At 39.9% G+C, this 65,437-nt stretch overlaps 2 protein-coding genes across 2 annotated transcripts; both read left to right on the top strand.

Moving 5' to 3' along the window:
- The first annotated feature begins 25,918 nt into the window (after nucleotides 1-25,918).
- On the top strand, nucleotides 25,919-32,413 carry LOC124252796. The gene is made up of 4 exons (XM_046686459.1): nucleotides 25,919-25,995; nucleotides 27,985-28,199; nucleotides 28,667-28,915; nucleotides 30,774-32,413. Exons 3-4 carry the CDS (start codon nucleotides 28,675-28,677, stop codon nucleotides 31,001-31,003), a joined length of 471 nt encoding a protein of 156 aa, XP_046542415.1. The 5' UTR covers nucleotides 25,919-25,995; nucleotides 27,985-28,199; nucleotides 28,667-28,674; the 3' UTR covers nucleotides 31,004-32,413.
- Nucleotides 32,414-35,181: 2,768 nt separating this feature from the next.
- LOC124252798 lies at nucleotides 35,182-39,377 on the top strand. The gene is made up of 4 exons (XM_046686460.1): nucleotides 35,182-35,270; nucleotides 36,263-36,477; nucleotides 37,258-37,506; nucleotides 39,086-39,377. Exons 1-3 carry the CDS (start codon nucleotides 35,198-35,200, stop codon nucleotides 37,444-37,446), a joined length of 477 nt encoding a protein of 158 aa, XP_046542416.1. The 5' UTR covers nucleotides 35,182-35,197; the 3' UTR covers nucleotides 37,447-37,506; nucleotides 39,086-39,377.
- The last annotated feature ends 26,060 nt before the right edge of the window (nucleotides 39,378-65,437 follow it).

Genomic DNA, 65,437 nt, shown 5'->3' with positions numbered 1-65,437 from the left:
TCCAGATTTTTTTTTTTAAGTTGATAGAGGTCGGAATTGAACATGACAAAGTCAAACAAAGAGTGGAATTCGAATGTCTTTGGTAATTAGTGAGTGAGTGAGTGAGTTATTATTTAACGTCACATCGGCAATATTGGTAATTAGAAGAATGAGATGTGTTTTCTTTCTTTTAACATGACTTGTGGGATGGGACCATGATAAAGTTATTACAGTTGCCGCAGTTTCGATTACAGTTTACCACAGCATTAAAATTTATCGCAGCGCGATCACAATTAGCCGCAGTTTATCACATTTTACCGCATTATTACAATTGTATGTCGTAAAGGGCTTCTAAATGTAGCCTCGTCCTGTGGGGTACGTAAATCCCAAAACTTTCAAAGTAAATTTATACTTACCACATTTTTAAACGTAGTATTTGTGTTATTTTGAATTGTGTCTAAAGTTCCCTACAATCGGCAGCGTCTGAAGGGATGGTGTAAATCCAACTAGGGACCATGCAGGTAGCAAAGGTACTGTAAGTCCCCATGGTCCCTAGAATGGTGATTAACCTTCAGTTGCTGGCAACCTATAGCCCATATTGTAATGTCCTACATGGTATATAATATTAAGTTACATGCTAGTTTTAAATCTCTAACTGTGATATGCTAGTTGTTTTGCTGTCCCTTGGTGACAGATTTTATAATCTGTATAAGTATTTACTGTTTTAGTCACGATCTGGCTGAAATATTGCCAAAGTGACTTTTAATTTTAACTCACTCACACACTCACTCTAAATGTAGCTTTTCTATCGAATGGGTCTGCTCCTTAGTCCACATATCCCAGCTGGTATCACAATCGTCAAAGATAGGTAAAATAGAAGATTTATACACAGTTTCAAGTGATACTCTGTTCAGCCTGTATTTCAAACTTCTCAGACAATCTATTAGTGGACTTGCTTTGCCTCGTATACAATCAATATGTTTCTGCCATTTTCCATCATCCTGTAAAATCGGATCAAGGTGTTTATGTTCACAAACTTCAGAAATCGCAGTATCATTAAGTGTCAGCTGAAATTTCGGATTTGCATTAGTCTTAGAAAATAACATTTCAGATTTGCATTAGTCTTAGAAAATAACATTTCGGATTTGCATTAGTCTTGGAAAATAACATTTTCGGTTTGCATTAGTCTTAGAAAATAACATTTCGGACTTGCATTAGTCTTGGAAAAGTCTTAGAAAACATTTCGGACTTGCATGAGTCTTGGAAAATAACATTTCGGATTTTGCATTAGTCTTGGAAATAACATTTCGGATTTGCATTTGTCTTGGAAAATAACATTTCGAATTTGCATTAATCTTGGAAAATAACATTTCGGATTTGCATTAGTCTTAGAAATAACATTTCGGACTTGCATTAGTCTTAGAAAATAACATTTCGGACTTGCATAGTCTTGGAAAATACCATTTCGGATTTGCATTAGTCTTAGAAAATAACATTTCGGACTTGCATTAGTCTTAGAAAATAACATTTCGGACTTGCATAATAACATTTAGGACTTGCATTAGTCTTTGCAAAGAACATTTCGCATTAGTTTGCATTAGTCTTAGAAAAAAATAACATTTCTAACTTTAGCATTAGTCTTTAGAAAAATAACATTTCGGACTTGCATTAGTCTTGGAAAATTACATAGCTTCTGTCTTTTCAGGACTGAATTTAACCTGCCAATAGTCTGAAATACGTGCTAAGTCATCATAATAAGAAATTATATTCATGCTTGAAAATATACACCTTTCAAATACTTTAGCCAAACAATAAGATAGAACAACTGGAATTCTTACAATCATGCACAATTCCTTTCTTGTGAGGAGGGACAACTGCCGTATATTTCCAGATATCGGGAAAATGAAAACGTTTCATATAAATTAAATAGCTTCGTAACGGGTCCACGGAGACCGAGCTAAACCTTTGTTAGTTTATTGGACCTTGGCCTTTTGGTGTTTAAAGACAGCAAGATATCATATACTTCATTTTCCGTAAGAGAAAATGTATCTAATTTGTTTTCACTGCAAATGGGAGGAGGTGATTCGATATTAGGTTCGTCGACTTGGGCTTGGTCTGTGAAATATTCATTAAACGCATTAGCAATGTAATCTCCATCTTCCAGAACAGTACCGTTGTGGGTGATAGGTGGAACTGTTTACCTGAATTTCTATATTTCTCAATATGTTTTTTTACTAAACGCCACCATAATTTCATTCGTCTCTCAATGTTAACGATATCATCAAGCTTCAAAGCATATGCTCGTTTAGCTCTTCTAACTTCCGAAATGACTTTGTTTCTAGCGACTTTAAAACATTCCCAATAATATGTTTCGTTCTTCCTTTGGCAATATTGACGATGCGACGTAAAATTTTAACTCACTGACACCTTGTAGCAACTTAATGTAAGCGGTTTCTTTTCCTCATTAATTTTCGCAGATATCCGTTCATCCATATACAACCTCGAGGTCATACAACGACTTCTATATTTGGAATATAGTTATTGATTAATCTTCTAAGAGTACAAGTAAAAGCTTTAACAGTGCTATTGGTATCATCATTAAACAGAGTGTCCCAATCGGTTGATGATATGCTATCACTTAGCATATCATAGTATGCACGGTTATAGTCATAAATGGTTATCTAAAATGCGTCCTTGGAGTATTTCCCAAATCTCACAATGATCGCTGCAGATTGGAGTAAGAACGCCAGAATCATTTACAGTGTCTAAGGTTGAAGTAAGTATAATATCTAACAAGGTGCGAGTGTTTTACGTCACTTTTGTAGGGTCAGTGATGAGCTGAACTAGGCCATACATGATTTGAAAATTATTTATCTTACTATTACTTGTGTTGAACATATTGGCTTTGAAATCTCCTAGTATGAACAAGCTAACATTTGCATTTACCGCCTTTGCAAACGAATCATCAATCAAATCCCTACAACGATTGCTAAAGTCAGCTTAAGACGTGTCAATTAGAATGTTATTATTGTTTATAATAACTTCAACCCAAATAGCTTCTAAGTCGGGAACATCAAGATCAGTTGCATGTTTATCATGCAAGTTATCCTTCACATAAATCGCGCCCCCTCGTCCATTTGTCGGTCTTTCTTTATGAAGTGGCGGGTGATACCCGTATATATGTATAGAATCATTTATAACGTCGGGACTTAACCAAGTCTCAGATAAACACACGACATCATAATGGCTGTATTCGCCAGCAAGTAGGTCAACTTAACCAAGTCTCAGATAAACACACGACATCATAATGGCTGTATTCGCCAGCAAGTAGATCAACTTTATCTCTCAAGCCGCGTATGTTTAATTTGGACCCGGATGTGCATGTACATCTCCACAGCATATTAGTAATAAAGAAATAAATAGAAAGTACGAGCACATTAACATACACAGAGGACAATACAAAACATGTAAATCTGTCAACGTAGCGATTAATTCTTCTAGAGGTAATACCAGCAAGTAACCCAACTACCATCCTATACTGAGTTTAGTCAACCCCCGTCGATCTGGCTTACAAACAATATAAAGTTGATGGAAGTTAGAAGTGTTGCTTGAGAAATTTGCTTCTTGTAAAATAGAACACCATATGAATGATTTGAAGTACGAGAGGAATAAACAGAAAATGAGGTTTTGGTACCAAAATGCAAAGATAAAGTCTGTTTAGACATTTAGACATGCGTGAAAAAGAGACGTATTGCACGTTGGTTTGTAACCAAACGATGAAAAACGAAATACAAACAAAACTCCAAACAATGGAGAACGTGAAAGAGTAGTCCTATCGATGACTTGACCTGACCTTACTACTTACCCAGGAGACTATATAACGTGTTGTACATTATCCCTGCTTATGTGAAGAAATACGTAAATATAAGTTAAGGCATTGGAACCTTTTCTCCAATTCAGTAAATACCTGAAACCATTGGGGTAATCACACAAAGCACGTACAGACAATTACGCGAGAAATTAAATACAAAATAAACCAAAACCCAAAAACAATAACCATGTAAACAATGGTGTGTCAAATGTATTTCGGGATACGTTAGTAAAGTAGATACAAAAAGATGAGAGCTTACAGTATTCATGTTGCATGTTGTAAACAGTTGCTATGCAACCTGAATGAAAATCCCGTGAGGATCGTGTGGCATGTTGTGTTAGCATGGCTGAACATTTTCTTGGAAAAAATCTTAGAATATCTTAACCCCTGCCAAGGCAGGTTTTAGAAAAGAACATTCCACAAACGACAATATATTTGTTTTGAATATGCTTTCTCAGATTTTTAAGACCCGTAAAAGAAATTTATATTATGCGTTCATTGATTTTTCTAAAGATTTCGATAATGTATGGAGGATTGGACTTTGGCAAAAAATTACATGTAATGGAATTACAGGTAAATTTTTCACGCTTATACAAAATATGTATGTAAATACAAATCTTGCGTATCTTCACATGATAAGTTTTCAGATTATTTTCCATGTTATTCGGGCGTTCGCCAAGGTGAAAATCTTTCACTCCTATTATTTTGTTTATTCATGAATGTTTTAGAACAATTTCTCATTGATGACAGTTGTAAAAGTGTTATGCTTGAGAATGTAAATATACAGTTATGTTAATCCTTTATTGTACAGAAAAAGGTTGTGGTATAGAAACTTAGGTGTAACATGTTGTGCTAGCTGGGCTAACACTTCGTGTGGATATATGGTGTACATGGATAATGCTGTTAATTGGAAATTAAAGGAATGCAATGTTATTAATGTGTCATTTAAAGGTTATTTCAGATGTCTCGTTAAGAGTTAGAATGTTCAGAGTAGACGATATGCATCATTAAAATAATCTGCGAAATAGCCTGACGAGTTGGCGATGTTGTTATCTTATGATCAATTTGTTTTGATACGAATAGTTACACATGTGTGTGTGTGGGGGCGGGGAGAGTGTGTGTTTTTCAGGTAATATGCCTTGACTAGAAGGGGAAGGTGGCGAGGGGTGGGGGTTTCCGTCGTCAGTTGAAATGTCTTGAATCCATGGATTGGCACAAATTATATCTCTTGTTTATAGAACACAATTCATATTCATGTGAGTGAGTGAGTTAAAAATTATGTGAGTGCGTGAGTTAAAATTTATAGTCACATTGGCAATATTTCAGCCATATCGTGACTTAAACGTTATAAATTCATAAAAGACACAATTAAATTGTAAATACCTGCCAAACGAAGGGCAGTAAAATAACTAGATTATCATAGATAGAGAATTAAAACTAACATGTAACTGTAAAATTCGACAAATTTTATGGACAATACAATATAAAAAAACGGGCTGGAGATCACCAGCAACTGAAGGTACGTCACCATACTAGGGACCATTTTCAAGTGACATAAGACATTATCAGCTCATATTCGCCAAGAAACAGACCACATTAAGGTTGCTTTGTGTAAGTATTGAAGACTACTTTCATTGGATAAAGTCTGCCCCTGAAACTTTCCATGTTATACAATGTTTTCAGTCATTAACCATTGTGAACATAGGTAACAGAGATATTTATTGAACGGACTGTTATTTTAGTCAGCTACGTCCGGTTAACAAAGCATTGTTCTCAGAGCAAGTTGATTGTCGGAACTGTTATTTTAGTCTGTAATCCGTAATTGAGAGAGTCCGGATTATAAAGCACACTTTAATGATAAATTAAGAACAAATTTGCCGGGACTCGGACAGTAGTCCGGATTATGGAGAAAACCGGATTAAACAAAGTCCGGGTTTTACAGATTCCACTGTGTGTACTGAAGTATACAACCTATCTGAATTTATTACATTATGATAATCGAAGGGTGTTACTTAATTTCAGAACTTCAAACCTTTATTATCTTCCAGTTGAAACAGGACGATGGATTAAAACACCCCCAAATGAAAGATTATGTACTCTGTAATGCAAACGACATTGGAGATGAATTTCATTTTTTGTTTATTTGCCCTACCTTGGCCCTAGAAAGGGAAACAATATATCAACAACTAGTTCTGTAGAAACCCGAATATGTACAAAATGAACCAGCGTTTTCACTCTAACAAACGAGGAACAATTAGTAAATTAGCAAAACTTGGCAAAATAACCATGTCTCATTTTAAGCAACGTCCCCACAAAAGATAATCACGCCTGAGTGTCACATTGTTCACTTAACTGGTTAAATGTATGTACAGACAGTTTATTCTTGCAACCAAACGATATATATGACCACTTCATGTTTCATGCCTGTATTTATATTGTAAATAAATAAAGTTCAGTTCAGTTCACAGCTTCTCCCAAAATTTGCAGAACGCTATGAATGCACGTTAGATGATTTGGAGATTTATCGTGCATAGGTGAGGCATGTAATTTCACGAATACACACCTTCGGGTTTTTCTTGCAGTACCAATCATGGACGCCCGACCTGCCTCAATGTACAGAAATTGTATAGATATAGTGGCGTGAGCAGATGAGTTGTGTAACATTTCGTTCATTCATGGAAAACGTTCAAAACGGTGAAAGATACCTAATTATGAAGTCGGCAAATGAATGAACCAAGATAAATGCTTTATCTTTGACATTTCCCTTGTAGCGCGCACGCACGGACACACACACACACACACACACACACACACACACACACACACACACACACACACACACACACACTCTCTCTCACACATACACATGCATATTTATAAACGCTTGCAAACTATATCAACAAAATATACCTCCAGTTATTCTTCATATCATACAATTTCATGTGGTATAAAAAGACCTCAGGGTATGTTTAAAAGGTGAATATATTTGATTCGAAGATATAATGATGGTATCACTCGTCCATCAGCTGTCTGCCTCGAGGTTGCACCGGTGAGTTTTATGTATCCCAAAAGGTTCACAACAATAGGTGATTAGGAGACTGCTGTCACCGTCACTAGCAGTGATATTCACGAGATAATTCCCATAGCAATCGTGTCTGCATAATGCTTTGTCAGTCATGTCCCACGGGGACTGTGAGGTTCCCACAGACATTCTGATTAAGAGTCAACTTAGCTCTACCAAACTGTTTAAATGAGAAAAATGTGTTCTTTTAAATAATTGCTAAATATCAGTATAACAGTCAGCACCTGATGGGATGGTGTAAATCCAACAAGGGTCCATGCAGGTAGCAAAAGTACTGTAAGTCCCCATGGTCCCTAGTATGGTGATTACCTTCAGTTGCTGGTGATCTACAGCCCGTTTTTACATTGTAAATTCCTAAGTAGTATATGATCTATAAGTTTCATGCTAGTTTTAAATCTAATTGTGATATCCTAGTTGTTTTACTGTCCTTTGGCGACAGATTTTATAATATGATATTATAAAGTATTTTAGTATAAACTGTTTTGTTCATGATATGACTGACATATTCCCAAAGTAACTTTAAATTTGAACTCGCTCGCTCACACACTCACTCACTCTGAGTAAAATAATCAGTTTGAAAAAAAACCCCTGTAATTCTATTATTTACTGACCGCCATGTCATTGCTGACACGAATAAAAGAATTATAAAACAATATGAAGTACAACAGGCGATGCGTGGTGTTTGCAAAGCACAGGTTTCCTTTTGTATGTCCCCCTCGTTGAAACAACGATCACCATGTCTTTCCGTCCGTCCGTTCGCACGTCCGGTTGCCGTTTCAAGATTAGAAATGTTAAAACGTGGAATATGTTATTTGGAATATATGAAATTTGCTAGTTTAGGCAAGATGTGTAATGCAGTTTGTAGCTTACTGTAATAGGGTCATTTGCTAAAATTTAAGAAAGCTAAATGCAGAATGTTTTCAAATGCCATCTTTAAAAGACGATCTTCGTGCATTGCTCGACATTTAGTCACTTGATTATTTGGTTCAAACTCTCTAACAGCTGAATTTAGCATCAATCAAGCCAAACCACACTTCTCGTTTATTTTATTCAGGTACACTGAACTGGCAGTCCACTGTCCCTTGACGCATTCTCACCTGACTCCGTCACTTCTCCGCATTCCGCCTTCAACCCCAACAGCTAAAGCAAAGACAATTCCCGTACAACACCCAGCTAAAGATTACCGCAACGTCACCGTATGTTACCCCACAGGACACTCCGACTATTCCAATATTGACGAGTTTGTGCAGTCCATGACAATTAATAGAATGTTTGGAGCTGGTAAAGCCTTCTGGTACAATCACTCGATCTCTGCCAGCATGAGACCCACACTGGACCATTTCGTGCGGTGTGGACAGTTGGAGTTCATCCAAGCCCGAGTGCCAGACGTTGTGAATAAGTATATCCACTCTTTTGGTCAGATAGTGACTCTGCATGACTGTTTCTATCGCAACCGCTACACGTCCAAATACATTGTGTTCCAAGACACGGACGAGGTCATGGTACCTCACAAGGATTCAAACTGGCTGACTCTCCTTGAAAGACTGAAACACACAGATACCAAAATAGGGTCGTTTGTATTCAGAAATTCATTCTTTACAAAATCCAAGTACCATGTTAAGTCAACTATGAAACATGGGTATATCAAAATGCTTTCTCATTTCTTTCATGGCAAAATCTTTCCATATTATGAAAGGTCCAAATATATTGTCATTCCCGACACAATTGACATACTAGAAGTTCATGGTCCACGTCACAGACCAGGATTTGTCTATAAATTACTAGATGTGTCTGACGGCTTGTTACACCACTATCGATATCAAGGTGGAGAAACATATTCAAAGGCAGATAAGTCCATTATGAGGTTTTCGTCAGAGCTTAAAAATCAGGTGAACACAACATTGCAATGTATAGAAAATAGGATATGAGCGAGTTAATATTTAGCGTCACATTGCAATATTTCAGCCATATCATGACGAGAACAATATTAAAGATGAATGCATTTTGAAGATTAAAACCTGTCGTGGAAGGGCAGTAAAACTACAGAGTATCACAGATAGTAAGGTAACACTACCATGTTATAAGATATCACTATAGAGAATAATGCAATATATAAACGGGCAAATGATCGCCAGCAACTGAAGGTAGATCACCATACTAGGGACCATGGAGACTTACAGTACTTTTGCTACCTGCATAGACCCCAGCTGGATTTACACCATCCTTTCAGTAGGAAATTAGTGAGTGTCATTGCGTAACTGTGTTTGAACAGTATCTTTAGCCGTGGAGGTACTCCTGGAAAATTAGCTTTCCCGGGATAGCCGATATGTTCCTGGAAAATTAGCTCTCCGGGACAACCGATATATAAACTTTAGCCTTCCCGGCACGAAACCGTATCAGTTATAACATGGGTATTTAGATTAATGTGGGTTTGGGGTGCTTTTCTCTGTTTGTTCTTTTTTTTTTTGTTGTTGTTGTTGTTGTTTTGTTTTTGGGGGGATGCCGTAAGCTAGTGGTTAAAACGCCGAATACCAGGGTTAGATTCGCCACATGGGTGCGAGATGTGAAGCCAATTTCTGATGTCCCCGCCATGACAGTGCTGGAATATTGGTAAAAGCAACATAAAACCCAACCCACTCACCCAAGGTGATGGCACTGGTCATGACAGTGACACACCCCAAATCAAAAGAGGGCTGAAGCTGGGGTTGTATGTCCTATGAGAATCCAATCCCAATGTCTGTTGGTAGCAACTATAGTAGCGAGTGTTGAAGTTGAAGTGCGATTCTGATTTAAAAGTACCCGTGAAGATTCAGGTTAGAATTCGTCTTCAGCAACCCACGCTTGCCGAAAGAGGCGACTAACGGGTGGTCAGGCTCGCTGACTTGGTTGGCACATGTCATTGTATCCAAAATGCGTAGATCGATGCTCATGCTGTTGGTCACTGGATTGACTGGTCAGACTCGATTATTTAGAGACCGCCACCATATTGGAGTGCGGCGTAAAACTAAACTCACTCACTCATGTTAACAGTTATTATACTGACTGACTGAGTTTGGTTTTTACCGCTTTTAGCTAATATTCCAGCAATATCACGGCGGGGTTTAACAGTTATAACCAGGGGAACATGAAATTAATGATTCACCAGCTGTGCAATGGGCAAAGGCAGCTAACATACCATCATCCTCAGTCTGTACGTATCTTCAAAGTAGACACCAATGCTCCTTGACCTGCTTGCCATGGATCCTCGTCTGTTACGTTCTTCTTTTGGCCATATATAAACATATTCTCCTTTGTCATTACCGCCCGATTAAAAAAAATCACCAGACCCTAAGATTTTTATAATTTTACACACTTTGATTTTCAAAATGTGCATGAATATTTCACACTCCTAAATTTTGATTTTCTATCGGAGAAAAGGTGTAAATTTTCACAGAAATCAAAGGGGTTTGGACATAAATACAATATCTTACCATATCTTTTGAAAGGTGATGAGAAAAGAATATTTCTTTATGTGGCCTTAGGTCAAGGCAGCCAAGCAGTATGCATGCTGCCTTTTTTTCCGGAAGAATGTGCCAGCGCTTCAAGCAGAAGAGCGAATAATTTGGTACCTCTCAGCTGGACTTCGCCCCTTCTGATGAAGGTTTTGGATGATAAGTGAAGCCTAGTAATAGACCTGATTTCCTTGGTACAGCAAATTTAATGCACGTCGCCACGAATTTACCTTACCATCTCTGTTTACCCGTTTGAGCTCGCATCTCGTTCGTCACCACTCGCCCCTTTCCGTAACCTCCAATAAGAATCGCCCTCCTCTCGATGGATGCTATGTGTGCAAACATACGACAAACCAATCAGAATGCGCGTTAGGACTGGGGTACTTTGATAAAAATAATCCCAAGTACTTAAATCGGTTATAGCATTTTGTTATTGTTTTATAATCGTGACATTTTCTTATTTTCCAATCGTCCTAAAAGAAAGGTCTTACACTCTTGAAATCAGTTAATTACTGGCAAACAAGGATAAGTTGGACCGGCGCAGAGAACACGCTAACGAGAAGTAGGCGGTGCACGGCAATAAGCAAACCCATTTGGTTTGTGAAAGGTAGAGCAGATGGAGGCTAGTGCATGTGCATTGCATGACGATGAAATTGATTCCGCGCAGAAGCTCATAAGACTCTCATGTCGGTGTAGCAAGTCGCACTACATTCTTGATCGCGGACAACCTGGGGCCTTCGCTAACAATGGCAAGCCAGTGGGCGGCACTCAAACATGCTAATACGGGTCAATTGTCAGGTCGGTGCTCAACTTATCCTTGTTTGCCAGTATATATTTGTAGTCTGCTCCACACAGCAGTGGAAATACATCTGAGAACCCGATATGAACCCAGTATATAAATTGATTGATTGATCGTATATATTGATTTGGATATTATAAAGAACATAACTAGCAGAAATGTGTTGCTTAGTTTGAAGTTTTTTATAATAGGGCCACGAACGGTGAGAGATTCAAACACGCATATGTGTTTGTTTACCATAACGACTCTCGTGTTTCCAATCGAGTGTCATCTCGAACCATATTGCGGGGGATGTTTTCTAGATTTTACGTGCGCTTTCCGACACTTTTTGGTAATGTTATTATAAATAGCTACGAGTTTCAAAACAATATATTTATATAGAACTAATCAACTGTAATTTTAAATACTGTACTTACTTTCCACTTCAATGGGGATAATTAAGTCTGAAGTTTCTTGGGGTCCTTTATACATATATCAGCGTATTCATGTTCAAATTCACTATGTTTATGGCAGCAAGTTTACACGCGCAATTTCTGACAACTGGTGGACATCACGTACACTAAATCCTATTTGGACTCTTCACGAATTCTTCAGTTTGACTTATTCTGTGTATCTATTTTTGAATTTATAACAGCTGAAATAAAATATTAATTTAATTGCCCTGTGAACAAAATCGTATTTGCGATTGTTCAATCAATTTAGAAATATACATTAGAAAATGTAAGGTGAACAGCTGGTACTAATGACGTTAGATTGTTTTCAACAAATCATCATTGTAATTGTTTAAAACAGGTTAAATACTTACTTATTGTTTGAAGTAGTTCTGATGTTCATACACCAGTATGAAATCCTTCCAGAAGGGCACAAGTAGGTATTGGGATCGATCCGGAATAGCACGAGTTGGTCACGAATGGCGCAGATATATGGTGCAAAATCGTGTCATGAATGTTAAATTTTTCCATAAGAAGCCTGTTATTTTTTAATTACTTCGGACAAATAGTTAGTTGTTTGTTGTTTGACGCCGCACTGAGAAATATTCCCACTACATGGCGGCATGTAAATAAACCATAAAGTGGTTGTCCATAAAATTGTACCTCTTTATGCTTGAGTTCTCTAACTCATCATCAAACAACATGTTGTATAGTAACATTCAAATTCTGCTTCATGATGCAGTTTATTGCTTCTGCTATTGCCATGCCAATCTCTAACTTCGGTGTTTGATAAAAAATCACATTATGGCACTATATTATGAATGAGTGAGTTTAGTTTACGCCGCACTCCGCAGTATTCCAGCTATATGGCGGCGGACTGTAAACAGGCGCGTCTGGACCAGACAATCCAGTGATCAACAGCATGAGCATCGATCTGCGCAATTGGGAACCAATGACATGTGTCAACCAAGTCAGCGAGCCTGAACACCCCGATCCCGTTAGTCGCCTCTTACGACAAGCATGGGTTTCTGAAGGTTCATTCTAACCCGGATCTTCACGGGTCCTATATTATGAATATACTTGACCTTCTTTGCCAATTCCTTCAAAAGGAAAGACTTCTTAAAACTTCCTCTTCTTAAGATATCAATTCCATCACAAATTCTCACACAGTCGCCGGTACGCATCAATAAACAAATTCATTAACTGCAAACTTTCTGATCACTGGGTGACAGTCACAACTTAACTCTAAAGATTGAGTTTGTCTGTATGTTACCTTCCATATATTTCTGTAACCTATACTAATTGTCAATAATACATGTCTTATGCAAAACTCTTCAGCGTTTTATTTTCTTTTCCAATGTTCCTGTATATATTGTATGGGTCATGCTATTTCATATTTTTTATCTCTTATTAGCAATCAGTTGAAACTTTAAACAACACCTGGCTGCTTTGATTTCACTGGTTTCGTGTATGTGGTTATTAGGCAAAGAATATTTGATGCACTGCATCGATGTGTGCCTGTAAATATGCAGGCTGAGTGAGTGAGCGAGAGTTTAGTTTTACGCCGCTCTCAGCAATATTCCAGCTTTATGGCGGCGGTCTGTAAATAATCGAGTCTGGACCATACAATCGAGTGATCAACAACATGAGCATAGATCTACAGATCTACGCAATTGGGATATGATGACGTGTGTCAACCAATTCAGCGAGCCTGACCACCCGATCCCGTTAGTTCCGTCTTACGACAACCATGGGTTACTGAAGATCAATTCTGACCCGGATCTTCACGGGTCAACTATGCAGGGGCTACTGTTACAAAGCACAAACCGAAACATGAGTCTCATGAACCAATTCAGACAATGACCTACTTTTCAGCCGATCCGAATTTTCTCGTGTGAAAGCAAAAAGAGACACTACAAACAACCATGGTTACACTAAATTCCAATTCTTTGTTTCATAAGAAAAGGATTTTAACTTCATAGTTAAAAAATGGTATTTCTATGTTTTATGTCGAGGTTTAGGCAGTATGTAGTTAACTGAGGCGTCACAGACTGTCCTCTTTGAAGAGGTCGTCATAATTCACCTGGCTCACTGGTTACACCTGTTATGTGTTTTTGCGCTTATTAAGTGTATTTTGATAACTTACAAATGTGATTGATGTAACGACAAGTCCGTACCAGACCACCAAACTTTTCTAGCGGCCGAGCCTCGTTTTGAAATTTCCACGATTTGCAGATTTCCGTTTGTCAGAGCAAGCTGTGGGACAGAGTACGCTGCACGGCGGAGCACACGCTACGACAGAGCACGCTGTACGACAGAGCACGCCGCACGATTTGTATGCAAGGATTAGAAGGAACGTAGTGTTGAAATGTATCAAATAATACTGATTAATATTTATATATCCAGTTGAATGAGTTTGGCTAAACATTCTGGACTGGCTATTATACTTATTTGCGCAATAGGACGGAACTCAGTCAGCAGGAAACGTATCATACGTATAAAACTTGTGTTTGTTATTATTTGATTCGAAAATTACTCCTTTCTTAAAATTTTATGGGGGTGAAAATCTTTACCAATATAATTTAAATATGATTATAGATGAGTTAACGGTTCTGTTAGTTTTCCCAAAAATACGACTATATTAGTGGTAAATATGCACAACTGCCTGTGTGTACATCCCATTTAACAAAAAAGGGGCGGTAGGATAGATTAGTGGTTAAATGCATGGCAACTACTGGTCACCTTGAAGTCCCGGGTTCGATTCCCAGAATGGGTGCAGTATGTGAAGACCATTTCTAGTGTCCGACACCTTGATTATGTTGGAATATTGTCAAAAGTGACGTCACAGCATACCCACTTGACAAAACTCTGTAACAGTCAAGTCATTAAAGAATATTTTTTTTATCCATGTTCAATGACCATGCTAATTAGAACATTAATTCTAAAACATGGTATGCAACCGCTCCAAAAAATATGACTATACGATGGTACTGCAATTGTACTCATCCTAAATCAGTCTTTTATATTGTCGAGTAATATATTGTTGCACTAGATTGAACGTAACTGTTCTAAAGATAAATTGGTGTGCGTTTGAATAATGATCAGACTATCAGAAAAAAAGCAGATTGTGTAACTCATTAACCTTTATCTCGACTGCTTATCCTGTACAGTGATTTCAAGCCAACTATCAAGCTCAGGGATCCTATGCTGTGTATCCAGGTAGGAATCAGTACACTTCAATGAATTTGTCAGTCAAGACATGATGTTGTCATTTTGTGACGATGTAGTATTGGCCACAGTTGTTAACGCGCGAAATCTGCTTTACACAGACGAGGGCGATCCTCCTATATGTATCCCTTTGTGATGAAAAAAAGAATATTTCTTTATGTGGCCTAAAAGGTCAAGGCAGCCAAGCAGTATGCATGCTGCCTTTTTTTCCGGAAGAATGTGCCAGCGCTTCAAGCAGAAGAGCGAATAATTTGGTACCTCTCAGCTGGACTTCGCCCCTTCTGATGAAGGTTTTGGATGATAAGTGAAGCCTAGTAATAGACCTGATTTCCTTGGTACAGCAAATTTAATGCACGTCGCCACGAATTTACCTTACCATCTCTGTTTACCCGTTTGAGCTCGCATCTCGTTCGTCACCACTCGCCCCTTTCCGTAACCTCCAATAAGAATCGCCCTCCTCTCGATGGATGCTATGTGTGCAAACATACGACAAACCAATCAGAATGCGCGTTAGGACTGGGGTACTTTGATAAAAATAATCCCAAGTACTTAAATCGGTTATAGCATTTTGTTATTGTTTTATAATCGTGACATTTTCTTATTTTCCAATCGTCCTAAAAGAAAGGTCTTACACTCTTGAAATCAGTTAATTACTGGCAAACAAGGATAAGTTGGACCGGCGCAGAGAACACGCTAACGAGAAGTAGGCGGTGCACGGCAATAAGCAAACCCATTTGGTTTGTGAAAGGTAGAGCAGATGGAGGCTAGTGCATGTGCATTGCATGACGATGAAATTGATTCCGCGCGTAGCTCATAAGACTCTCATGTCGGTGTAGCAAGTCGCACTACACTTGATCGCGGACAACCTGGGGCCCCTTCGCTAACAATGGCAAGCGCCAGTGGGCGGCACTCAAACATGCTAATACGGGTCAATTGTCAGGTCGGTGCTCAACTTATCCTTGTTTGCCAGTATATATTTGTAGTCTGCTCCACACAGCAGTGGAAATACATCTGAGAACCCGATATGAACCCAGTATATAAATTGATTGATTGATCGTATATATTGATTTGGATATTATAAAGAACATAACTAGCAGAAATGTGTTGCTTAGTTTGAAGTTTTTTATAATAGGGCCACGAACGGTGAGAGATTCAAACACGCATATGTGTTTGTTTACCATAACGACTCTCGTGTTTCCAATCGAGTGTCATCTCGAACCATATTGCGGGGGATGTTTTCTAGATTTTACGTGCGCTTTCCGACACTTTTTGGTAATGTTATTATAAATAGCTACGAGTTTCAAAACAATATATTTATATAGAACTAATCAACTGTAATTTTAAATACTGTACTTACTTTCCACTTCAATGGGGATAATTAAGTCTGAAGTTTCTTGGGGTCCTTTATACATATATCAGCGTATTCATGTTCAAATTCACTATGTTTATGGCAGCAAGTTTACACGCAATTTCTGACAACTGGTGGACATCACGCATACACTAAATCCTATTTGGACTCTTCACGAATTCTTCAGTTTGACTTATTCTGTGTATCTATTTTTGAATTTATAACAGCTGAAATAAAATATTAATTTAATTGCCCTGTGAACAAAATCGTATTTGCGATTGTTCAATCGAATTTAGAAATATACATTAGGAAATGTAAGGTGAACAGCTGGTACTAATGACGTTAGATTGTTTTCAACAAATCATCATTGTAATTGTTTAAAAACAGGTTAAATACTTACTTATTGTTTGAAGTAGTTCTGATGTTCATACACCAGTATGAAATCCTTCCAGAAGGGCACAAGTAGGTATTGGGATCGATCCGGAATAGCACGAGTTGGTCACGAATGGCGCAGATATATGGTGCAAAATCGTGTCATGAATGTTAAATTTTTCCATAAGAAGCCTGTTATTTTTAATTACTTCGGACAAATAGTTAGTTGTTTGTTGTTTGACGCCGCACTGAGAAATATTCCCACTACATGGCGGCATGTAAATAAACCATAAAGTGGTTGTCCATAAAATTGTACCTCTTTATGCTTGAGTTCTCTAACTCATCATCAAACAACATGTTGTATAGTAACATTCAAATTCTGCTTCATGATGCAGTTTATTGCTTCTGTTATTGCCATGCCAATCTCTAACTTCGGTGTTTGATAAAAAAATCACATTATGGCACTATATTATGAATGAGTGAGTTTAGTTTTACGCCGCACTCCGCAGTATTCCAGCTATATGGCGGCGGACTGTAAACAGGCGCGTCTGGACCAGACAATCCAGTGATCAACAGCATGAGCATCGATCTGCGCAATTGGGAACCAATGACATGTGTCAACCAAGTCAGCGAGCCTGAACACCTGATCCCGTTAGTCGCCTCTTACGACAAGCATGGGTTTCTGAAGGTTCATTCTAACCCGGATCTTCACGGGTCCTATATTATGAATATATTTTTGACCTTCTTTGCCAATTCCTTCAAAAGGAAAGACTTCTTAAAATTTCCTCTTCTTAAGATATCAATTCCATCACAAATTCTCACACAGTCGCCGGAGTACACGCATCAATAAACAAATTCACTAACTGCAAACTTTCTGATCACTGGGTGACAGTCACAACTTAACTCTAAAGATTGAGTTTGTCTGTATGTTACCTTCCATATATTTCTGTAACCTATACTAATTGTCAATAATACATGTCTTATGCAAAACTCTTCAGCGTTTTATTTTTTCTTTCCAATGTTCCCTGTATATATTGTATGGGTCATGCTATTTCATATTTTTTTTATCTCTTATTAGCAATCAGTTGAAACTTTAAACAACACCTGGCTGCTTTGATTTCACTGGTTTCGTGTATGTGGTTATTAGGCAAAGAATATTTGATGCACTGCATCGATGTGTGCCTGTAAATATGCAGGCTGAGTGAGTGAGCGAAGTTTAGTTTTACGCCGCCTCAGCAATATTCCAGCTTTATGGCGGCGGTCTGTAAATAATCGAGTCTGGACCATACAATCCAGTGATCAAATAACATGAGCATAGATCTACAGATCTACGCAATTGGGATATGATGACATGTGTCAACCAATTCAGCGAGCCTGACCACCCGATCCGTTAGTTCCGTCTTTTTACGACAACCATGGGTTACTGAAGATCAATTCTGACCCGGATCTTCACGGGTCAACTATGCAGGGGCTACTGTTACAAGCACAAACCGAAACATGAGTCTCATGAACCAATTCAGACAATGACCTACTTTTCAGCCGATCCGAATTTTCTCGTGTGAAAGCAAAAAGAGACACTACAAACAACCATGGTTACACTAAATTCCAATTCCTTGTTTCATAAGAAAAAGGGATTTTAACTTCATAGTTAAAAAAAATGGTATTTCTATGTTTTATGTCGAGGTTTAGGCAGTATGTAGTTAACTGAGGCGTCACAGACTGTCCCTCTTTGAAGAGGTCGTCATAATTCACCTGGCTCACTGGTTACACCTGTTATGTGTTTTTTGCGCTTATTAAGTGTATTTTGATAACTTACAATGTGATTGATGTAACGACAAGTCCGTACCAGACCACCAAACTTTTCTAGCGGCCGAGCCTCGTTTTGAAATTTCCACGATTTGCAGATTTCCGTTTGTCAGAGCAAGCTGTAGGACAGAGTACGCTGCACGGCGGAGCACACGTTATGACAGAGCACGCTGTACGACAGAGCACGCCGCACGATTTGTATGCAAGGATTAGAAGGAATGTAGTGTTGAAATGTATCAAATAATACTGATTAATATTTATATATCCAGTTGAATGAGTTTGGCTAAACATTCTGACTGGCTATTATAATTATTTTGCGCAATAGGACGGAACTCAGTCAGCAGGAAACGTATCATACGTATAAAACTTGTGTTTGTTATTATTTGATTCGAAAATTACTCCTTTCTTAAAATTTTTATGGGGGTGAAAATCTTTACCAATATAATTTAAATATGATTATAGATGAGTTAACGGTTCTGTTAGTTTTCCCAAAATACGACTATATTAGTGGTAAATATGCACAACTGCCTGTGTGTACATCCCATTTAACAAAAAGGGGCGGTAGGATAGATTAGTGGTTAAATGCATGGCAACTACTGGTCACCTTGAAGTCCCGGGTTCGATTCCCAGAATGGGTGCAGTATGTGAAGACCATTTCTAGTGTCCGACACCTTGATTATGTTGGAATATTGTCAAAAGTGACGTCACAGCATACCCACTTGACAAAACTCTGTAACAGTCAAGTCATTAAAGAATATTTTTTATCCATGTTCAATGACCATGCTAATTAGAACATTAATTCTAAAACATGGTATGCAACCTGCTCCAAAAATATGACTATACGATGGTACTGCAATTGTACTCATCCTAAATCAGTCTTTTATATTGTCGAGTAATATATTGTTGCACTAGATTGAACGTAACTGTTCTAAAGATAAATTGGTGTGCGTTTGAATAATGATCAGACTATCAGAAAAAAAGCAGATTGTGTAACTCATTAACCTTTATCTCGACTGCTTATCCTGTACAGTGATTTCAAGCCAACTATCAAGCTCGGGATCCTATGCTGTGTATCCAGGTAGGAATCAGTACACTTCAATGAATTTGTCAGTCAAGACATGATGTTGTCATTTTGTGACGATGTAGTATTGGCCACAGTTGTTAACGCGCGAAATCTGCTTTTACACAGACGAGGGCGATCCTCCTATATGTATCCCTTTGTGATGAAAAAGAATATTTCTTTATGTGGCCTAAGGTCAAGGCAGCCAAGCAGTATGCATGCTGCCTTTTTTCCGAAGAATGTGCCAGCGCTTCAAGCAGAAGAGCGAATAATTTGGTACCTCTCAGTTGGACTTCGCCCCTTCTGATGAAGGTTTTGGATGATAAGTGAAGCTTCTAGTAATAGACCTGATTTCCTTGGTACAGCAAATTTAATGCACGTCGCCACGAATTTACCTTACCATCTCTGTTTACCCGTTTGAGCTCGCATCTCGTTCGTCACCACTCGCCCCTTTCCGTAACCTCCAATAAGAATCGCCCTCCTCCTCGATGGATGCTATGTGTGCAAACATACGACAAACCAATCAGAATGCGCGTTAGGACTGGGGTACTTTGATAAAAATAATCCCAAGTACTTAAATCGGTTATAGCATTTTGTTATTGTTTTATAATCGTGACATTTTCTTATTTTCCAATCGTCCTAAAAAGAAAGGTCTTACACTCTTTGAAATCAGCTTAATTACTGGCAAACAAGGATAAGTTGGACCGGGCGCGAGAGAACACGCTTAACGAGAAGTAGGCGGTGCACGGCAATAAGCAAACCCATTTGGTTTGTGAAAGGTAGAGCAGATGGAGGCTAGTGCATGTGCACATTGCATGACGATGAAATTGATTCCGCTAGCGCTCATTCATAAGACTCTCATGTCGGTGTAGCAAGTCGCGACTACACTTGATCGCGGACAACCTGGGCCCCTTCGCTAACAATGGCAAGCGCCAGTGGGCGGCACTCAAACATGCTAATACGGGTCAATTGTCAGGTCGGTGCTCAACTTATCCTTGTTTGCCAGTATATATTTGTAGTCTGCTGAACACAGCAGTGGAAATACATCTGAGAACCCGATATGAACCCAGTATATAAATTGATTGATTGATCGTATATATTGATTTGGATATTATAAAGAACATAACTAGCAGAAATGTGTTGCTTAGTTTGAAGTTTTTTATAATAGGGCCACGAACGGTGAGAGATTCAAACACGCATATGTGTTTGTTTACTCATAACGACTCTCGTGTTTCCAATCGAGTGTCATCTCGAACCATATTGTGGGGATGTTTTCTAGATTTTACGTGCGCTTTCCGACACTTTTGGTAATGTTATTATAAATAGCTACGAGTTTCAAAACAATATATTTATATAGAACTAATCAACTGTAATTTTAAATACTGTACTTACTTTCCACTTCAATGGGGATAATTAAGTCTGAAGTTTCTTGGGGTCCTTTTATACATATATCAGCGTATTCATGTTCAAATTCACTATGTTTATGGCAGCAAGTTTACACGCGCAATTTCTGACAACTGGTGGACATCACGTACACTAAATCCTATTTGGACTCTTCACGAATTCTTCAGTTTGACTTATTCTGTGTATCTATTTTGAATTTATAACAGCTGAAATAAAATATTAATTTAATTGCCCTGTGAACAAAATCGTATTTTGCGATTGTTCAATCGAATTTAGAAATATACATTAGGAAATGTAAGGTGAACAGCTGGTACTAATGACGTTAGATTGTTTTCAACAAATCATCATTGTAATTGTTTAAAACAGGTTAAATACTTCCTTATTGTTTGAAGTAGTTCTGATGTTCATACACCAGTATGAAATCCTTCCAGAAGGGCACAAGTAGGTATTGGGATCGATCCGAATAGCACGAGTTGGTCACGAATGGCGCAGATATATGGTGCAAAATCGTGTCATGAATGTTAAATTTTTCCATAAGAAGCCTGTTATTTTTAATTACTTCGGACAAATAGTTAGTTGTTTGTTGTTTGACGCCGCACTGAGAAATATTCCCACTACATGGCTGTGCATTTAAATAAACCATAAAGTGGTTGTCCATAAAATTGTACCTCTTTATGCTTGAGTTCTCTAACTCATCATCAAACAACATGTTGTATAGTAACATTCAAATTCTGCTTCATGATGCAGTTTATTGCTTCTGTTATTGCCATGCCAATCTCTAACTTCGGTGTTTGATAAAAAATCACATTATGGCACTATATTATGAATGAGTGAGTTTAGTTTTACGCCGCACTCCGCAGTATTCCAGCTATATGGCGGCGGTCTGTAAACAGGCGCGTCTGGACCAGACAATCCAGTGATCAACAGCATGAGCATCGATCTGCGCAATTGGGAACCAATGACATGTGTCAACCAAGTCAGCGAGCCTGAACACCCGATCCCGTTAGTCGCCTCTACGACAAGCATGGGTTTCTGAAGGTCTCATTCTAACCCGGATCTTCACGGGTCCTATATTATGAATATACTTGACCTTCTTTGCCAATTCCTTCAAAAGGAAAGACTTCTTTAAAATTTCCTCTTCTTAAGATATCAATTCCATCACAAATTCTCACACAGTCGCCGGAGTACGCATCAATAAACAAATTCACTAACTGCAAACTTTCTGACAATTTGGGTGACAGTCACAACTTAACGCTAAAGATTGAGTTTGTCTGTATGTTACCTTCCATATATTTCTGTAACCTATACTAATTGTCAATAATACATGTCTTATGCAAAACTCTTCAGCGTTTTATTTTCTTTTCCAATGTTCCCCTGTATATATTGTATGGGTCATGCTATTTCATATTTTTTTTATCTCTCTTATTAGCAATCAGTTGAAACTTTAAACAACACCTGGCTGCTTTGATTTCACTGGTTTCGTGTATGTGGTTATTAGGCAAAGAATATTTGATGCACTGCATCGATGTGCCCTGTAAATATGCAGGCTGAGTGAGTGAGCGAAGTTTAGTTTTACCGCCTCAGCAATATTCCAGCTTTATGGCGGCGGTCTGTAAATAATCGAGTCTGGACCATACAATCCAGTGATCAACAACATGAGCATAGATCTACAGATCTACGCAATTGGGATATGATGACATGTGTCAACCAATTCAGCGAGCCTGACCACCCGATCCCGTTAGTTCCGTCTTACGACAACCATGGGTTACTGAAGATCAATTCTGACCCGGATCTTCACGGGTCAACTATGCAGGGGCTACTGTTACAAGCACAAACCGAAACATGAGTCTCATGAACCAATTCAGACAATGACCTACTTTTCAGCCGATCCGAATTTTCTCGTGTGAAAGCAAAAGAGACACTACAAACAACCATGGTTACACTAAATTCCAATTCCCTTGTTTCATAAGAAAAAGGATTTTAACTTCATAGTTAAAAAAATGGTATTTCTATGTTTTATGTCGAGGTTTAGGCAGTATGTAGTTAACTGAGGCGTCACAGACTGTCCCTCTTTGAAGAGGTCATCATAATTCACCTGGCTCACTGGTTACACCTGTTATGCGTGTTTTCTGCGCTTATTAAGTGTATTTTGATAACTTACAATGTGATTGATGTAACGACAAGTCCGTACCAGACCACCAAACTTTTCTAGCGGCCGAGCCTCGTGTTTTGAAATTTCCACGATTTGCAGATTTCCGTTTGTCAGAGCAAGCTGTAGGACAGAGTACGCTGCACGGCGGAGCACACGCTACGACAGAGCACGCTGTACGACAGAGCACGCCGCACGATTTGTATGCAAGGATTAGAAGGAACGTAGTGTTGAAATGTATCAAATAATACTGATTAATATTTATATATCCAGTTGAATGAGTTTGGCTAAACATTCTGGACTGGCTATTATACTTATTTGCGCAATAGGACGGAACTCAGTCAGCAGGAAACGTATCATACGTATAAAACTTGTGTTTGTTATTATTTGATTCGAAAATTACTCCTTTCTTAAAATTTTATGGGGGTGAAAATCTTTACCAATATAATTTAAATATGATTATAGATGAGTTAACGGTTCTGTTAGTTTTCCCAAAATACGACTATATTAGTGGTAAATATGCACAACTGCCTGTGTGTACATCCCATTTAACAAAAAGGGCGGTAGGATAGATTAGTGGTTAAATGCATGGCAACTACTGGTCACCTTGAAGTCCCGGGTTCGATTCCCCAGAATGGGTGCAGTATGTGAAGACCATTTCTAGTGTCCGACACCTTGATTATGTTGGAATATTGTCAAAAGTGACGTCATTAGCATACCCACTTGACAAAACTCTGTAACAGTCAAGTCATTAAAGAATATTTTTTTATCCATGTTCAATGACCATGCTAATTAGAACATTAATTCTAAAACATGGTATGCAACCGCTCCAAAATATGACTATACGATGGTACTGCAATTGTACTCATCCTAAATCAGTCTTTTATATTGTCGAGTAATATATTGTTGCACTAGATTGAACGTAACTGTTCTAAAGATAAATTGGTGTGCGTTTGAATAATGATCAGACTATCAGAAAAAGCAGATTGTGTAACTCATTAACCTTTATCTCGACTGCTTATCCTGTACAGTGATTTCGCCAACTATCAAGCTCGGGATCCTATGCTGTGTATCCAGGTAGGAATCAGTACACTTCAATGAATTTGTCAGTCAAGACATGATGTTGTCATTTTGTGACGATGTAGTATTGGCCACAGTTGTTAACGCGCGAATATCTGCTTTACACAGACGAGGGCGATCCTCCTATATGTATCCCTTGTGATGAAAAGGTATCGTAGCTCTTAATAAAATACTTTGAAAGAAAGGGTCTGTATAACAAACAGACAATGGCTTCCAATACCAGATACTGATGAGGTTTATGATACTGCAAGTCAAAACATTGATTACACAACAGTCTCGTTTCCTGCCGACTGGGTTCCGTCCCATTGCGCAACTTAGTACAATAACCAGTCCAGAATTTTGAGACCAACTCATTCAAAATATTAATCAGTATTATTTGATACATCTAATCACTTGCATATTTCAACACTACGCTCCTTCCAATCCTTGAAAACACGTCGTGCAGCGTACTCTGTCGTACAGCGTGCTCTGAAAAACGGAAATCTGCAAATCATGGACATCTCAATACGAGGCTCGGCCGCTAGAAAAGTTTGGCGGTATGGTACGGACTTAATATTACATCAATCACATTGTAGGTTAAAAAAATATATTTAATACGTGCAAAGAACACATACGACCTCTTCAAAGAGGGGCAGTCTGTGACGTCATAGTTAACGACATGCTGCCTGAACTTAGACGATATTTTTTAACTTGAAAATTATAATGAATTTGTAAATACCATTTTCATATGAAACAAGGAATTGGAATTTAGTGTAACCATGGTTGTTTGTAGTGTCTCTTTCCACTTTCACACGAGAAAAAAATTCGATCGGTTGAAAAGTAGGTCATTGTCTGAATTGGTTCATGAGACTCATATTTCGGTTTGACATGTTTTAACGAGAAAAATGCCTCTATTATGAGCTGTCCAGACAAAAAAGCAAGAATATCTGACGTCTTGCAACGTCCCTTACAGACAGTTCGAAGTTTAAGTACAGTTCGTGCAAAAAAACAGACAAGGTACAATGGAACACAACAAACCAGAATGCGATGGTTGCAAATCATGGTCACGTGGTTTTGAGAAGACGAAGAGAAGACATGCCATATACTCAGTTCAATTCCCTTCAACTAATCCGGAGTAAGTCCACGCATCCAAATTTCCTAGATCGATGCTCATGCTGTTGATCACTGGAATGCTGGTTGCGACTGCTATTTAAATACCGTCGTCATATAGCTGGAATATTGCTGGAGTGCGGCGTGAAACAACAACCAAAGCATACCTAGCGGCTTTGGTGATTTTACGTGCGCTTTACGACATGACGCGTACATCTCACATGGTCTGACGATCGTTTTGTCATCTTTTCTGATATAGATATGCGCAGACCAAGATTTTAAAAATCTTTATGTTTCGTTTTAAACCAACCGACCGACCGACCCAATTTCGAACATGATCGCTATGTGAAACACATACAAATGCTGCCCTTGCCATGTCCTCAATTACTCTTCAGGGGTGGTGTGATAACCCAGTGGTTAAAGCGAACGCTCGTCACGCTAAAGGCCCGAGTTTTATTCTCCATTGGGTACAATGTGTGAAGCCAATTTTCGGAGTTCTTCGTGATGAGTGAACTTAAAAACCAAACTCAATCACCCATTACACGTCGTCCTTTATTTGCCGCCTTGTAGTTAGTTCTTGAGGTTAGTTATTGATCAGAGTACGACGTGATTGGATATTCGATTGTAGAGAGTAGCGTTACTAATGAAGATATATAATCACTTCTTGCATATTTGATACCTTCTGTCTGAAGTCTTTATATTGACCGAGTCCCAGTTACATCACACGACGCCAAGGAAGATGTCTGTCCTTCGTGTTCTCGTTTGTGCGATCCTCTACACCAGTGTTCTAAGACTGCATGTACACAGTAAGTACTTTACATATTTCCAGATAGCCATGGATATTTGACCTTTGCACACCATGGTAACACTCGTGAAGATCCCGTTAAAACAGGTCTTCAGCAGCCCAAGCTTGTAGTAAGAGGCGACTAACGGGATCGGGTGGTCAGACTCGCTGACTTCGTTGACACGTGCCATCGTATCCCAAATGCGTAGAACGATGCTCGTGATGTTAATGATGTTGATCACTGAATTGTCTGGTTCAGACTCAACTATTACAGACGGCCGCCTACGGCTGGAATATTGCTGAGTGCAGTGTTAAACAACCAACCAACAAACTAAAGCTGTTAACCAAATGTAATGAAATGTGTTGAGTGTAATCCTGTCCTACAGACGTGGCCACCAACTCAAGGTACCAGGGATGATTACGCAAACCATGGATTCCTTTATTGAAAAGACTGTACATTCAGTGATTGAAGTTGATGATGTTAGTGAGTGAGTGAGTGAGTTAATATTTAACGTCACATCGGCAATATTGCAGCCATATCGTGACGAAAACAAGCCATACAATAAAAAAGTAGAAACATTTTGAAGATTAAAACCTGTCGACGATGGACAGTAAAAAGACTAGAAAATCACAGTCATAAATATAAAACTAGCGCAAAGTTAAAATATTCCAATTAAAGAAGACAATACAATATAAAATACGGGCTATAGATCGCCAACAACCGAAGGTAGATCACCATACTAAGGCCAGTTGATGATGTTAATCTATAGCTGGATTATTGCTGAGTGCAGTGTTAAACAACTAACCAAGCTGACCCCAAATGTATGGAAATGGCCATAAGGCTATTTTTGTGCTTCTCATCTCCAACGTTAACAACCAAGAGACGGGCAGGCGAAAAAAATTAACTGAAAAAGAAATATACACAATTTTTTTCGTTGATTGTGTAACGTAATGTTTTGACATTTTAAATCTTTTGATCAATTGGAAATAATCTTTAAATAAATTTATGATGTGTATAGGGTAGCTGTGCATCAGAAATAGTTTTGGTCAAACTGGGATAGGTTTGTTAAAAGTGTGAAAGGGTAAGGGGCTCTTTTCCACTCTACTAGGGCATAACTTTCGTCAGCGACGGGAAATCTGACAGGAACATTATTCATCTCATGTCGAAATTAAATTTAAGGATGAGAGAATATGGTGGTGGTGAAACAGTGTGTGTTAAAGGTTTAACACTGTTTAGATTTTCTCAGTTAATAACGGCGTGTTAGGTTACAAGGGGTACTTTCCATATTTTGATACTTTTCCTCGGAAGAGGGCGCGAGAGTCGATTTAATGCAACATTGCATTAATTCATTCGAACATTTTAACTTGATATTGTAATCTAAATACGTAATTTTATTTGGAATAAGTTATATGGTTTACTTCCCTGAGGACTGATAGTTAGTCTTTTTGAGGGAAATGCATGATTTATTTTAGAGAAGTGTGGTGTGATATACTGCAAACAAGGACGGGCGGGCGAAAAAAATCAATAAAAATAAAGCAATACAAACAACATTTTTCATTATTGTGTAACGCATTTTGTTTTAAATTTCAAAACTTAGAACAATTGGAAATAGTCTTTAAATAAATTGCCATGTGTATAGAGTCGCTTTGTTTCAGAAATATTTTTTTTATAAATGCATATAAAGAAGGATCAAGCTGAGATAGCTTTGTTCAGAGCGTGTAAGGGTGTGAGGTCCTTTTCATCCTAGTAGTGCATTAATTTTATCCAGCGGTGGCGAAAACTTACATAAACTTATTCATGTCATGTCGAAATCAAGTTTCAGGATGGGTGGGAGATGAGAAAAAATGTAAGGTCGTGGTCGGATGGTGTATGTTAAAGGTTTAACACTGTTTAAGATTTTCTCAGTTTTTGACAGCGTGTTAAATTACTGGGGTTACTTTCCATAAATTGTGACTTTTCTCTGGGACCTTTACCATGCGAAAGATAAATACGTACACACTTCCATTGCAGGTGCAAATATTTCAAATGGGAAAGATGCAAAACAGAGTACTACTCACACTGATTCCAAAGGCACGTCTCGTGGTGCGGAGCGGGCTCTTAATAAGGCTTATGCTGCATTGGGATCATTGACTCTTCCTGGCAGCTCGTCCTGGTGGCAAGTGGACCTTGGGGTTACTTCAGCATCATCAACATCACGATCACAGCAGTCACTCTGTGGGGATGGCGTAAGTTACAGAACCCCTTATACTTTATCATAGAGTGATCATAAATAGATCAGTGGCACGCAATATAGATATGGAACGTTAGATATAGAATTTGTTTGTATATTGCTCAATGCCGCGGTCAGAAATGTTCCAGCTGTACGACAGCGGTCTGTAAATATTTGAGTATGGACCAGCCAATTGACATCATGGAGCTATAGAACTAGTATACGATGACATGTATCAAACCAAGTCCTTGAGATTGACAAGAGCGTGAGTGCAAGTTAATGGCGGTTGTACAAACTGCAAACCAATATTGAAGGTGTAATTACTCTGATCATTATACGAACTGCGCCATGCAGGAGCATATTAATCTTCCTACAGAACTTCTAGAATCGATGCATTTACCTCGCTACAGGGTAAGAATAAACTGACCACAGAGTAAGCAGCTACACATTTACTGGTGTCTTTGGACATTTCTTTGATAACAGATATATACATGCCAAATGCCTACGTGGAGGTGATGGACAAGGATGTCAGCCTCTGCTCTGACGTCCAGGTGGTGTGGTGTGGAGCAGTGTCCAGCACTGTTGCTGCTGGGGAAGAGTTCACCTTCACCTGCAACGCCACGTTCCCCGTCCGCTTTGTCCGTGTCACAAGGAGATCTACTGTCGCCGTAGGTGTACGGATCGGAATTGGACATATCGATATACAAGGGGAAGGGACAAAGAAGCCCCACCGTGAGTAAACCCATTGATTCAACGTTCTTTTCACAAGAATCCAAATCAGTCCAAGGCAGTTCCAAAGCACAATCTCTTTATCCACAAGCTCTGTCTCAAGGTCTGACTCTCTTTCCGTGGGCAAGTTAAGTTTTGACCTTTGTACGTTATCATAACACTACGTCTTGTGAAGACACGGGTTAGAATTGGTCTTCAGCACCCCAAGCTTGTCATAGGAGGCGGCTAACGGGATCGGGTGGACAGATAGCCTGACTTGGTTAACACATGTCATCCCATCCCATTTGCGTAGATCGATACTGATGTTATTAATCATTGGGTTGTCTGGTCCAGACTCGATTATTTTCAGACCGCCGTCTTATGGTTGCAATTACTGAGCGCGGCTTTACACAAACGTCATAGCCTGATGGTGGAGGATGGTGGAATATCTAAATATACCCTTCAAAAAGAAAAGATAAGAAACTATACATGATGTTTTGTAGTTTACTTAGTGAATGCATATAACTGATTTAAACATGACATCATTGCTCAATTATGGTAAAATCATCACTTTACAAATTTCCAAAGTATGATTATCCAGAAAGTGTTTTGGTAAACCCACAGAGGGCTATTAAAGCCACTTGGTCAGAATAGAATGTCAGTATCTGGTGTGGCCACCATGAGCATCGATAACAGCATGCCAGTGGTGACTCATAGAAGAAAGGAAATGCCGAATGCTGTCTTGAAGGATGTTTTGATACTCTTGCTGCAGTGCTGTGTGCAGTTCGTGTAGTGTTTGAGGTGACGGAAGCGTCGATCAAGAGTATCCATAGATTTTCAATGTGGGACAAATCGGCTACTCGAGAAGGCCAAGATAACACCTGAACATTGTTTTGCTGGAGGAAGTCCTGTCAAACACGTGCTAGGTGAGGTCGTGCATTATCATGCTCCAAAGATCAACCGCTGACGTTGATGAAGGGAATGACATGACATTGAACTGGTCTTCTGGCAAAAGTCTTGCTTCCCATAGCCAATTGCGCAGTGTCTGGTCGGAGATTCGGCGCAGTCAAGGGATTTGGATTGTTGTGGACGATGCGGGCGTGGTTTTGAATGAAGATGTCTCAACCGGATGTAGCGATCCTGGGCGGCGTTGGTAACTCTAGGTCGACCTGTCCTAGGTCTGTCATTAACACTCCCAGTATTGTTGTATCGGGTCCATAGGTTTGAGATGGTCTCTCTGAACACGCTGAAGTGCCTTGCCACCTCATGCTGCGATGCCTGTCCTTGTAAACGGCCGATGGCGTTGTGTCGTTGAGCTTCTGTCCGTCTTTTCATTCTCTTGTCGTCTATAGTGGCTTAAAGCAATGCATGTGGAGTCCCATTGATGTCACTTTTTAAAGCCTACGGCCATAGGCTTCAGCTCAGGGTGATACACGATGCGCGTGCATTTCATGTAGGGTGGGTTTTCGCGATTCATTACAGACGGGAGTGTAACGTTACACTTTTGTTCAACGTTTCTTTTTTTCAAACGTTTTGTCATCGACAGCCATTCCCACACATGATGGGATTCAGCATGGATTGGTTTGTGTCAAATATTTTCCTAACACTCAATTTTTTCTATGTATGGTTTCTGATTTTGAAGAGTATACTTCCGAAATAGTGTTTGCAGTTAAACAAACATGTATAACAAGACCTCTTTGATAATATTCAGTAAAAGATGTTGACGTATCTTTCCAAGCTGCCTTTGTTATACAGAAGTCCACAAGGATGGATGGTGTGGTCAGAGTGTGTCATTACTGTCACCCGATGACCTTGACTGTCGATATGGCTGTGGCATTGATGAACACTCGTTCACACATTGAAAAGAATGAATCTTCTTCAGGTTCCTACTACAAAACGTCCAAGAAAAAGACGTCCGAGCCGTTCCTGACCACGTCGGCCATGACAGCTGGCGAATGTGGCATCATTTGTCAAAGGTATTATTCGTGCATCGACTTCAGCTACAGTGCAACAGCACCAACTGATGAAAACTGTCTGCTAACCCACAAGACATTGTCGTCACACTACCTTGACGATAATTCCTGGACAACCTACATCTTGTCCTGTATGTAATCTTTCAACTCAAAATATGGCTCCTTCATTCAAACTTTATGACATTGTACTTTAATGCACTCACTATCACAGCCTATTCCGTTAACCTGGAGGTTTTTCAAGATAGGTTTTCAACAGGTTTTAATAATAGTATTTTCATTGATATATATATATATATTGATGACAACAGTAAATTCTTTTTTTAAAACATATTTTACACAGTTCCAGGTCGATGAGATAACAAACCTGTTGGTGTATATATGTTTCACATGGCAACATTGTGAGTGGCTGGATTCGTAAACCTAGTTAGATACAAAGTAAAAAGTCCCACCTGGCGTTATTGACACGCCGTTAAAGTACAGATAATAATATATATATATATATATACTTTAGGGTTTGTAATATGCGGCATAAAGGGTTAACCTTGTTCAGTGTTGTTCTCCTAGTCTTGATAGTATGACCCTCAGTACTTGCCTCCCTTTGTAATATGTATGTTGACGTACTGATCACAGTTGTTCTACATGTAGTTATTTGGAATTATTTCGACATCAAGAGCGATCTAGTGAAAAGACACCAGTCTAGTCTCCAGTATCACAGAGAACCTATGTTCAAAGGGATGCTTTGGTTGATTGACTTCTGTTGAGTTAATACATGACATCTTTGACACAACAATGTTGTGCAATCGACCAGTATGTCGCGCGTTTGCTTGTCAAGCTGACCCGCACCAAAGCGATATAAATATGTAATTCTTTATTATCTGTTAATGCAATTAGCAACGTCACAAACCACTGGAGCTGTATGTCAAAACATATAAGCTGTCTATCAGAAAGGAGATTATGAGCATGACGCATCATTATCTTAGCAGCTATTCTCTGGAATCATTCTTTGACACAAATGCACTCAAAGACATAAACCAATTTTAATGATAATCAATCACCACAAAGGAAAATACTCGTTTATGGATGTCTGAGCTTTCGATATTCCTGGCAATGTATACTGAAGCGACACAGTCAATGTGTATGTTTGTGATTCTTGAGTGAAGATGGACAGGCTTCATTAGTGACTATACAAATATACACAAGACATTATAACATGTTGGGCTGTGCTCCATCCTTTCATGACAACTGTGGTCTTGTGCCAGTGAAACAGAGCCTATAGCCCTCACCTTTCAGCGATGTTAAGGAGACAGTTATAGATAATATTGTTATAGCCTGTGTTTTACAATGTAAATGATACTGAAATATTAAATTGAGTACAGGGTGTAAACTAGAATTGACTCACCCACTCAATAAGGTCAACTGTAAAATGGTGATGTTCAGCAGGATAAGATGATGTTAAATATAGCTTGTCACTTTGATGATGTGTTTTAGATGTGACGATTCGTGCCTCATGTTTATGTACATACTTGTTCTTAATAAAATAAATATGTTTGATTTGCTGTTTGTTATCTGAACTGATTTGACAGTAAATAAAATAAATATATCACGTACAGCTCGTTCTGAATTGCTCAGTTTGATATTTATTCCATTTTGCCACCATTGTCTTGAAGCTGGTCTCTTCAGATGAATAATTTTCTTTTCATTTGCAACCATAAGTGAGAACAAAACCCCGAATGTTTATTTACAAACACAGAGGTCAGAACTTTGTAGGTGTTCATGTGGTCCGGCGACCTTCCACTGTTAGAACCTCTATCCAGAATACAACTTTAACTTTGCACTATCTGTCCATCATGGTCACGACCAACTGTATGAATCTGATAAGTCGCATTTGTTGGACGTGGAATATATTATTAGGCTTCGGTCATGTAAATAGTGAACGTGGGATTTTAATTTCTTGAAAATACTTGCTCAATGGTTTATTTATTTTCGGGAATTGTGTGGAAGTAAAGCTGAACATTATATAAAAGTAAATCTGTTAAGCACTTTACAGCTCTTAACGAAGACACAATGACATAATGGTGTCATAATGATGACAAGACAGTGTCATTGTTTCGATGGCGTCGACTTCTGAAAAGGTAGTGACGCAATGCTGACAACAGTGACAAGGTAGTGACACAATGCTGACAACGTGACAAGGTAGTGACACAATGCTGACAACGTGACAAGGTAGTGACACAATGCTGACAAGATGACTTTGACAAGGTAGTGACACAATGCTGACAACGTGACAAGGTAGTGACACAATGTTGACATCGTGACAAGCTAGTGACACACAATGCTGACAACATGTGACAAGGTCGTGACGCAATGCTGACAACGTGACAAGGTAGTGACACAATGCTGACAACGTGACAAGGTAGTGACACAATGCTGACAACGTGACAAGGTAGTGACACAATGCTGACACCGTGACAAGGTAGTGACTCAATGCTGACAACATGTGACAAGGTAGTGACACAATGCTGACAACGTGACAAGATAGTGACACAATGCTGACAACATGACAAGGTAGTGACACAATGTTGACAACGTGACAAGGTAGTGACTCAATGCTGACAACGTGACAAGGTAGTGACACAATGCTGACAACATGTGACACAAATGCTGACAACGTGACAAGGTAGTGACACAATGCTGACAACGTGACAAGATAGTGACACAATGCTGACAACATGTGACACAATGCTGACGACATGTGACAAGATGACACAATGCTGACAACATGACAAGACAAGGTGAGTAGTGACACAATGCTGACAACATGTGACAAGATAGTGACGCAATGCTGACAACATGTGACAAGGTAGTGACAACATGTGACAATGCTGACAACAATGCTGACAACATGTGACAAGGTAGTGACACAATGTTGACAATGTGTGACAAGGTAGTGACACAATGCTGACAACATTTGACAAGGTGACAACAACGTGACAAGCACAATGCTGACAACATGTGACGAGGTCGTGACGCAATCACAACGTGACAAGGTAGTGACACAATGCTGACAACGTGACAAGGTAGTGACACAATGCTGACAACGTGACAAGGTAGTGACGCATGTTGACAACGTGACAAGATAGTGACACAATGCTGACAACATGTGACACAATGGACAAGGTAATGACACAATGCTGACAACGTGACAAGATAAATACAAGACAACATGCTGACACTCAAGGCTGACAATGCCGACATGTGACAAGGTAGTGACACAATGACAATATGACAAAAGTGACACAATGATGACAGTGACAAGGAGAACAGTGACAAATGCTGACAACATGTGACGAGAAAGTGACACAATGCTGACAACATGTGACGTGCTGATTTTGGAGTTGGCCTTCAGGCAAAGTTGGATGATTACGTTATTATGGCCATGGGCTACGTGGTCGGGTACGCTTTTCAAATCACAATGATGACCCGTGTTCGATTGCTAATAGCGGCATAAAACCATACTCACTCATTCCAATGACTGATTTCATCTACTTTGATTCAGCGCAGTCTGTGTTAGTTATTGAAAATCTGCAAATATGACAACAAATGATATTGCTGTATGATGGCTTTATTTCCTGACTACCAAAGGAAACAGAAAATATTAGGGTTTCTGTTAAGGTAGTCTATTTCTCCTTTCCAGATTGATTTCTGTTCAAAACAGTCAAACTAAAGTAGAATAAAATTTACACATGTTTTGCTCTTCTTTTTCTATGACCATATGTACAAATCAAGATTTGTAAAATTGTTTTAAACTAACCGACCAATCCAAACTTTAGATCATGGTGGCCTGACCACGTCCTCAGTTACTCTTCAGGGCGATATCCTGGCCTAGTGGGTAAAAGTGAACGCTCGTCGGGCTTTTCTATTCCCCACATGCGTGAAACTCATTTTCAGTGTTCCTCGTGATATTGCTGGAATATTGCTGACAGCAACATAAAACCAAACGCACCTCCTCACTCATTGCTGGTTTTATTTGCCATCTTGTAGTTAGTTCTTGAGACAAGATATTGATCAAATTTATATAATATATTAAAGAAACTTTTCAATGACTGATTCAATCTACCTTAATGCAGCGCAGTCTGTGTTATTGACTGGAAATCTACAATTATGACAACAAATAATCCTGCTGTTTGAAGTTTTTAGTTCCCATGACTGGATATTCGATTTTAGTGAGTAGCGTTACTAACGAAGAGTGATTAACATTACTTCTTCAATATTTAATACCTTTTGTCTGAAGTCTTGCTATAGACTGGGTCTCAGTTACATCACAAGACGCCATATGAAGATGTCTGTCCTCCATGTTCTTGTATGTGCAGTCCTCTACACCAGTGTTCCAAGACTGTATGTACACAGTGAGTACTGTACATATTTCCAGATACCCGTGAATATTTGACCTTTCTAGGTCATCGTAACACTCGTGAAGATCTTGGTTTTCACCAACTCATGCTTGTCGTGAGAGGCGACTAACGGGATCGGGTGGTCAGGCTCGATGACTTGGTTGACACATGTCATCGTATCCAAGTTGCGTAGAGCGATGCTCATGATGTTAATGATGTTGATCACTGGATTGTCTGGTTCAGACTCAAGTATTACGGCTGGAATATTGCTGTGTGCAGTCTTAAACAACCAACCAACAAACTAAAGCTGTTAACCAATTGTAATGAAATGTGTTTGGTGTAATCCTGTCCTTTCAGACGTGGCCACCAGCTCAACGTACCAGGGATGATTTCGTAAACCATGGATTCGTTATTGAAAAGACTGTCCATTCAGTGATTGAAGCTGACCATGTTATTACGCTTAGTTACAAGGCGATTGTCATAAGGCCATGTTTTTGTGCTTCTCATCTCCAGAATTAACAAGCAAGAGACGGGGAAGCGACAAATTTCAATTAAAAAGAAATACACACAACATTTTCGTTGATTGTGTAACGTAATGTTTTGACATTTTAAAACTTAGATCAATTGGAAATAGTCTTTAAATTAATTTATGATGTGTATAGAGTCGCTGTGCATCAGAAATAGTTTTGATCAAGCTGGGATAGGTTTGTTAAATTTGTGTAAAGGTAAGGGGCTCTTTTCCATCCTACTAGGGCATAAATTTTGTCAGCGGCGGGGAAAACTGACAAGAGAAAATTACTCATTTCATGTCGAAATTAAATTTAAGTACGAGAGATAAGCAAAAATAGTGGTGGTGAAACAGTGTATGTTAAAGGTTTAACACTGTTTAATATTTTCTCAGTTATTCACAGCGTACTGTTAGGTTATAGGGGTACTTTCCTTATTTTTATACTTATACCCGTGACCTTTACCATGCAAAAGGTAAAACGTACACATTTTCATTGCAGGTGCAAATATTTCAAATGGGAAAGATGCAAAACAGAGTACTACTCACACTGATCACACAGGCACCTCTCATGGTGCTGATGGGGCTCTTAATAGGTCTTATGCTGCATTGGGATCAATGACACTTCTTGGCAGCTCGTCCTGGTTGGAAGTGGACCTTGGGGTTACTTCAGCATCACCAACATCACGATCACAGCAGCCACTCAGTGGGGATGGCGTAAGTTACAGAACGCCTCATACTGTATCATCGAGTGATCTTTAATTGATCAGTGACACACAGTGTAGATAACGTTATTTCTAAAGAACAACCAGACTCATCTGTGTTAAGACACAAATTCCGTTTGGTGTTAAGCGAAAATAGCTGTGACGATAGCATGAATGCATCACTGAAAATCGGTGATGACACCGGGTGTTCGCGAAAAGAGTAAGCATGTCCTGATCTTTGTTAAGTGCAATTCATGGAAATACATCAAATGTCATCCATGATAACATTGGAAGATGTAATGACTTTTGTTAATATTTGGTGAAACCCAAATTGCACAAAACAGTTGGTTTTCATTTGAGCGAGTGAATGGGTGATTTAACGTGACATCGGCTTCTTTTCTGCCATTACGGAGATAATACCAAGTTTGCACTTGAATTCATAGCCATGTTTATGAGCAATGATTCATGCAGTTTACCTTTGCAATGTTATTTACAAATAAAAACACATTCTGTAAGCCACCTGGCTGGGGATCATGATTACTTACGGTACCTCTGATTCCTGCGTGGAGGATTAACGTCATCGCTTAAGTTAATGGCGGTTGTACAAACTACTAACCAATATTAAAATGATAATTACTCTGATCATGATAGGAACTGCGCCAAACAGGAGCATAATCTTCCTACAGAACTTCTAGAATCGATGCATTTATCTCGCTACAGGGTAAGAGTAAACTGACCACAGAGTAAGCAGCTACACATTTACTGATGTTTTTGGACATTTCTTTGATAACAGATGTACACATGCCAAATGCCTACGTGGAGGGAATGGACAAGGATGTCAGCCTCTGCTCTGACGTCCAGGTGGTGTGGTGTGGAGCAGTGCCCAGCTCTGTTGCTGCTGGGGAAGAGTTCACCTTCACCTGCAACGCCACGTTCCCCGTCCGCTTTGTCCGTGTCACAAGGAGATCTCCTGACACCGTAGGTGTACGGATCGGAATTGGACATATCGATATACAAGGGGAGGGGACAAAGAAGCCTTACCGTGAGTAACCCATTGATTCAACGTTCTTTTCACAAGAATCCAAATCAGTCCAAGTCAGTTCCAAAGCGTATCTCTTATTCTCAATGTTTGTCTCACGGTCTCACTCTCTTTGCGTGGGCAAGTAAAGTATTTGACCTTTGCGCATTATCATAACACTGGTGAATTGGTCTTCAGCATCCCAAACTTGTTGTAAGAGGCGGCTAATGGGATCGGATGGTCAGGCTCGCTGACTTGGTTGACACATGTCATCGTATCCCATATAGGTAGATTGATACTCATGTTGTTAATCACTGGGTTGTCTGGTCCAGACTCGATTATTTTCAGACCGCCGTCTTATGGTTGCAATTACTAAGCGCAGCTTTACAAAAACGTCATAGCTTGATGCTGGAGGATGGTTGAATAACTAAATATACCCTATAAAAAAGAAACTATAATGTTTTGGATTTTACTTACTGAGTGCGTATAACTGATTCAAACATGACATCATTGCTCAATTATAGTACAATCATCACTTTACAAATTTCCAAAGTATGATTTTAAAGAAAGTGTTTGGTAAACCCACAGAGGGCTATTAAAGCCACTTAGTCAGAATAGAATGTCAGTATCTGGTGTGACCACCATGAGCATCGATAACAGCTTGGCAGCGGTGACCCATAGAAGAAAGGAAATGCCGAATGCTTTCTTGGGGATGTTTTGATACTCTTGCTGAAGTGCTGTGTGCAGTTCGTGTAGTGTCTGAGGTGACGGAAGCGTTGATCAAGAGTATCCCATAGATTTTCAATGTGGGACAAATCGGCTGCTCGAGAAGGCCAAGATAACACCTGAACATTGTTTTGCTGGAGGAAGTCCTGTCAAACACGTGCAATGTGAGGTCGTGCATTATCATGCTCCAAAGATCAACCGCTGACGTTGATGAAAGGAATGACGTGACACTGAACTGGTCTTCTGGCAAAAGTCTTGCTTCCCATAGCCAATTGCGCACTGTCTGGTCGGAGATTCGGCGCAGTCCAGGGATTTGGATTGTTGTGGATGATGCGGAAGATGTCTCAACCGGATGTAGCGATCCTGGGCGGCGTTGGTAACTCTAGGTCGACCTGTCCTAGGTCTGTCGTTAACACTCCCAGTATTGTTGTATCGGGTCCATAGGTTTGAGATGGTCTCTCTGGACACGCTGAAGTGCCTTGCCACCTCATGCTGCGATGCCTGTCCTTGTAAACGGCCGATGGCGTTGTGTCGTTGAGCTTCTGTCAGTCTTTTCATCCTCTTTTCGGCTATAGTGGCTTAAAGCAATGCATGTGGGTGCGTTTTCGCGATTCACTACAGACGTGAGTGTAACGTTACACTTTTGTTCAACGTTTCTTTTTCAAACATTTTGTCATCGACAACCATTCCCCCACATGCTAGGATTCAGCATTGATTGGTTTGTGTCAAATATTTTTCTAAAATTGAAATTTTTCCTATGTATAGTTTCTTGTTTTTGAAAAACAAGATCTTGTATTACTGTCATCCGATGACCTCGATATGGCTGTGGCGTTGATGAACACTCGTTCACACATTGAAAAGACTTAATCTTCTTCAGGTTCCTACTACACAACGTCCAAGAAAAGACGTCCGAGCCGTTCCTGACCACGTCGGCCATGACTGCTGGCGAATGTGGCATCATTTGTCAAAGGTATTATTCGTGCATCGACTTCAGCTACAGTGCAACAGCACCGACTGATGAAAACTGTCTCCTTACCCACAAAACATTGTCGTCATACTACCTTGACGATAATTCTTGGACAACCTACATCTTGTCCTGTATGTAATCTTTCAACTCAAAATACGGCATGCTTCATTCAAACTTTATGACATTGTACTTTAATGCACTCACTATCGGTTGTACAAACTGCAAACCAATATTGAAGGTGTAATTACTCTGATCATTATAGGAACTGCGCCATGCAGGAGCATAATCTTCCTACAGAACTTCTAGAATCGATGCATTTACCTCGCTACAGGGTAAGAATAAACTGACCACAGAGTAAGCAGCTACACATTTACTGGTGTCTTTGGACATTTCTTTGATAACAGATGTACACATGCCAAATGCCTACGTGGAGGGAATGGACAAGGATGTTAAACAAATGTGTTGATCACACTAACTTTTGCCTTTGAGTATATTTATGTCATGTCGAAATTAAGTTTCAGGATGGGTGGGAGATGAAAATAAGGTAAGGTGGTGATTAAATGGTGTATGTTAAAGGATTTACTCTGTTTAAGGTTTTCTCAGTTATTGACGGCGTGTTAGATTACGAACGTCAGTGCAAAAGAATAGAGTCATCTATTATCAAAACCAAATTCCGATTGGAGTAAAGGAAAAGGTAGCTGTGACAATTACATGAATGGATCACTGAAATGGGGTATGCATGTCCTGCCCTATACATCAACATTATAAATTTTAGTTTACCTCATGTTGCGAGGCTTTTTAATATGCAATGTCATTCATGATCAAATTTAAACATTTGAAGATGTAACAACTTTGGTTTATAGTTTGATTGAACCAAAACTGCGCAAAACGACACCACGTGTTCACATGTATATAATGAATTCAAAGTCATGTTTAACAGTAATTTGTTTATGGATTAATTTTATTATTACATTATTGTTTACAATTTAAAACACGTTCTGTAAGCCACCTGGCTGGGGATCATCGGGACTTACGGTACCTCTGCTTCTTGCATGGAGGACTAACGTCATCATGTGGGCTAGTGGTGGCTGTACGAAGTGCTAACCAATATTAAAATGGTAATTACTCTGATCATTATAGGAATTGTGCCATCCAGGGGCATAATCATTTTACAGAACTTCTAGAATCGATGCATGCATCTAGCTACAGGGTAAGGAAAAATTGACCACACAGTAAGCAGTTTTTCATTTATTGGTGTTCTTGGACATCTACCCGTGAAGATCCAGGCTAGAATTGGTCTTCACTCTTCAGTAATCCATGCTGGTCTTGAGAGACGACTTGCGGGATCGAATGGTCAGGCCCGCTGACTTGCCGACACATGTCATCGTATCCCAATTGAGTAGATCGATGTTAATGCTATTGATTACTGGATTGACTGGTCCAGAGTCGATTATTTACAGACCGCCGCCATATGGCTGGAGTGCGGCGTTAATCAACAATCAATCAATCTTGGACATAACTTTGAGAACAGATGCAAACACGAACAATGCCAACGTGGAAGTGATGGACAAGGATGTCAGCCTCTGCTCTGACGTCCAGGTTGTGTGGTGTGGAGCAGTGTCCATCTCTGTTGCTGCTGGGGAAAACTTCACCTTCACCTGCAACGCCACGTTCCCCGTCCGCTTTGTCCGTGTCACAAGGAGATCTACTGACACCGTAGGTTTACGGATCGGAATTGGACATATCGATATACAAGGGGAAGGGACAAAGCCCTACCGTGAGTAAACCATCGATTCAACGTTTTTGTTTTTTAAGTTCAAGTCAGTCCCAAAGCATAATCACTTATTCTCAAGCTCTGTCTCAAGCCCTTCCTCTCCTTTGGAAGTTAAGTATTTGACCTTAGCACGTTATCATGGGCAGATCAGAGTTAGAAGTGGCCTTCGGCAATCCATGCTTGTTGTAATCTTGAGGCGGCTAACGGGACTGGGTGGCCAGATAGCCTGAGTTGGTTGACACATGTCATTGTATACCATTTGGATAGATCGATACTCATGCCGTTAATTACTGGGTCGGGATAAGGAGAAAACGGACCCCCAACAAATCGAGAAAACCACCATCACGCTGGAGAGAACGGCCTCCGAACCTAGAGAAAACGGCCTCTGTGCCTAGAGAAAACGGCCAACATAGTTGCACCAAGATCAAAGGAGATTATATGATTATATATATATTCTAAATAATAGAGATATACTTCATTGTAGTGGTGGTCCGATTAACTGAAATAATCGAAGATTGGTAGCAGTGGCCAAACGACCAAGCAATCGATCACATTTTCTCATAATCGAACACAAACGATTTTGGAACCGCTGTAACAGAGTTTGAAATACTTGATGATAGAACATATGTAGGACGCTGTCAGGGCCTGAAAACGTGTTTATTTCTAAGAAAACTCTCTTCACTTCCTGAAAAGTCATGACTGAATATTTCTTGAAGAATCTGGGAAGTTTATGTTACACTGGAACTGAATCATTTTACACTGGATGTGAAATTTGCAAATGTAATTTGTGCAGTTTCAAAAACTACAACAGAGAACCAAATGTTTTTCTTTATACTTATCTGCAACTACAACCTGAATAGGAAAATCTAAAAAATGATGCGAACTAATTTTTTCGATGATTGGTCGTTGGTATTAAACCAATCATCAATTGTGAGATTTCAAGCAATTCCCAACACTACTTCATTGCAGATAAGCTTTTAAAAATGGATTGATTAGATTTTTTTATATTGACGAGCGGATCAGTAGATTATTTAATTACTAGTAAATCAAATGTTAGTAAAGAAGTCTGTTTTAACTAGTTTCAACTTTTGTTCTTGTAGTTCCGCCATGGTTCCTTTTATGGTGACATATCTTCAGTTGTTGGCAATCTATATGCTGTTTTTATATTGTATTGTCAACTGTAGTTTAAAATCTTTTAAATTTGATTAATTTAAATTTGTGTCACAAGTCTGTTGCAATTGTATCATTTAAATCTTATGTCCACGTGAAGGCAAATGTGAACCTAAATTTTATTCATATGGAATAAAGAAGTTAAATGTTTGGCACACAAGATTAAGATATATGACGAGTACACTTAATTATGATATAATGATGATTTATATTTTAAATATGATGCATCATGTCAATGTAGGCCATGATTGTGAGAATGTTTTTCATTACTTCCTTGAATGTCCATTGTATACTATTCAAAGACATAAACTGTTACAATCTTTAGAAGGTATTGTTAAATTTAGAACACTGACTGGTATTAATCTTATCTTATATGGCAATGCAAGTGTCTCATTTACTGAAAATCAGAAAGTTTTCAAATATGTACATATCTATATCTCTCCTACAAAACGCTTTCTCAGTTAACTTCTGTTGTACATATCCTATTATTGTGAGCGGGCTTTTCTATCAATAAACACAATCAAACCTCTCAGTGACAAACCTGTTTTATATTCGATAGTAATTGATAGTAAAAACAGTTTTGAGAAGAAAATCTTTTTTCATTTAATCACAACAAAGTTCTATTTGCACACAATCAAACTTCTCTGTAGCCTGTTTCTGGCTCAGCCTACTCTCCTCACTAGACAGTGGACTATTCAATTATACCCGTAGGTGTCACCCTAATTAACCTTCTAGTTCAGTGTCTGTCAATTGGGTGTGTGTCAAATGGGTGTCTGTCAATTGGGGAGTTAACCGCCACCATGAGTCAGGTCAAGATATCCAATCGCTCTGCTACTCCCTGTGTACTGACTGACGTTAGAGTGAGAAAACATGTTAGTAAAAGAATTAATAGATCATCTTATCTAATACTTTCACCGCCAACCATTGAGTAATGATAACATCTTCCCGTGCTTATTCAATAATTAACTACTGCCAGAAATAATCCTTCATTCTGCTTCAAACAGTCATTCTATATGTACAACATTATACATAGATACAAATTGTAGAAGTACAACCTAAAACTTTGACATGGCTATGTTATCATTGTTGTTGCCTTCCTATTATGATATTGATTTAGAGGTGAATAAAAGCAAAATATAATGCATATAGTTTTCTGTTATATATACTGAGTAAAAAACACTTCACATTCTTTCTTCAGGGCACTATAAAAGAACAAGAGATAGTAAGATGGTGAAATTGTTATAATTTCATTGCTGAGAGCTGTGTGATGTACTCGATACACTGACAGTGCCATAATCAGTTCCACTAGGCTACACCGCCGTTCCAAAACATGGGTATACAGAATGTCAAGTCACAAGAATAAAAATGCGAAATTTCTCAGTTCAATATCGTGTATGGCCGCCCCGCCCATTCACCACTGCCAAACACCGTCTCCTCATCGACTGCCTGATGCTTGTGAACACGTGGTTGTGGATTCTGCGCCAAGTTCCTGCAAATTCTGAGGTTGGTTCCTAAGACCACGAAGCCTTCTCCCAAGTGCATCCCAAACCTGCTCTATTGGATTAAGGTCAGGGGACCTCGATGGCCAGTCCATGACGTTGATTCCAGCGTTTTGAAGGAAATTTCGTGTCAACATCGCGGTATGCGGCCGAGCATTATCATGCTGGAACTGTAGACCTGGGCCATGAGCCGCCATGAAAGGAACGAGTTCAGGTGTGAGCACCTGGTCGCGGTAAGCAGCAGCTGTGAGGTTTCCACGGATGACCAGAAGTCGGGAATGGTTGTTCCCACAGAAAGTCCCCACACCATGCAACTTCCGCCCCCGAATCTGTCGACTTCCTGGACACAACATACCGTTCACGACGTCGTCTCCAGACTCTATGTCTGTCGTCCGCGAATCTGAGGGTAAACCTGGATTCATCGCTAAAGACGACTCGATTCCAGTCTCTCTGGGTCCATCGGAGGTGACGTTGGGCCCACAGCAGACGTTGACGTTGATGAAACGGCGTCAATATTGGCCCACGATATGGACGTCGAGAATAGAGATTGGCAGCCCACAACCGATTTCAGAATAGTCTGTGAGGACAGTCGACCTCTACACATCTCAGCCCTGGTTCGTGTAGCCGGCAGAAATCTGTCACGTAGGTGACGTAGGACGATTTGACGGTCTTCTGCTCGTGACGTCACACGTGGACGACCCGACCTTGGGCGATCAGAAGTGGTGCCAGTTTGTTGTAGACGACCTCGCAAGTCATACACAGTACAACGGCTGCATCCCATTGCTCTTGCGGCGACAATAACTGATTTTTCTGCTTGCAACATGCCAACGGCACGTTCACGTTACACAATTGACAATCGTGGCATTTCAAGTACCGTTAGAACTGTGGTTTAAAAGTGTTTTTTTCAATTCTTGAGGCCAATGCAAACACGTGGATATGAAGAAAACTTCGATGTGAACATCACGTGATGGTATCTCAGTGGGCTAACATTATAAAACCAGCTTAAGTATGGGCTAGTACAAGCAGCCGCACGATACACACACACACGCATGCAGGTCGTCATATGAGCGAAATATTCTCAAGTACGACGTTAAACCCAATTTTACCTCACCTCATGGACAGCATATTTCTATCAAACTTTAACACATTTGATTTTTAACACACTATCACAGCTTTGATGTAACGCTGGAAAACAGCTATTTGAAATGTGAAAACATTGTCTTCACACTAGCTTGCCGATAATTCTTGGACTTCTAGCAAACTTTATCACATTTAAGTTTAACGCACTCACTATCACAAGTATGTTTCGTTGAGGTTGACAGTAAACAATTTGCTACTTTGACTGTAAAACAAGTTTGATTTCAAGATGAATCAGTCTTTCCCATGGTCCCCATGTATTTACATGTATCAACCTTTGTTGATGTAGTGTCCGTCTACACTGATTATTCGGTTTGTTTTCTCTCCAAATTGTATTATTTAGAGACTTAAGACATATTGCTTGACTATACACATACCCCTATAGGTAGTCACATCTTATGTAATATTGGAAAACGGTAAACTGAAATATGCAAACAGTGTCTCCACACTACCTTGACGATAAGAACCTACATCATCTTCTGTATGTAATCGTTCAACTCAGTATACAGCAGGCTTCTATCAAACTTTATCACATTGAAATTTAAAACTATCACAGCTATGTTCTGCTGTGGTCGACAGTAAAACAACTTGCTCACTTTGACTCCAGGATAAAACATGTTGCTTGACTTTGCACATACTCGTATAGGTAGAAAAGCTGAATGTAAACAGCAATCCACAATGCTGATTGATAGTCGAAGGCAAAATCATGGCACACTGTGGCATTGCATCGTATCCCAGTTGCTCGTATCGATTCTTACGCTGTTGATCACTGGGTTGTCTGTTCCATAATCGATTATTTACAGACCACTGCTATACGACTGGAATATTGATGAGTGCGGCGTTAGACAAGACAAAACCAAAAAACCAAACAAACTGTGGCATTGGGGATATTCAGGGCACTCCTTGCTTTCGAAATCAACGTACATAATCAGTTTTGTAGTCTGTTTAAACGATGTAATAAGCAATTTGCAAGCTATATGAGAGCCGGGGTATATATATAACGGAGTCTGGACCAGAAAAACCAATGACAACACACTATTGAAATCGCTGGAATGAACCTGACAACCTGATCCCGTTACCCTGGAGGTTTTTCAAGATAGGTTTTCAACAGGGATTAATGATAGTACTTGAATTTATATAAGTATATTGATGACGACAGTAAATTATGTTATATAATCATACTTTACTCAGTTCCAGGTCGGTGAGATGTCAAACCTGTTGGTTTACATATTGTTCATTATGACGACAGTAAATTATGTTATATAATCATACTTTACTCAGTTCCAGGTCGGTGAGATGTCAAACCTGTTGGTTTACATATTGTTCACATGACGACAGTAAATTATGTTATATAATCATACTTTACTCAGCTCCAGGTCGGTGAGATGACAAACCTGTTGGTTTACATATTTTTCACATGTCCACATTTTGTGTGGATGGATTCGTAAACCTAGTTAATTACAAAGTTAAAGTTATTGATACGCCGTTAAGGTACATATAAAATGTATTAAAGAAACGCTTTTAGGGTTTGTAATATGCGGCATAAAAGGTTAACCTTGTTCAGTGTTGTTCTCTTAGTCTTGATAGTATGACCCTCAGTACTTGCCTCCCTTTGTAATATGTATGTTGACGTACTGATCACACTTGTTCTAGATGTAGTTATTTGGAATTATTTCGACATCAAGAGCGATCTAGTGAAAGACACCAGTCTAGTCTCCAGTATGACACAGAACCCATGTTCAAAGGCATGCTTTGGTTGACTGGTTTTCTGTTCAGTTGCAACATGCCATCTTTGAACCTACAATGTTGTGAAATCGACCAGCATGTCGCGCGTTTGCTTGTCAAACTGACTCTCACTAAAGCGTTATAAATATGTAATTCTTTCTTATCTGTTTATGTAATAAGCAGCGTCACAAACCATTGGAGCCGTATATCAAGACATAACAGCTATCTATAAGAGAGGAGTTTATGATCATGGCACCTCAATATTTTAGCGACTAGTTTCTTGAATCCATCTTTTAAAAACAAATCCACTCCAAAGACCTAAACCAATTTGAATGATGATCAATATCCACAGAAAAAAAAAAATTCTTGATTGATGTCAGACTCTCCACTTTCGATTTTCTTCCCAATTTACCTGACAATGTGTACACAAGCAACAGAGTCAATGTATATGTTTGTGATTATTGGGTGAAAACGGACAGGCTTCATTGGTGACTTTACACATAAATACAAGACATCATTTCATGACAACTGCGGTCTTGTGCCAGTGAAATAGAGCCTATAGCCCTCACCTTTCAGCGATGTTTACCAGACAATTATAAATGATATTGTATAGCGAGTGTTTTCAATATAAATTATACTGTAATGTTAAACTGAGTACTGGGTGGAAACTTGAGTTGACTCACTCACTCACTCAATCGGTAAACTGTAAAATGGTGATGTTAAACAGGATTAGATGATGTTAAATGTAGCTTGTCACTTTGAGTGATTGAGTGAGTTTAGTTTTACGCCGCACTCAGCAATATTCCAGCTATATGGCGGCGGTCTGTAAATAATCGAGTCCAGACAATCCAGTGATCAACAGCATGAGCATCGATCTGCGAAATTGGGAACCGATGACATGTGGCAACCAAGTCAGCGAGCCTGACCACCCGATCCCGTTAGTCGCCTCTTACATATTCTACCCCGGATCTTCACGGGTATTGTCACTTTGATGATGTGTTTTAGATTTAACGAATTCGTGCTTTTTTTAAATATTTAAGTACATATTTGTTCTTGATAAAAGTTATTATTTTTTGGCTAAACTGTTACCAATAAAGTAAACATGTTTGATTTGCTGTTTATTATCTAAACTGATTTGACAGTAGCAAGGTTGATCAAGTTTAATATATCACGTACAGCTCGTTTTTGAATTGCTGTTTGATATTTATTGCATTATGTCACCATTGTTTTGAAGCTGGTCCCTTCAGATGAGTTTTCTTTTCATTTGCAACCATAAGTGAGAACAAAACACTGAAAGTTTATTTATAAACACAGAGGTCAGAACTCTGTAGGTATTCATGTGGTCCGTGGCCTTTCACTGTTAGAACCTATATCCACAATGAAACATAAACTTCGCTTTGCACTATCGGCCCATCATGGCCACGACCAACTGTATGAATCTGATTGTCTTGCATTTGTTGGACGTTGAACATATTATTCGGCCCTCAGTCGTGAAAATATTGAACGTGGGATTTCAATTTCTTGAAAATACTTGCTCAAGTGGGTATTTCTGAATGAACAATGGTTATCTATTTTCGGGGAAATGTGTGGAAGTAAAACTGAACACTGAATAAATAGAGATTATTACACGAGCAAGTGTGTCATAGGACATATAATCAAGTTATGTATTACAAAATTTCACACTCGTTTCGGTATAAGTCGTATGACACACTTGCTCGAGTAATAATCTCTTACTATCCATTTTATTCATGTACATCTGTGCAGTAAAGCACGGTAAAACAAGTGTCACGGCCCTCTTCATTGACGTCACGTTCAGTTGTACCATGACGTCACGTTCAGTTGTTTAATGACGTCACAGACGACGAAATACCAAAACAATGTTTGCTGGGCAAAAGTGAGATATGCACATGTGCACATATGATATATTTGATGTTTCACCATATGGGTAAGAAAACCAAATATATTGAGCACTGACATCTCTAAACAAGGAAAGCCATTCAAGATGGTGGCACAATGGCAGAATGTTGTCATGATGATGACAAGACAGTGTCATTGTCACGATGGTGACAACTTCTGACAAGATAGTGACACAATGCTAACATTTGACAACATAGTGACACAATGTTGACATCATGTTACAAGAGAGAGTGACACAATGCTGATAACATATTATAATATCGTGACACAATGTTGACAACATGTAACCAGATGTAACACGATGTTGACAACATGTAACAAGATGTGACACATTGCTGACATGTGACAAGGTAGTGACACAATGCCGACAACATCTGACAAGGTATTGAAACAATGCTGACAACATGTCACAAAGAAAGTGACACAATGCTGACAACAAGAAAGTGACTGACACAATGCTGACAACAAGATAGTGATACAATGCTGAAAACAAGATAGTGACACAATGCTGACAACACGTGACAAGCAGTAGTGACACAATGCTGACAACATGTGACAAGGTAGTGACACAATGCTGACAACATGTGACAAGGTAGTGACACAATGCCTACAACAAGATAGTGATACAATGCTGAAAACAAGATAGTGACACAATGCTGACAACATGTGACAAGGTAGTGACACAATGCTGACAACATGTGACAAGGTAGTGACAAATGCTGACAACATGTGACGAGGTAGTGACACAATGCTGACAACATATGACAAGGTAGTGACACAATGCCTACAACATGTGAAAAGGTAGTGACTCAATGCTGACAACATGTGACAAGGTAGTGACACAATGCTGATAACGCTTGACAAGGTAGTGACTGAATGCTGACAACATATGACAAGATAGTGACACATTGCTGACAACATGTGACAAGGTAGTGACTGAATGCCGACAACATGTCAAAAGGTAGTGACTCAATGCTGACAACATATGACAAGATATTGACACATTGCTGACAACATGTGACAAGGTGGTGACACAATGCTGATAACATGTGACAAGATAGCGACACATTGCTGACGAACATGTGACAAGGTAGTGACACACAATGCTGACAACATGTGAAAAGGTAGGGACTCAAATGCTGACAACATATGACAAGATAGCGACACATTGCTGACAACATGTGAAAAGTTAGTGACTCGATGCTGACAACATGTGACAAGATAGTGACACATTGCTGACAACATGTGACAAGGTCGTGACACAATGCTGACAACATGTGGCCAGAAAGCGTCACATTGCTGACAACATATGACAAGGTAGTGACACAATGTTGACAACATGTGAAAGGTAATGACTCAATGCTGACAACATATGACAAGATAGTGACTCAATGCTGACAACATATGACAAGATATTGACACATTCTTGAGAACATGTGACAAGATAGCGACACATTGCTGACAACATGTGACAAGGTAGTGACATATTGCTGACAACATGTGACATGGTAGTAACACAATGCTGACAACATGTGAAAGGTATGGACTCAATGCTGACAACATATGACAAGATAGCGACACATTGCTGACAACATGTGACAAGGTAGTGACACAATGCTGACAACATGTGACAGGATAGTGACACATTGCTGACAACACGATAGTGACACAATGCTGATGACAAGATAGTGACTCAATGCTGACAGCAAGATTGTGACACAATGCTGACAACAAGATAGTGACACAATGCTGACATGTGACAAGATAGTGACACAATGCTGACAACATGTGACAAGGTAGTGACACAAATGCTGACAATCAGACAGTGATATAATGCTGACAACATGTGACAAGAAAGTGACACTATGCTGACAACATGTGACAAGGTAGTGACACAATGCTGACAAGATGTGACAAGGTAGTGGTACAATCCGACAATATGTGACAAGGTAGTGACACAATGCTGACAACATGTGACAAGTAGTGACACAATGCCAATATCATGTTACATGATGCTGATAAAAGAGTGACAATGCTGACATTGTTAGATATGAAGGTGACACGACGATGAGAAAATGCCGACACGATGTGAAATGATGAAGACAAGATGATACGAAAGAGGCCAGATAAAAGATGGCGACAAGAGTGATGAACCGAGGGTGTCAATATGATGAAATGAAGATGACCAGACATATTTCGAGGGTACACAATAACGAGAGAGCGGCACGATGGCGATATAATTGTGAAAAGACGGAGATACCTAGGGCTACAAAGATAGTATGGTCCATGTTTACATCACGGGCGACGAAGTAAGGTTTTTATGCTTTAATACTTCTTAAAATGATAGTCATGTCTTTAAAACTAGTCATCTTTTCTCTCTATATATATATTATCTTCAGTCATACTAAATGGTAGGTTTTCGGTTCCTTCCAATCGCCAGCGGCTGAGGGGATGACGTAAATCCAACTAGGGTCCATGTAGGTAGCAAAGTCACTGTAAGTCCTCATGGTCCCTAGTCTGGTGATCTACCTTCAGTTGTTGGCGATATATAGCCGATTTTATATTGTGTTGTCTTCATAAATAAAATATTTTTTTACATTTACTAGCTAGTTTTAAGCACCATCTGTGATACTCTAGGATATTTAATAGTCCCTTCGATGACTGATTATTAACCAACGTATATTTATTGTGTATGTAAAGCTTTTCTCGTCACTATATGGCTGAAATATTGCCGAGGTGACGTTAAATTAATTTTAACTCACTCACTCACTAAATAGTAGGTGTTGTGACATATTTCCAGTTGAATAACTTTTGGATTGCATGAATAATCATCCTTGATACTATTCGTTTAATTCATTACTTCACATTAAAAGAAACACAATGCTTAAGTATTTGTTTCTGAAAACGAATTTCAACCAAAGGGAGGATTTTACAGCAGCTTCTCCCACTTGCAATGGGATGCTGCAGAAGATATTTCATATTTTGTTTGACCTGCTAAAAACATATCAATTACCTGGGACAATGTGATAAATAATGTCATTTAAATAACATTTGATGTTTCTGTTTGTTAATCGGAGACCACAAGTCTTCACATGAACAATGCAGATATTCAGTTACTAACACATTTGATTGAGGCCTGTAAAGGCTATGATCATGTTCAATAAGGAACACATTGCAATCTTGAGAAATTATATCATATGAATTCTTAAGAATACAAACAGGTTCAACCACGAACGACCATATGAAGTATTCACAGTGAATTACAATCGGTAAACTGTAATTAGTGAGTGAGTAAATTACGATTTATAGTCACATTTTGCAATATTTCAGCCATATTGTGATTTCTTTAAAAAGTTACGAATTCATAATGAACGCAATTGAATTATAAAACATATCATGTAATTGTTAAATTAAATAAACCTAACTGACACTACAATATAAACAAAAGGGCTGGAGATCACCAGCAACTGGATGTAGGTCACTATACTAGGGTCCATGGGGACTTACAGTACATTTGCTTCCTGCATGGGCCTTAGCTGGATTTACACCACCTTCAGATGTTAGCAATTTGTAGGCCAAATCTCACCAAAGGTATCGATGTACAAAACATATTACTAAACATTTTAAACAGTTGAATACTCACTTACACTACATCTGACAAGGTAGTGACAAAATACACTATCTGACATGTTATGTTTAGGATTACACTTTCTGAATAATGTACAGTATACACCCATACAAAGGATCACGTGCCAAAAACATGATCTTCGTTGTGAATACACAAATGACATTTAGAAAGAAAAATGTAACATGCTATATGTGAACTAAAACACTTTGTCAGTTATGCACGGATTCCCATCCGGGATTCGACCCACACTTTTAGAATCAGGCACCGAATCGCCAGCACACAGAGTCACCCATCTGACCAGGTGCGGCTTCCACATAATGGAAGTCGGCAGTTGTATTCTAGATCACGTATTTGGTGTAAATTGGTACGGTTCCCACGACCGAAAGCTATGAATACACATTGTCATTTAGAAAGTAGTCAAATGTAATGGATGTTGTATGTGGGAATATATTTTCTTAGCACTTTTAAAAAAGTACGCATCAAGGAACATGGGGTGTCAAAATGTCACAGTACATAGACATGATCAAACTGGAGTTTATTCGCAATTCCAAACATTTGCTGTGGCAAATATGACCATCATGATATTAAAAGCTACTGGCCACCCCTACAAACTCGTCCGCCGCCAGGGTGACATCACTTGGAATCTGTTGCCATTCGTCCTCTGTGTGGCTTCCCACTATTTCAAACCAGGTCTTGATGAGGATCCAGAAAGTCCTACAAGTGCAGCAGGGTGAGGGAACTGGTCTTGAAAGAACTGTGAAGAGAACTGGGATGTTCATCTATGAAGAGATGTGTTGTTTCTTACGGCTACCGTGGTTGTTTCGCTTAAGAAATAAAACTACCTATATGATAAGCACGAGGAGTACAACCAATGACGTTTGAGATGCAGACTTGATAACATACAAGCAACATCATTTCAAGTGTTTTGCTATGGTGTCGCTGGAGATGAAATCACCGACCGTTCATTCTACTGGCAGACGCTCTGCCCACTGAATCTCGAAAAACGATCTAACGATCTAGTTAACAATTTTATAATTAATCAACCACAACTTCATTCACTATATCAATTCTGTCTTGGAATATTAATGGATTGTATAATTCAAAAAGTCAAAATTTAAGCTTTCTTTAATAATTTTGATGTATTTGCATTAATAAAAAACCTGGGCGAAAAATACCACTGCAGATTTTGAACATGCATTCCCAGATCGCACATGTCACCAGTGTGTCCGGCACAAGCGCACACCTTACGGGTAGGTAAATTGGCGGAAAGCAGTCTACGTCAGGAAGTCACTGGCGTCGCTCTTCACTCGTCTCCACAGTGAATGGACAGACTGTGTTTTCTCCAGACAAACCTACCTTCACAACAGTACATTCTGGGTTTGTGTATGTGGAGGATGCCACCATCACGACAGCAAACTCACAGGACTCAACTGGCATACATGCATTGGACTTTTGGAGTTCAGATTAATGACACTGAATATAGACTTTCCTGCATAGCTACATTCACTATTTTAGGGGATCTGAATGCTCGTATTGGCAAGGAGCATTGTTTTATTGAAAACGATGATGCAAATTATCTTCCTGTTGAAGAGATAGATAACGGCAGCGGTACACTTAATATATTGAGAAGCTCTAAAGATCAATTTGTCAACACACAGGGGACGAAGATGTTTCGTATGCGCTGAAACTCTGAAAATGCATGTTCTTACTAAGACTGACTGACTGAGTTTGGTTTTACGCCGCTTTTAGCAATATTCTAGCAACATCACGGCGGGGGGACACCAGGAAATGGGGCTCACACATTGTACCCATGTGGGGATTCGAACCCAGGTCTTCGGCACGACGAGCCAACGCTTTAACCACTAGCCTACCCCACCGCCCGTTCTTACTAAGAGATCGGGTGGGACAACAATGGAGAACTTTACGTTCATAGGTTTGCCAACGGAATAGTGTAGTGGATTACTGCGTAGTGTCAACCGGCATCTATGAGAACTGTAAGAACTTCAAAAATCCTGACAAAACAGACTCTGATCATCTCCCAATAACAGCTTGACACGATAACGTCTCGTAACCAGCCAGTGGCACGTGAAACACATTGAGCCCATTGATTGTTACACCTGGAGGAGACCTACACCGGTGGTTCTCCATTGTATCAAGCATTCTCTCTTGATACAGGGGCAGGATTGCTCTTCACAAGACAGGCAACTAAAGTTGCACGTTCTGCTAACCTGCTTACATGTTTACGTGAGCTAATTTTACACACCATTTTTGTCATGTACCCATTTTGTGAGAATAAATTTGGTAACATGCTATCCTTTATTGTCAACGCTGTCACCATGACGATATTGTCAGAGATATGATTCTAGCGTGTTGTTATTAAACTCAGGAGTTAATATATAAATATGACAGCGGTATCTGATAAATCAATGGGGAGCCATACCTAGACTTCTTATGTTGATAAGTAACTGGAATGAGATTGTTAACCTTGTAACGTCAATTCAGCGATTACCACTTTATGGTCCATTAGATAATAAGTCAGCAGACAAGTTGTTAACTTACAGAAATGGCTTAAGTTGAATATAAGAAAATGAATGGAGGAATTATATATATAACAATGAGCAAATATATATATACATGACCAATGGTTTAGCTGAATCCAAGAGCAATTCTTGAAATAATGGTCCCAACGGAACATCATACCCTATCACTGGAATGTAAACGCACGTGCTTCACACAGTATCTCAAAAGCAATGGATCACATGTTCGCCTAAAAAGTGGGTGTGCTTGATTACCGCTCATGTGTAGCTGATAGTTGTTTTTACTTTTATTTTGTCAGAAGCAACTAACAACGCACTTTCTGTACAAACATGTTTATGAACATGCGTCTCTTCACGTTATTTTTGTAGTACACGTTTCCTACTGGCATACAATTCTAAGGTTCTTTCAGAGATGAAACTATATCATGTTCACTGCTAAGGCCCGCAAGACATCTTGATGGGCCTGGTGACCTACGATCGACAAGATGCAGCATCGTCAACCGGGTCGTCATGATCCCTAGTTTCCTCCTCACATCCTGGTGCTCATCCTGGTGCTCATCCTGTTGCTCATCCTACTCATCGTCATATCTGGTTATGCATGTCCCACAAACATCATGCAAAAGTACACCGGAAGCGGTACAGGTAAACTGTATTCTAACACGACCTGATAAGTTCTATCTGAAAGCATATCTCTGTGAGAATAAGGTTTGAGGAGCCATGATCTTAGGATGTAAGATCTCCGAGGTTAACTACTGAGGAAGGTTTTCTCCTTGTCGGTGAGCATAATCTTCCTTGACCACTGTGGAAATTAAGATGATTCTTAAACCTCGACAAAGAAAACCTTTGAAAACAATCTTGCGTCGAGGACACGACCAGGTCACCTGAACACATATTTGTAATCACATAGTCCCTTTGAAGTATCAGTGAGTGTCGCCCCTTGCTATTCAGGTAGTCCCTGGTAGACTCTTGTGTTGGACCAATTATGGCAAAGTGGCAGCCGTATATTGCTCCCGGCACAGTTAGGATTTTCCACTTTTTCGCTGAAAACCTTGAATGACGTCTCGGATATCTTCATGTTTAAAGGCCAACCACGCACTCGTCTAGTAGAGATATCTTCAAGAACTGAACAAGCATTAATACAATCAAATATCGTTGTTTTACCAACTCCAAACAGACTTAATGTTGTACATACGAAAATATTTACCATGTTATTATTATACCAGCACTAGTCCTCATAAGTTTATACCGCTCGTGAATTCAAAATCAGCTGATATATTATTACGCATATTATTATTCATTACAAATGCAATCTTTTGTCTGTCTGTCACTTAACTTCTTTCATTTCGTGAGTACGACGTTTCTGATAGAGATCTCTTTGTACCTACTTTCAGTTCAGTTTGTCGTTGTACGAAGTTCGGTACATGTTAAACATTTACTTTTTACCTAAGTTAACGGGGGTGGAAACTATTGAATATTGGCTGAAATCAAGTTATATAGCGGTGAGCTGGCGATTTCTGTAGCAATCAAAGCCACAGCATATACAATGCAACCGGTCACGCACACACACGCGCGCGCTTACACACATACGCTCAGCGGTAAGTTTCTTTGGCGCTGTTCAATTAATTAAAATTGGTGGCAATGAATTAATTATGATCTTCTACAAGTAATATATTTTGAACTTTTATTGTCCTGAAGAAGGCTTTCTTAGTACACATTCATTATGGGGATGTGTGCGTGTGCGTCGGCCGTGTGCGTGATGCGTGTGTGTGCCGTATTCGTGATTGATGATATGAAGAACAATCAGTTATAGGAGTACAATTGAGCACTTTCAGTCACAACCGACCACCCATTCATTCCAGCGGCCATTACGACGACCTGGGCTGCCGGGGACTGAACGGTCATGCTTCAACAGAGGCTCCACTACTCGGCGGTTCAGCTCATTCCTGATGATGCGTCCGTGTCAGATTGTTTCAACATTTGCGGTGAAACCTGAACATGGGTACTTCTGTAATCGGCAAGTCTTTCAATGCCATCGCCCTTAAAAGAAAACTCATACACTCTTGCAATCAGTTAATTATACATTTGTAGTCTGATTGCTCCACACGCTGGCATCGTGGAAATAAACCACGAAACGATATATTTTCAACATACGATATATGCAACATCCTATATACCTACGGCAAATCGAAGATATATACGCACAACGTAGATGCTCTTTACCAACGTGGATATGCCGTCGCTGGCATCCAGAAATCTCATTGGCATCTGATAAATCACCTGCCTACAACATCTGGATATATGCATACAACATCCAATATATACCGGCATCGATATGTACGACAGCAAATTAATATGCCTGCCACGAAATCGGATATATACCTGCAACTTCCGATATATTACTACCTACCGTCGTCTCCAGCATCAGATATATGCCACCATACAAAATCAGGTGCCGCCACAACATTCGATATATACCTACAACATCTGATATATACTTTCCACCAGAACATGGATATATACCTACCACCTGCGGCATCGCTGTATACACCACAACATCCGTCCATATATCTACCACAGCATCCGGTATACACCTGCAACATCCGATATACCGCCCTACAACATCGGATATATATCTACCTACAATCGGGCGTATCGCTACGGCATGATATGTACCATTTCCGTCCATGCCTGCAACGTGATATATATACCTGCCACCACAAAGATCTGATATATACCTACAACGTCGATATATACCTTCCTGTATCGTATATCGACCTACAACATCCGCTTCCAATACATACAATTCCGATGCGCCTGCCTATAACATCCGATATATACCTGCCTACAATGTTGATATATACCACCAATATATACCTGCCTGCAATATTTCATATATATACCTACGTATTCCGATATGCCCACCTACAAACGTCAATGTGCCTACAAATTCCGATAATATGCCTACCTGCAATAGTTGATGTATGCACCGCGCATCACGTGTATACCTGCAATATCCGATATACCGATAACGTTTGATGTAATGCCTGCCTACAAAGATCGGATATGCTCCTGGCTGGGATGGCATACCTGCCTGCAAAATCCAGAAACAAACGCACCGCTTCTGATATATGCATGCCTAAAAAGTGGATATATGCCTGCAACTCGATATATACCAAAGATCAGATATATGCCTGCAAATTCATATACCTACCCTGCAGATCGAGATATAAACCTACAGCTTCACGATATATACATGCCTAAAATCAGATATATACCGCAGCTTCCGATATATGCCTGCCACAAAATCAGATGCATACCTGCATGGGATATACCACCTGCAAAATCTGATGTATGCGCCAAGATCGGATCACGTACCACCCTACAACGTGGATATATACCTGCAACATCGGATATATACCTACCTACAAAATCGGTATGCATACAACATCGGCCCGGCACGCACCTACAAAGATCCGATTATGTACCTACAACGTGCGATATATGCCTACCTGCAAAATCACGGTACGTACGGCGTCGATCCGTACTTACCCTGCAACATCCGATATAATACCTACAACATCCGGTACGTATCTACCGCAATTCACAGTATATACAACATCCGATCCTTTCACCTACAAATCCGTGCCGTAATACTGCGTCGGATATGACTACGCATCAATATACCTACCTACATCGGACATTCATGTTCATTCGTTCATTTATTATATCTACAACGTCGATATACCTACCTTCGCGTCCGTTATGTGCCTACAAAGTCAATGTATACCTACATTCAACGTTTGATATACCGACGTTCGATATATACCTATCTACAACGTCCGATGTTATGCCTCTGACTTCTGATGTAGCGCATGCCTAAAATCGGATGTCTACAACTTCCGATATACTGCAAAGTCGGTTATGGCTTCGGATATATGCCTGCCACAAAGATCGGATGTAAATACCACAGCTACGATTATATACTTCGCGGAAATCGGATATATGCCACCTGGCTTCCGATATATACCTGCAAAGATCGGATGCATACCGCAGGATATATGCCTACCTACAATCTGATATGACGCGGGATCGGATCCATACCTACCTACAACGTCCGATTATATACCTACAACGTCGATACCGAATCTGATTATATACGACGTCTGATAGCCGTACAAAGATCCGATATTTTACGACATCGATCATACCTACAGATCTGATATGCGTACGACGCATCGGTCCTGCTTACCTACGACATCCGATTATTATGACATCCGATTCGTATCTGCCACCGGGTTCCGATTCATGCGTACCAACGTCGATCCGCACCTGAATCCGATAATATGCCGTCGGATATCGATATATGACGTCAATATATACCTACTTCGACCGTCTGGGCTTTGTTCGTTGGTTCGGTTTCGTTTGTTATATCCTTTCTGACGATCCGATAATATACCAATGACGTCGTTATTTCCAGATCGATCATATTCCGGCGTTTGATTAATATACCTACGACGTTCGATAATATGCCTAATACCGTCAGATTATTATACCTACTGGAGTTCAATATAATACCTTATGACGTTTTGATCATGATATCACGGCATCCGATATCGCCTACAACGTTCCGGATCATATACCTAAGAACGTCGAATACAATATACAACATCTGATCATCATATGATCGGATGTATGCCTACAGATCTGATCGTAAATCAAGTCCGTATACCTACCGGCATCCGATTCGGCGTCCGATATTATACCTCACTACAGGTTCGATACATAATATTTGCAATATCCGATCCGTACCGGCAAATCGGATGTACGATTTCGATTATCGATCCGTTAATAATACTTACTGACGCATCGGATACGTACTTTACGTCGGTATCATGCCTGGATGGCATTCGATTATTTCCACCTGCAACATCCAGCCGCCGCGCACCACAACAGCTGGAAGCATTCATTCATTCATTTCGTTTCATTTCGCCTTTCACCACCCACGCATCCGATGCTTAATACCTACCTTCAACATCCGAAGTATACCGCAGATCGTATAGCACACCTACCTACAACATCCGATGTATACCTACGGGAATCCGATATATACCTCCTACAACATCCGGTAGCATATCACCGGATCGCGATATATACCTACCTGTCGTTATATACCCACACACCAATCCCAATATATACCCACACTACAACATTTTGATAGCAACGCACCCTGGCGTTTACGATATATCCTAGCGCTCCAGCGATACAGTCATGCCTGCAAATCCAATATATGCCTCACTTTTAACGTCTGAGTACTGCGATTGAACACCGTTTCGCTCGTTTGTGCCATCTGCCTGCAACATGTCAACATTCCATGCCTTCAACATCCGATAGCATTATACCTGCATCGAGATGCTTTGCCATGCATCCGTTATCATACCTCACGCTTTCCGTGCGCTGCCCAGAGTTACCGATGTATGCAGCACATCCCGATCCATGCATACCCGCGAATCAGGGATATACCGCGTATTCGATATATACCTGGCATTCGGTCCGTACCACACGGCATCGATATATACCCACTGCCTGCAGCATCCGATACATACCTACAACATCCGATATATACCTACCTGGCATCGGATATGTACCTATAAAATCCGGTATACGCGCACCACAGCAAGATACATGTACACCACCCGCATCCGGTACGCTACCTGGCTACAACATCCAGGTACCATACCCGGCATCCGTATCATACCTGCACCCGCCAGCATCTGAGCACATTCGTTCATTCATTCATTCAATTCATGCCTACCTACAACTGTCCGTGTACCCTTACAGCATTCGAGTAAGCTGCAGGATCGTGTATGCCTGCCTGCCAGCATCCCGATGTCGCCATGCCACCAGGATCGATCGCTAATACTACAGCGTCGATGTATTACCTACAAGATCCGATATACCGCACCACTGCAACATCCGTTATATACCTGCAAAATCAATATATGCCTACCACGGCGATGCTACCTACAGCATTTGATATATCTATCTACAGCATCGTCATACCTACAAAATCCAATATGTACACCTGCAAAATGTATATACCTACAACTTAGTTGTTTGCTGGAACAAATGAAGGCGTTACGATTGCGCTAGCAGCCATTAAAGTCCTCACGAGCAGCATGGCAAAGGATGGAAGGAGGTGTGGCAATACTGGTGAAGAAACGGTAAGTCTGCTTGTACGTAGGATGCCTTGGTGACAGACTGCAACAATACAACGTGAACATTGTGTTGATCTGTCTATTGTTTGTGCATCGCACTCTTCAGAGCCAGAGTTATGAAACGTATGAGAGGGTAGTGTAAAATGCATGTTCGGCACTGGATGGGCTCTCTCTTATGGTGTAACGCTATTATTGTGGAGATGTGAATACGGACGATTTTCAATGAAGCCGAATTCACGACGTTCATTATTATTGAGAAGGTATATATCAGATCGCGTATGTTACCACAACATGCCAGGATGTGAACGATACCGAAAATAAACGCGTCCGTCTAACACTGAAGAGTTCAGCTGTAGACTACATCTTGGTTTCCAGAATCGATACAGTCATCACTGTTAGAGACCGTCACCAATGACGCTATTTCCATATAGTGTGTCGATCGCCATTCCCAATGATGGTAAACATGAATCGATTCATTTCTGCTGGAACCTAATCATGGAAATATGGTTCTCCAGATGGAGTAAAGGCCGGCACGACAGATGTAAAGATGTATGGAGTCTAAAGGTGGCTATACGGTTAAGGTAGGATGCTCCACAGTGCGACCTCTGCTGACAGGGATATTATTTGGCAACTATCTGGATACCATCCGCATGTCCACTCAGCAGCAGCTACGGCTATATACCGGGTATTAGTACAGACCATACCTTAAACCCTACTGGAAAGGATCAAACCTGGACTATTACCGCTGGATGAAGGGCAGAAGCGCCACTTTCAGATATCCGGAGAAACAAAGAGACAAGAATACAACCAATCTTACGCCAGACTATAGGGCTCACAGAGGTTCCGAGAACAACTTAGTGAGAGAAAAGCGGAATGAAAGTGGAACAAGAGAAATATGTTGAAATTAAGCACAGCTAATTAAGTTGATATTGCGCCAGAGTTTTAGAACTGTTAAGAAACAGAAGAGAAGTTGCATCAGATTTTACAGAGCAGCGCCAGTATAAAGATAAATGTTTTTACTCTCCTTTGGAAGTATGCGACCTGTGGGTCCGAATTATATGTATGACCTACTTTCGCCATACGCAAAAAGCAACAACTTCGATGCTGACGTTGGATCTCAAACAGTACGGTCGAAGGGTAGGCAGTTCAGGTATCAGTGCTGACCCAATATTAAGAAAAATAAACATGCCATCCCCGACATTCAAACTGTAATTGAAATCACTAAAAGTTGGATAAAGCGCAGGAACCAGACCGCTATTACTAATGAACACATCGATTTTGCGGTATGTCTGTATGGTCGCCTGTTTAACACCTCATAATTGGGATGTTGTACCGAAATCAATGCCGGATGAACTATTCTCCCGTGTATATAAAGGTAACAACAGGGACAAGAATTTATTTAACTAAGTTATGGGGGATCACGTTAATCCAACCTTCATTAAACTGTTTGAAAAGATATTAGATGCTTGATTGGCGTTTGAAGATGATGTTGATGAACAGGAATTTTTTTTTTCTGGGTCATCTTTGAAAGAGCGCTACTGCGGATTTCAGATCTGATTTTGTCCACCTGAAGTTTTGTGTTCTTTCACGCATTACGTAGCTGCGGAATCTGCCTGTCACCAATGTAGATATCCTTTTAGTCATTTCAGTTTATACACGCAGCCTTTAGGGTTGGATATAGTGTGATTGCACCTTACCATTTGCACGTAGCCGAAGTTTTAAGGGAGTTTGCCAAGACTGAGAAAGTGGTGTCAATGCTGGCCATTTTTTGAGTCTGCTGAGCAGATGCGAAATCTGCAGTTTCAGAACACATTTTGAGATAATCCCGATCATGAAATTGACTGGGAAACTGAGTCCTCGCAAAAAACATCAGTGACTGGCGGAAACGCAAGTTGATTTAAATATCTTCATCCGGCGCACCGAAGCCGCTTACGGCAAGTAGGATCCAGAGATTATCGCCAAATACATAGTACATAAAACAAGACAATACTCTGGTCACGCCAAAGGCATGTTCTAATATGCCTGCCTTGCGCTGCGTTCGTTTTATAAATACGTCTTTCTGTACGTTTCTAAATTAATCAAATTTTTGTAGAAATGTACTGGTTCTGGTGGTCATTAATTTTGCAGTAAATGACATCTTATAATTCTGTATCTGAAACCTATTGTACATGTCGTCTGTATCCTATTTATTTTCCCTTGTATTGCGTCGTCATGGCGTGACGTCACAAGCATTGTGACGGCCAGAGTTAACAGTTACTGTTCAGTTTTACCTGATGATGGGAACCCAGAACAAATACCGAAACGTTGTATAAAGGGGTAAAAGATGTAACCCGAAAAGAATATATGTTCGAAGATATTATTGTTGAATAAAGTTGAAATGCGTGTACAGTAACTAATCCTGAATTTCCAAAACTAGGCTTCGAGTGTGGATTTAGAAAGATTAAGGGGGCAGCCATGAAACGTTCACGTGCTGAAAGAGACAATGGCATGTTACATGGAAGAATCACGGTATATTTATGGTTGGATTCTAGCCGGACGTGAAAACGGTGACATAATGGTTGGCATAATGGATTTTATTCGGAATTGTTTGATATAGGCGGTAACGGACGGGCGTGGCGGTTGAACGCTCTTACGAAGAGTGCATGTGTTCAGTACAACGGCATCACGAGTCGTACTTTCCCAATCAGACAAGGAGTGGGGCGAAGGTACTGTCTGCATGGATCATTCCTCAGCACATCAATGATCTGATCACACAATTCAGGCAGCATGGCGGGCGTGGATTGGACAGCATCATATGCCCTCAGTGGTGCTAGCAGACGACGACCCTTATCAATTTACAACTAATCATGGACTGCAGGCTTCACTCAACTTTGGCCGCATGATGACTCGTGCCTGTGCAGGTTGTGCTACAATCCGGCCCGGGTTGCGTTCTTATTGTTCAGAGAGACGGAAGAGAGAAGGATATCAAGGAACCTTTAAAGCCTGAATAACATTCACGTGCCTGTAAAAATAAGGTACAACCATACGCGGGATCTTTAGTTCATACAAAGCCGTGAGAGCAGTCAGATCTCATTCTTCTGCTAGTCCGGATAATGGCATCTCTAAAGACGTTGGTCTTAAGAGCAGGAGTTGAACCCAGTAGTCGTATAAGATCTGGCAGCGTATTAATATGCCGAAGTGCCCTGTATTCGCGCGAAGCCGGACTGGGCTAACATCTGAGACCAGAAATAGAAGTATGAGCTGCATCAATGGCATCACTTCATTTATAGATAAAGTTGCCATCAATGTATGTAATAAAGCAGTATTATTTACCAGAAGAGACGTCAGTATGGAGAAAGCGTTATCCGCCAGCCCGACTTTAAGCAGGATTTACTGCTTGCGGTATCGTCCATAGACTGTGGAACATGGCGAATTTTGTTTGACCTGTACCGGTATTTCAATGCGCCTAGTAAAAGCTTTGGATACACCACAGGTCGATGCTTGCGGACTCTGTCACTTATATGTCGTGAGGAACAGGTGATATTTTCTTTCGGATGTTGCCTGCACCAGTGAACTTATCTAACCAAAGAAATAACATGTATGAACGATTCGTTTAAATCCATCGCCACCTCTAAACATATATCAAATCCGGAGGTAAACTCTGATGAAGCGCAAAGGTTATCCCCACTCTGCGCCAGGTAGCATCACCTATCGTGGACGAGGTTAATAGAAACCGTGGTTAGTGGAACCTACAGAGCGGATCTACCTATGATTCATTCCGTTCAGAGACGCCCCGGTGTATTATATATACATATGCTTTCTTTTGGTATATGGTTGTACAGCACTCCGCTGTTTAGCAATTCCGGTCATAATTCATTGTGCTCTCCGACATTATTGGAGAAAATCGCGAACCAATTTCATTCCATTCATTCATTCATTCGTTCATACATCCGTGCTGCAACATCGATATATGCCTACAACATCCGATATATACCTGACATCCGATATATACATACCACAACATCCGATATGCTTTACCTGCAAAGTCCGATATATTGCATACAACATCCGATCTATACCATTCTCTCAACCTGTTCCGGGTTTGACGGGATATCCTCGAAGCCCAGGCGCCCTGGATGCTTGATGATCTCTCCGCCCGTGGCAGTACGATCCGCAAAATCGCGAAACGCGGATAATACCGATCTTTGGGCTGCGATGGTATTCCGAGTCTTTCTTTGTATTTCAGGACGATGTTTTATTATACCATTTGGTTTATAACGACTGCAAAATCAAAACGATATCGAGCTCAGACTAACATTCAGACGCCTGGCAACAGAAGATTGGTAATCTCCAGCGTTGAGGATTCTTTCAGCGGCGATATTCCGTGTCACGCAGCGTCAAGATGTGGCGTAGTGTTTGAAACCAGAAACTCCTTCAAAACAGATACCCGTTTAAGTAAATCTGGATTTTTAATAGCCAAACAGTGCATGCTCTTTGCTGCTACCAATTTCAACTGATGATTTCCTGTTGCGGTGCGGCGATGCCAATCATATTACCAGAAATCAGCAGCCGGGGTATCTTCAACCATGCTTGTCGTAGAGGCTACTAACGGGATCGAATTGGCCAGGCTCGGCGCTGGTTGGCCATATATCATCGTATCAATTGTGTAGATCTATGCTCA

Source organism: Haliotis rubra, unplaced genomic scaffold (genome assembly GCF_003918875.1).
Source record: "Haliotis rubra isolate DU_JTF1 unplaced genomic scaffold, ASM391887v1 Scf524, whole genome shotgun sequence".
NCBI classification, from domain to species: Eukaryota; Metazoa; Mollusca; class Gastropoda; order Lepetellida; family Haliotidae; genus Haliotis; species Haliotis rubra.
The sequence above is the reverse complement of the archived record's forward strand: the minus strand, read 5'-3'. Positions and strand labels throughout refer to the sequence as shown.

What these genes read in the sequence shown, in the direction of transcription:
- LOC124252796 (XM_046686459.1), top strand. Translation starts at nt 28,675, where the DNA reads ATGCCAAATGCCTACGTGGAGGTGATGGACAAGGATGTCAGCCTCTGC. An exon ending in AGGGACAAAGAAGCCCCACC is followed by an intron (nt 28,916 to 30,773) that starts GTGAGTAAACCC and finishes AATCTTCTTCAG; the next exon opens with GTTCCTACTACAAAACGTCC.
- LOC124252798 (XM_046686460.1), top strand. Translation starts at nt 35,198, where the DNA reads ATGAAGATGTCTGTCCTCCATGTTCTTGTATGTGCAGTCCTCTACACC. An exon ending in TCCAAGACTGTATGTACACA is followed by an intron (nt 35,271 to 36,262) that starts GTGAGTACTGTA and finishes TTTTCATTGCAG; the next exon opens with GTGCAAATATTTCAAATGGG. An exon ending in AGCCACTCAGTGGGGATGGC is followed by an intron (nt 36,478 to 37,257) that starts GTAAGTTACAGA and finishes CTTTGATAACAG; the next exon opens with ATGTACACATGCCAAATGCC.